This window comes from Protomyctophum bolini (assembly GCF_963924005.1).
Source record: "Protomyctophum bolini genome assembly, chromosome: 17".
Taxonomy (NCBI): Eukaryota; Metazoa; Chordata; class Actinopteri; order Myctophiformes; family Myctophidae; genus Protomyctophum; species Protomyctophum bolini.
Window position 1 is genome coordinate 22,423,653 of NC_137878.1, and position 68,620 is coordinate 22,492,272.

Genomic DNA, 68,620 nt, shown 5'->3' on the forward strand with positions numbered 1-68,620 from the left:
GTTATCAGTGATGAATTATTGTGAAATAGCAGCGCCAGGGAAATACACTTCAGGTTCAGGGTCGAACACGATCCATGACTGAGAAAGAAATGCTGGAACAAAAGATTTGTATTGTGTGTGTGTGTGTGTGTGTGTGTGTGTGTGTGTGTGTGTGTGTGTGTGTGTGTGTGTGGCTGTGTGTGTGTGTGTGTGTGTGTGTGTGTGTGTGTGTGTGCGAGCATGTGTGCGTGCGTGTGTGTGTGTGTGTGGTCACTTGCTGGCCTGGGGATTTGTTTTCTACTTTGAGCTCGGATCTCCGTGTTCACACCCTGTGTCTCGAAATACTTGAGAGGAAGGGAGAACAGCAGGTGAGAGAGAGAGAGAAAGAGAGATAGAAAGAGAGAGAGAGAGAGAGAGAGAGAGAGAGAGAGAGAGAAGGGAAAGGTCTAATCAACCATACACACACTGGGAGTGTGGGGTTTCAAACAATGATTTCAAACCTTTTCTTATCAGTGAAAGATGAATGGGTTCTTATTTCAGCATGCAAACTTTCCAGTAAGAGAATGACTGTAGTCTCGAATAGCTTGGAATACCTATAGCGATGATGATGTTACATGTACAGTATAGGCAGGTCCAACTGTCCATAGCCCACCAATGAGACGCAGAGTGAGTAGACGGAAATATGCCATTTTGTAATGAACATTAGTGAGGATCAGTTATATTGTATGATTATAAGGTTGGAATTGGCTAAAGTGCTCATTTAGGCATTGCAGCTGTAATATAGTATGTGTCTTAACCCATTCTGACCTGAGATCAGATTCATACGAGGTTTCCACTGGACACACAATGGACTGATTAACCCATTCTGACCTGAGATCAGATTCTAAAAATGTCAGTCGTTCTTCGAATTTTTCAAAAATAGCAGACCTACAAGCTCGTAGCGCGCCACTCGGTGGCGCGCTATGAGCTTGTAGATCTGCTATTTTTCAATAGCTAAAGCATAACATGATGCCAACACCAAAATGGGTGCCCGGTCAGAATGGGTTAATAGAGCAGCGTGTTCCGTCACGGCTTATACCAGCTTCTTCCAACATGGTTGCATTCTGTAATTCCCGTTGATCTCTTGATTTGAGTTTATTGCGCGTATAGGATGCAAAACATCAACATCAAGCCAACTAGTGCGCAAGCAGAGCGCGCAAGTACTTTCGACCGCTGTAAACTGTCAAATCTCAGTATCTCTATGAAGGAACGTTTGAAATGTATAATCATTATGTGTAACTATTTGCTACCTACCTACTTTTTTACAGTTTTATCGATGTAGATATATTCTGGATCCCTTTTTGGTTTTTTAAAGAAAAATAAATCATTGATATGTGATGAAAAAAAAGGTATATAAACTGAATTAAAATGTTATACAGTATAATTATTCTGTAAACTGTGGAATCTCAATATCTCTGTGAAGGAACGTTTGAAATGTCTAATTATTAGGTGTAACTATTTGCTACCTATCTACTTTATGTATGTAAACACCTAGTATTATTAAGTATGGTTCAAGTTTCTATCTATATAAGAAATATCTATAAAGACATATGGTCATTTATGTAATCTGGTCCCAGCAAACCAGGCACAGATTTGCTGTTTTTTTGCATACACATCAAATGGCGGGTTGGTTGTCACGGTGAAGAGACCGGGCGAAATTATTATTTTCAACTACATACTCGTATACGTATGACTAGCTCTAAATGATGACGTAAGACATACGTATACATATACATATACTAGAGTATGTAGTTGTAAGTTGATTAGCGGTATACTGTGGTTACTTTGTGCCAAAACGTGACAGCCGTCCCGCCATTTGATGTGTATGCAAGAAAAACAGAAAATCTGTGCCTGGTTTGCTGGGACCAGATTACACAAATGACCATTTTTCTTATGTCATCATTGAGAGCTAGTCATACATATACACACCACGTACTCTGGTCCCAGCAGATCAGGCACAATTTGCTATTTTATTTTGACTGATTATGTGTATAGTATACGTATGACTAGCTCTAAATGATGACGTAAGACATATGGTCATTTGTGTAGTCTGGTCCCAGCAAACCAGGCACAGATTTGCTGTTTTTTTTTGCATACACATCAAATGGTTGACGGCTGTCACGTTGAAGAGACCGGGCGAAATTATTACTTGCGCGCTCTGCTTGCGCAAGTAATAACATAAAAACATGACTACAGATTTCTACTACTTTCTACTAATATTATCGACACTGCTAAAGGAGGAATACTAGAGGACAAGATGCAGATATACAGAAAATGGCTCATTTCATGTGTATATTATACATTACACATACATGTGTATGTATGTATACATATATATGTATGTATGTATGCAAGTAAACTGGTTAATTATGTATTGCAAAATGTTGTACCCTGGAAATGCATTCTCACATTATGTACCGGTACTAGTGAACTACTCATTTAAGTCTCCAAAATATCAAAATGTTGGGGGAATATCTTTTTTTATAGATTTTGAAGCATACAGTATGAGTTTACAGTTCTATATGGATGTACCGTATGGGCATGCGGTTGTGGGAAAGAAGCCCATATGGGTGAGAGATGAGGAAAGAGAGCATGGAGAACAAGGAGAAAGGGACAAAATGGAGAGAAAAAAGGTGGGAAAGGCAAGGGTTGGACAGAAGGATGGGGGGTTGGACAGAGAAGGGGAAGGAAGGCGAGAGAAAGGGCCCTCAAGGCACGCTTCAATTTCTTCCCTTATGATGAGATTGTATTTCCCTGGTGCTGTGGCCGCCATCATCCATTCTACCTCTCTCCGTCGCTCCCTTTTCCACGCCACCCCCCCCCCCCCCCCCCCCCCCCCTCTCTGTTTATACCTCTCATTCTCTCTCTGCCCTTCCAGAGAAAAACCTCAGCTGTGTCAGGCACTTTTGGCGGCACCACTTTTCACATTGTGTGTGTGTGTGTGTGTGTGCGCGTGCGTGCGGCAGCATACGTACAGTATGTGCAATGTACCTGGGTTGTACCTGGGTTGTACCTGGGTTGTACCTGGGTTGTACCAACACATCACACTGAACCCGTCCCGTACGTCCCCCCCGTCTCTTTCCCCCACAGTCCACATCCAAAATAGATAAACCCCTCCTCCACCACTCTGCAGGCCCGTTGCATTTTTTAAGACCTGCGCCTTATCAGCCTTTCTGCCTTTCCACTCACATCTGCCAGTGGCGTACGCAGCACGGCATGCAGCGCCCTGCTCGTATTCCTGCAGGTTGTCCTTTCGCGGCTCATCCTTGAGACGCACCATGTTGCCCATCAACCCCGATTCTCTCTGGATCTTGATGAGTTTGCTACGCCAGGCAGTCACCCTACGGCGATGGGAAGGTGTGTGTGTGTGTGCATCTGTTCGTGTGCGTTTATCAACGAGAACGCACAGGAAAAAGAGAGCACAATATATCACTCATGGCTGGAAAAAGCTAGAGTCTGTCTCTGTCCATGCATGTTTGTCTGTCTCACAGCTGAGGTAGACTCACGGACGGTCAATAGTACAGTAATTTCATTTTCATATGCTCTATTGTCCATCCTATATGTTCCATAGCTCCGACATTTAATAGGGTCTTTCTAGCCTATTGTACATATGGAAGGCTCACATACGAATGGCAACCGCTCCCATTGTTTGACTTCTGCCCATTAAGGTTGTGCGAGGCGGCTAACCTGCCCGTCTTCTTAAATGAGTCGACATATCTGCCCCCTGCCATGCGGCGACTTAGTTCCATTGTGCCCACAGAGGCGGAATAGAGCTGACGCTTTCGCACACAATGCCCAGCGTCTGACAATGTAGCACACGGTTTATAATGTAAGCCGAATGGGACAGCTTACCACGTCCAGATGATGTCTGCTATTGTCTCTCGCTAATGTCTAGTGGTGTGAATAGGCCCGATTTAACAAATGGCAATTTTTAGACGAGCAGTCTTTATCTTTGACACAGTCACCCTAAACAAGTGGTTTTTCAACTGATTTTGACCCAGGGACCACCATCCTGACTAAGAGCAACCTGGGGACCTGCACTATTGTGTCAGGTGGGTCCATCATAGACCCACCTGACACAATAGTACAGGCTACATTCATGAGCTGGACAGAATACATCTATTGTTTTCATGTCTTTAGATCAAGAGTTATTAACGTTTTAAGATGTTCGGTCTCGTCGGCTAAACAGGGGGGGAACATTTTCGATGACGTCCCACTGTTCCGCAACAGACGCTCCCATCCTGTGGAGCGATGCGATCGGTTTTGATATCAATAATCTCCGTCCTATTAGGCATCACACTGTACTAATTAATAGGACGGAGACCTCCGTCTGGGGCCCTAAACTTAACAGTCATCTGATCCCCAGTACGTTATGCGCAAATTAAGCTTTGCTTAAAGGGATAGTTACGATTTGTTTTAACTTAAGCTGTATGAAATACTTGTCATTAATATAGTGTCTGCAACTGTATTAATTGATTGCCCGAGTCTGCTCTGGTTTTTGGTCAATAAGTAGTTCGGGTCATTTTGTGGGGGGGCACTGGGCCACACAGTAAAAGTAAATTCATTCACAAACTCATTTGTATTGTTGACCTGTTCAGGTGTACCAGGCAGCCCTATCATTATCTTACAGTTCCTTGTCCAAGTGTCCTGGATTCCATTTTTTCCTTTTTCAGGATTCGAGCATCTCTTGCAATTTCTCCATTTCTCTTTGTGAGATGCTCATTTACATATTCACCTGTGTGTTCAATTCCCTTCAATATACTTCTACTCCACTACACTAGTTACTTACTTGCACTTGCAACAGAGTATTTCTATATTGCAGTATTGATACTTTTACTTAAGTTGGGAAAGTGGGTCAGAGGAGCTGGCATTGCAGCATGAATATTTAAACAGCTCCGGATCAAAGCTTGTGTAAACATCAATTTGACTACGAGCTGTACATATACAGCAAAAACATCTAGAGCGTTCATTTAACTAAGAAATGGACCTGCCATATAGTGCACTTCTGTCCGTGGCTGCTTTAGGGTAAGAGAGAGAGAGACAGAGAGTGGACAGAATGAATACAACAAAAGAATTGAATGGCAATAGTGCAGAAAGATTTGAATATATCCAGGTTCTGAAGAATGGAATAAATAGAGTGCCTGAACAGTCACAGGGTTGTGTTGTTTGGCTCATTGTTTTTTGGCCTCCGGAAGGGAGTGAGTCATCCACAATAATAATAAGCTCGTCCATTATCCATCCAGGCAAGGGAACAGGGGAGGGGCTTTGGTGCACCAATAACACTTTACCAGCGCTGGGAAAAATACTCAAATGTTTTACTTAAGTAAAACTGTCAATACTGCAATATAACAATACTCTGGTACAAGTAAAAGTTCGGAATTCAAAAAGTACTCAATATGCAGAATGTCCCATTTAAAGTGATCAAATGTATAACAATCTTTGATATAATAGCAGATCTACAAGCTCGCAATGTGTCACATGTCCAAAATAGGGTTTTGTAATACTGTTCAAAATCTACAAAGTTCAAGGTTCAAGTTTATTTAGTGTCCCCGAAGGGGCAGTAACCAGTAACCAGTAACTAAGGTTTAATCCAAGATGTAGTGGAGTAGAAAAAATATGTATGTGTTTCCGTACACTACATTTTGAGGTTAAATATTCAGCCATATTTTAACCACTATATTCCCTTGTTATCACCCAGTATGTTATGTTTCATTTTCTTTCATTACTCATACCAGGACAGAAAATACATGTTTTATGTGGCAGTGCTACAGGTTGATTCTTCATATCCATATGAGCGAAACAGACGGGATGATTTGTTTATTTTTCAAACACGGTTCTTATATGAGGCTATCTAAGATCCCTTTAAAACCTGTGGAATAGTGCCCAATAGCCATATTGACGTCAGACTTTGGCAGTGTTATATAAAAAGTAGCCTAGTGGAAAAATAACAAATTCACAACCACATTGCAATGCAACTCAATGTGTGCTTGTAGATTGTCTATTTTCACTTACAGTGACATATAGCCCGGGTTTTGTGTCTGCAGGGGCTTTTATTTTAAAAAGTAAGTAGAATTTAGAGCGAAATAATAACTACATCGGATCTATATCGGAGTATGCACATGCACATGCATAACGTGAATGACAAATGGAGTGACAAATGAAGTGGCAAATGGAGTGGCAAAGTGAGTTTAATGTCGTTTAACGTCGTTTAATGCAATCAAATACAACTTTTTCTGTATGGGCTGTCAAGGCCAGAAATACATTTTATGCCACTCAGTAGACGTTCCCACATAACTTCCAGGTTTGATGATGAATGATGCCACGCGCATACCCTCTAGAACACACTTTATTTTTTTCCCTTTTTCCTGAAAGACAACACGGTTAGGAGAGGAGAGGAGAGGAGAGGAGAGGAGAGGAGAGGAGAGGAGAGGAGAGCAGAGGAGAGATGACAGGAAGACTGAGTTAAGTAGGTCAAGTGCAGGGACAGAGGAAAAGAGATGTGCTCAGAAAAGAGGCACTGAGAGAGGGAGTGACTGAGAGCAAAAGGGAAAACAATCGGATGTGTTGTATATTAGCTTGTTCTAACCTTTTGTGCTGTCTGTTATTGTCACTTGAAGACATGTGTTTTGTGTGTGTGTGTGTGTGTGTGTGTGTGTGTGTGTGTGTGGCACTGTGACTGACAGCTACTAACGATCAGTCAGCTCCATAATGAAGGAAACATGGTAATATACAGTAGCCCTTTAGGCAGAGAAGAGCCACTGTCATTCCCTGAAGAAGACCTCCTAGGTCGAAACATTGGATTCTTGTCAATAAATATACAGCATCGTGGCTAGGAGTGTGTGGCCTTTTTCTCTTTTTTACAGTACCCCTTTTGGTGTTTTAAGCGTTATTTTATACTTTAGCTGTTGAAAAATAAATGATCTACAAGCTCATAGCGCAGCACCGAGTGCTGTGCTACAAGCTTGTAGTTCTGCTATTTTTGAAAAATCGTGAAAATCGAGGCGAGAATCCTTTTTTTAACTCAAATAAAAAAAAAATGTTTTTGCTTGACATGAAAAAGGTTGAACACCACTGACATAGAAACAGTTTTTTCAGAAAACTTTTAGGATTTAGAATATTTTTTTTAAAGAATCGGCCTCAGTCCTAAATGGGTTAAAAAAAAAGAATGCCTAGTTTTAGATTTTTGTTTAGTTTAGTGTTATTGAACCACACATCATTATTCAGAAGCGGGCTCTCTACTCCTGGTGCCAAGGCTGTAGGATGCTCATTTGAAGCGCCTTGTCGTCACAGCTCCATCCAATTACATGGCTGGATGTGCGTGCACCACGGGTGGTGGGCTGCCATTCAGCCAATCAAGGAGAACAGGCCACGCTCTGTTAGATAATTATCACAGCAGCTGTCACTTTTCTTTCATCTCTGGATGAATTCCAAGGCCCCACATGAGGAGGACATGGCTCCAAAACCAGCTAACCAAACATCACTACTGCATGCACGATACTGGTGGTCATAAACAGCCTGCTTAGTTTTCACGCTCATAATGTATAGTGTAACGTGTAACACATACAATATGAGACCGATGTCGATATGTTCTTTTATTCATATAACTTGTCTGCGTAGAAGCAGACGGAAAACATATACTTGCTCAGAAAGATGAGTCGATGTGTCGTACTTAGTTGTAAATTATGATGACTGGGAAAAGTGAAGGTTAATAAAAACTGAGAGAGAGAGAGAGAGAGAGAGAGAGAGAGAGAGAGAGAGAGGGGCAAAGGGGCCGTTGTTGCTGTTCCATCTGCCCAGAATCCAGATGGATCACAGGTTTTGCGATAAGTGCATGGGAAGCTGAGAGCTGTCTCTGTTGCAGGATAAATGCACAGACACATTTAACTCATGAAAAAACTGGACCCTGGATTTTACACTCAGGGTTGGATTTTAAACCCTGTGCATTTACGAGGGTATAAAATATAAAAAAGAGATAAAGAGATAAATAAATAAAGGAAAGTACATGCTGTACATACAGTAAATATGTGAATCAGATGCACTTTACAACACAGCAGCTATACATGTATTATCAGTCTGTTGCTTTTCTTCTTTCTCTTACAGACATTCATTCCTTTCAAGTTGTCGTCCTTCCTTACACACATACACCGCAAGTTCATGTAGACCTGTTTAATCAAGTAGACCTGGCTGGAACGCATCTTGTGTCACGTTTAACCACATCAACCATTACTACCCACCCTGGGACCTGTTCTTGCCAGCTACGTTTAGTTTACTGTATATATGAACGCGCCGTCCGTCTGTTTACCTTTTAGCATTGCTCGAGGTAGAATAGCCCTCCTCCTTCTAAATCCAGCTCCGTTGAGCCTCCATTATAACCCGGTTTTCAAAGCGCATTGAAGTCAATGAGCATTGAAGCGGTCAAAGTTTATGAACACTAGATGGTAGTAAAGACGTTAATTGAAAAACATATTTTGAGACTGAGGTCAGCTCTCTACTAAACTAACTAAACTTCCTTTTTTGTGTGCTTGTTCCCCACAGGTGAGCACGGCGTAGCCCTGTCGCGCCAACAGCGCCCCCTTTCGGCCCGGACGGCCCACCACGGCCCGGCGCCTGCCAAAGGATACCATGTCAGCCGCAGTCTGTCCCAGCACTCGTCCGGCGGGGGAGGGGGAGGGGGCCCCTGCCACTGCATGCCCGAGGACTGCGACCCCGCCACGGCACGAGAATATTACCAGGGTCACAACGACGGGGGTCACTACTACCCCCCCGGGGGTCCCGCCGTGGCCGACGCCCTGGCCCTGGAGAGACACCACTCGCACTCGCACGGCCACTCCGGAGGAGGGGGCGGCACGTTCCCCCGCTCGCACCCCAGCCAGCATCCTCCCCTGCAGTCGTACGACTCGTGCGAGGAGTGCCTGTCCTCGGGGTCCCACCACCACCACCACCACCACGGGGGCAAGATGCACCGCATCCCCCCCGGCCTGATGGACCAGTTCGAGAAGCAGGTGCCCTTCCAACATCCGGACGGCTTCCACACGCTGCAGTACCAGCGCACGGCCAGCGGCGGCGGGGGCACCGAGCAGCGCAGCGAGAGCCCGTCGCGCATCCGCCACTTGGTGCACTCGGTGCAGCGGCTCTTTGCCAAGTCACACTCGCTGGAGGCGCCGTCCAACAAGCGGGACTACAACGGCACAAGAGGCGGGGACTACCGCGGCGGCGAAAGGGGAGGCGGAGGAGGAGGCCACAGGAGCGGAGCGGAGGACGGAGGAGGAGGGGGAGGAGGACACCACTCGCGCTCGGCCCGCAGGAGCAAGTCGCGCGAGCGCAGCAAGAGTGGCGACTCACGGCATGAGTCTGGCGGCCGACGCCACCGGAGCCGCACGGCCGGCTGGTGGAGCTCCGACGACAACCTGGACAGCGACAGCAGCTTCCTGGTGGGCGGAGGAGGGAGGCGCGGCGGGGCAGGATACCCGCTCGGACACGAGAGTCTGGACGCTGCCATACAGGATCTGACCATGAAGAAGCCAAAGGAGAGAGGAGGAGGAGGGGGAGGGGGAGGTGGAGGAGGAGGGGGAGGAGGAGGGGGAGGAGAGTGTCTGGCCTGCACCAGCATGGCCCTGGGGGGGACCGAGGGGGGAGGACACCAACAGGGACACCACGGACACCACGGACACTCCCTGAAGAGAAGCACGTGGTCGGCCATGACGGTGAGCCAGGCGAGGGAGGTGTATCCTTCCAGCAGAGGCGGAGGAGGAGGAGGAGGAGGAGGAGGAGGAGGAGGAGGCGGCTACGACAAGGCCCTGGTGCCCCTGGACAATAAAATGAAGGAGAGGACCTTCCATTACTTGCAGGTGCGTGTACTTCTTGTGTGCGTCCGTGCGTGCGTGCATATGTGTGGAGCCCCAGAATTAGTATTACTGCGACGTTGTAGACTAGTGTTTTCTTTATTGTAGCCTTTCAACGTGTGTTGATCAGCGGCGTCACTACGAGACTATTTTGTCACGCTTGCGCTAATGAAACACTACAGGATAATAATTGAATGTCAACATTCAAGTACAACTATCAGAAGACGTAACCCAGGTGAAGTAATGTGTCACTCTGCAAGGTTTTCCACCTGTCCAAAGTCATTTTGACGGCTCTCATTTTGTATGTATGAATGCAGTGGAAAGCTAACGGCTGTGTCGGTGCACTTGCACAGGAAGATGAGAAGCGTCGCACAAACGCATGTTGTTGACTCCATCATGAGCACACTCACAAAGCACGCGGTCGCCTGGACGTAATGTGACGCATGCAAAACACGCATAATTATGGAACATTAGAGATCCAATTCACACGAGCACATGCACGCACACGTGCATACAGACACACAAAGACACACATGCTTGTGCATAATAGACACAGAGAATACTCTGAGACAGACACACACACACACACACACACACACACACACACACACACACACACACACGTACACACACACAGATGTACTCATGGCCCCAAGCTGTGCTGTCATTGAACTGGCTTGTGGGCTCTTTCTCTGGAAACAGCAGGCAGCCACAGGAGACCCTCAAGTTTTCTCCAGCTCTCATCAGTTCAACACAGCTGAGCTTTACTGATAGGTAGGTAAGAGAGAGAGCGAGAGAGAGAGAGAGAGAGAGAGAGAGAGGCACGTGGGAGGGGGAGGGGAGAAAGAACAGGGATAGATAGAGGAGTGAGAATGAGGAAGAGAAGAAAACTATATGGTTAGAGAGAAGGACCAGGGGACACAGAAAGAGGATGAGGGGAATAAGGGAGCATCAGAAGAAATATGTATAAATAATTTATACTTATGTATTTATTGTTTACTATGAAAAACCTGTCAGTCAGTCACGCAGTCACGCTAAAGCCTCGTGACACGCTCCATATATGGCCAATACAGAATTAATTCCATACAGTATGTTGATCTGACATTATTTCATCTCATACTGGTACTTGCGGGGGACACTATTTCATCTCATACTGGTACTTGCGGGGGACACTATTTCATCTCATACTGGTACTTGCAGGGACACTATTTCATCTCATACTGGTACTTGCGGGGGACACTATTTCATCTCATACTAGTACTTGCGGGGGACACTATTTCATCTCATACTGGTACTTGCGGGGGACACTATTTCATCTCATACTGGTACTTGCGGGGGACACTATTTCATCTCATACTGGTACTTGCGGGGGACACTATTTCATCTCATACTGGTACTTGCGGGGGACACTATTTCATCTCATACTGGTACTTGCGGGGGACACTATTTCATCTCATACTAGTACTTGCGGGGGACACTATTTAATCTCATACTGGTACTTGCGGAGACACTATTTAATCTCATACTGGTACTTGCGGAGACACTATTTCATCTCATACTGGTACTTGCGGAGACACTATTTCATCTGATACTGGTACTTGCAGAGACACTATTTCATCTCATACTGGTACTTGCGGAGACACTATTTCATCTCATACTGGTACTTGCGGGGGACACTATTTCATCTCATACTGGTACTTGCGGGGGACACTATTTCATCTGATACTGGTACTTGCAGAGACACTATTTCATCTCATACTGGTACTTGCAGAGACACTATTTCATCTCATACTGGTACTTGCGGGGGACACTATTTCATCTCATACTGGTACTTGCAGAGACACTATTTCATCTCATACTGGTACTTGCGGAGACATTATTTCATCTCATACTGGTACTTGCGGAGACATTATTTAATCTCATACTGGTACTTGCGGAGACATTATTTAATCTCATACTGGTACTTGCGGAGACATTATTTAATCTCATACTGGTACTTGCAGGGACACTATTTCATTTCATACTGGTACTTGCGGGGGACACTATTTCATCTCATACTGGTACTTGCGGGGGACACTATTTCATCTCATACTGGTACTTGCGGGGGACACTATTTCATCTCATACTGGTACTTGCGGGGACAGTATTGAAGGGAACAGCGAGCCATGCTGACTGCATGTCACCGTACCTGCAGGGTGACATGGGTCCACTGAGCCTGAGATCACTTCAGTGGGAGTGCTTATGGTTAGGCACACACCGCATTCATGCGCACACACACACACACACACACACACACACACACACACACACACACACACCACAGCCCTTGAGCCCAAAGCCACACTGCCACGTCAACTGAAGCAAAGCAACTTTGCTTGGAGGCAAATCTTCCACTTGCACGCACAGAACATACGTTTTAGTGGTGGTAACATTGTAAAGTGGTTCTCAAACCTTTTAGCCCTGACCCAAAAGAGAAATTTGATGTCTCCCCGGGACCCAAACTACTGAAGATAGCAGGTGTGTGTGTGTGTGTGTGTGTGTGTGTGTGTGTGTGTGTGTGTCGAACGTGACTCCCATTAGCTGACTGCTTGGGGTCAATAGGTCTTACTCTAAACAGACAGACATAGGGACAGACAGACATAGGGACAGACAGACAGACGTGCACCGCTCAAAAACTATAAATGTAGGAAACAAACAATAAAGGGACCCATACAAATGTGTCCGTGACCCACAAATGGGTCCTGAACCCAGTGCTTGCGGGGGGGTGCGCACGCTTTTCCGACACACCGAAGATCCGAAGCGGGGGGACATGCGATGCGATGCGAAAAAGCGATGGTCCGACATGTGCTGCTCCCGTGCTTGCGGTTAGGGTTAGGTTAGGATTGAGGTTTCGGATCAATAGTATGTCGGAACTAAAGCCCAGATCCAGCAAGAACCTTACCATGATGATCAGTCTTTATGACACATGTACTGATGGTAAAATGGCAAGACCTAGATGAGACATGACCATTTCTAAAACAGAACCACAAATAATTTTAAATTTGTTTAAAGGGAGATCTGTCTCATGATGTGAAGAAACTGAGTTTAAATCACAGTCTGGACTAGTGGTCAAAGGTGTGAGTATTTTCCATGTCTTGGGTCCCTTCCCCTTCCCCTTCCCCTTCCCCTTCCCCTTCCCCTTCCCCTCCCCTCCCCTCTCTGGTGCTGAATGATAAAAAAGATAATACAGGGAGAATGTGAGTCAAGGCAGAGAGAGAGGGTAAAACAGTAAGATATAAAGGCATAGCCTATACAGTTAGCAAAACAATAAGGCTTGAGGGTAGATATGAGATAAAGGAGATGGTTGCAGAGAAAGAGGAGAGACAGCGAAGGAAATGGACAGTGAGATAAGATAGAAGAAGACCATGGGGAGACAAGGCTGAGTCATCTCTTTTAAGTTATGACCTTTAAAAATGCAGTCAGTTGGACAGCACCCCTGCAGAGTGTGTGTGTGTGTGTGTGTGTGTGTGTGTGCGCGCGCGCGTGCGTGCGTGTGCCTGCCTTTTGGAGTGGCACGGCTAGAATGTTCTTTCAGTGAAACGAGCATACTGCTGTCATTATAGTTGTCATTGACACTTTGTCCATTATATCGTACTGTACATGCATAAACAGACCATTTTCCTGTTAATCTCTTTCTTTTTAGATATAGCTTCTCCAAAGTAATTTAAATGTTAGAAAACTTGGCTGATTAATTGAGTCAATGTTGGCTCATTTCGTTCATGAATCAGTTTTTCCTTCAGGGACTAGGACTATATGTTTCTCAATACGTTTATCAAAATGCAACAATAACATAACTTAGACAAATAATAAACGTGCAGTGATATTTAGTCTCTATATGGACTCATCTAATGTATAAAAAACAAGTGTCATGTATCTGCAAGCTTATATCATGTATCTGCCACAATAAAATAAATTGGATCCAATACCTTCGAAAAATAAAATGTCAAGTATGAGTAATGGGTAATTAACTTAATGGGCTACACCTGCCAGACCGCCAGCATGGTCCTTTTAGTCTCATACATGCTGCCTGCACTGGATTGAAATTGTTGTCATTATTGGCTCAATTATTCTAATTTAGGGGAGCACGGTGGCACAGTCGGTAGAGCGGTCGCCTCACAGCTAGACTATCCAGGGTTCGCAGTGTTGGGTCAGCTACATGCAGCTTAACTTGGCCAACACATGCAGATAACAATGAATCATAGCTAATAGGCCTATCAATTACCTTTAATAGACCTATTGCTTACTCCACTATGCCTACAGTATACGTGCAGGTATTCGAGTCTCAATTCTTACTGGAAAAAAAACATAAAATAAATAATGAAAACCAGTGTTGGGCAAGTTAATTATAAGCTACATGTAGCTGACCCAACACTGCGGGTTCTGCGGGGGACGATGTGGGCATGTTCTCTCCTCCGTGTCATCAGCGTCCAGTGTGGGGTGGGGGTTGGCCAAAGGGCCTCTCTGTGGAGTTTGCATGTTCTAGCTAGGGTAGGTATACGCTCACAAAAAACATGCAGTAATCCTGGTCGCCCTACTGGAGGGGAAATTAACTGGTTCCTTGTATGCGCTCGTACTGGGGAACTCCTTCCTGTCTGGTGAAAAGAAGCGGGCTGCTCACTCCTCATGCATTGAAGGAAGCATGATCTCAGTTAAGGGCTCTCCCCAGGTTGGCAGAGGGAATTATTGGCTCAAATAAGCCTAAATGTCAAAATTAAGAGAGGAATTACAACTGCACGTACATACGCACGGCGCACGCACGCACACAGAGAGTATAATAGGCTTCAAAGTAGAAGGTAACTGGATGATTTGGTTGTGCTAATGCCTGGACTCATAATGTCTGTCTGTCTGTCTGTCTGATGTTTTCTTTTGGCATCATCACTCCTACTTTTCAGCCATCTGTTTAGTGTTATGTTGTGTTGAATTTGACTTGTACCATTTTGCTTCGGTCTGATGACTCTCTTTCAAGCCATGTTTTATGTTTGTGTGTTTGTGTGTGTTCCTGTTTGGAAGCTTGGCTGGCTCAATCGAGTATGCTCTCTCTCTCTCTCTACATATTTATACCTGTGTTTGTTTTGTGCTTGCTGGCCCATTTAATCTGCCTTGTTTATTAGGTTGTATCTGTCTTGTGCTGGTCAAAGGCTCATTCCAAGTGTTTCAGTGTCTGCCAAACATATGTTTTTGTCTCTCTCTCTCTCTCTCGCTGCTGGCTTCATGCTGCTTACACTCTATTTCTCCTTGTGTTATTAGTGTTTCTCTAGCTGTCAGAGTTTCTCTCTTTCTGTAAGTCCCTTCGTCACTTTCTCTCACACCATCGCACAAGAGCATGTATTTGCATTTTGTGTCTGTGTGTGTGTGTGTGTGTGTGTGTGTGTGTTCACCGTTCACATGAGCCTGCATGTGTGGATGTCCTCTCTACCTACAGTATGTCTGGGCGCTGGTTGGTGTGGAAGTGTGTATGTATGTATTTGTGTTTGAATGGCTAATCATGAACATTCTATTTGAGCGTTGAAATATGTTTTACAAAAAAAAAGTGAAAATTATTTCCATTTCAAGAGATCAAAGAGATCGGCAGCTTGAATAGTAGATGAGACGAGTACCCGCAATGCAGTGATATATTTTTTTCTCTATCTCACCATTGTTTATTTTTCACTTGAAGTTACTGTACGTATGAAAGTAATTAATTTTCCCCGTAATTGTCCAGTTCAGAGGAATGCATTAATTACTCTTAGTACTATTTTGACAAACAAAAAACAAAAAATGGACTCAGCATCTACATACATTTAGTTTCAATGCTCCTCGACTGTGTGTGCGTGTGCATGTGTGACCAACGCCTGGTGTGAATGCGCTGCCTCCAGGTGCCATCAGACGAATGGGCCGGGGGTTACCCAGGGGGGGTGTCCGAGGGCGGGGGAGGGGAGATCCCGTGCCGACGCATGCGGAGCGGCAGCTACATCAAAGCCATGGGCGACGACGACAGCGCCGACTCGGACGCCAGTCCCAAAGCCTCGCCCAAGACCACCCTGATCGCCCAGCGCGACGCCTTCCGACGCTCCGTCAGCATGGACCAACGGTAAGCCAGACGTTCCACACGGGCCAGACACGCAGTGGTGGGAAAAGTGTACTGAAATTATTTACTTAAGTAAAACTATCAATGCTGCAATGCAGAAATGCGCTGTCACAAGTATACAAAAAAGTACAAAAGTATTACGATCGAAATATACTAAAAGTACCTAAAGTAAAAGTACTAGTTACGCAGAATGTCATGTCTAAAACATGTAAAGGTCTTTTGAAAACCGATCTAAAGATACCAATTCCATTCCCCTCCATTTCCCATTACAAGTGTGTTTGTCTTATATACATCTCACCACATTAATGCAGTGCAATGTTTGTTACATTTGATGTTTTTATCTAGGTACTCTTGTAAGCAGTGCACAGACTCCTTCCCCAACAGCCGAACCACGCCCAAGAGCCACACACGCTCTCGAAGCTACACTCGCTCCCTAACCAGCACACAGGTACTGTATATCAGCCTTTCGCAGAATGTACAAAGTTAATCCATTGACACCTGGAAGGCATGGAAATATAGCAGATATACAAGCTGGTAGCGCAGCACTCTCTATTTTTGAAAAATTATGAAAATGTGTCGCAAATCAAATCTTTCAATATACCGTATACTCTTTCACTTTTAAATTAATATCTTTGCTTCTGGGGGGGTCCCTTGTACAAAATATTTTCAGATGGGGGGGGAGGGTGTCCAGTGGCCAAATACACATCATTTTGGGCTCATTGACATGAAATTGTTTGTGCACCACTGATGTAGAAACATAGGCTGTTAGGATTTAAAAGACATTTTGTAGAATCTCCATGGTCTCAGGTCTGAAGAATGAGTAAAATAAAATAGAGGATACAATGTAATATGTTGGTATGGATTTTGTGCGTGCGTGCGTGTACATTGTAACCTGTGTCTTATATACTGTATGTCTTGTGGTTTGCGTCATGACTCTCAGCTGGGGGACAGTCTGAACCGGCAGTTCGAGGCGGTCTGCGAGACCATGTTCGGCGAGGTGGAGTCTCAGGCCGTGGAGGCGCTGGACCTGCCGGGGGTGTTTCGCACGCGCAGCCACAGCTACGTGCGCGCCATCCAGGCTGGCTGCACGCAGGACGACGACTGTCTGTCCGTCTTCTCCATGTCCGGCCCCCAGGGAACCATCAAGGGCGGTGTCGGTGAGTACAACTCAATTCAGCACATACATGCCTAGAAAGCCCCAAAATCCGTACATATTACACGACTACTACGCAACGCAGGGGTTGACACTAACGGTTGCCCGATTGCCCGGGGCAGGTAAAAGAAATGGTCGGGCAGGTGAGGGTTGCTACTGGGTTGCCCGACCGGGCAGGTGTGCATTTTGAGTGGGGATAGAACCGCCTTTACTTCGCTATAATGACAACACGAGATATCTGTCTTGAACGTGATCAGAGCGCAGCGCGTCTCCCCCTCACTTTATCAATCTCTCTCGTCTCTCCCAACACAGCAGCTCCTATCCGTTTCTGTGTATAATATAAACGTATATAGACGTACATCTCTTACGCCTTTTGTCCTTTCAATCTATCCCTCACTGCAGTCTTGTCTGCATCTCATATCTCCATCTCACTCCCATGGGTAATGGACGCCTCCTCTGGCTCAGTATTAGGGAACGGAACACACATGATGATTATGATAGCTCAATGCCTCTTGCTACTGTACTGTGTATCTTAGTCCCCGATATCCTCCTCCCTCCTCTCTCTCTCCCTCTGCTTTTGCTCCACACGATGTTTCTTTTAGCCTACCGCTTTCTCCCACTGCCTTTTGTTGGTCCTCACTCTTGGTCAAACCTCATTTACATCTGCTGAGAACTGTGTGTGCGTGTGTGTGTGTGTATGTGAGTGAGAGTGAGAGTGAGAGTGAGAGTGAGAGAGTGAGTGAGTGAGTGAGAGAGAGAGAGAGAGAAAAATAGTTCAAGTGTGCTTATTGTCACATACAAGTATAATACAGAAGGCAGCTACTTTTGTCTGAATAGAAATATGGATAAATTAAAGAAATATGTGCACGTCATTGCCTATGCATGTGGATTATTTGTCGTGTGTGTGTGTGTGTGTGTGTGTGTGTGTGGTCTCAGTGGTGCCTTACAGAACTAATTTTTCAAGGCTTAAACCACTAAGTCCTCTGGAGATTTATTAAAGCCTCTCTGAAGTGTCATACATCCATCTGCCTCACACATGCACACACTGCGTACAATCCCACCACCCACCAATGGGTGGGGTGAGGGATGCAGTGAGGGATAGATTGAAAGGACAAAAGGCGTAAGAGATGTACGTCTGTTTATATTATACACAGAAACGGATAGGAGCTGCAGACAACATGGCAAGTATAAAGAAAAACTGAAAATGTAAAAAGCACAAACATGCGCACACGCGCACACATGCACGCACACACACACACACACACACACACACACACACACACACACACACACACACACACACACACACACACTCTCTGGATAAGGTTCATCGCACACTTTGAAGTGTACATTTATTTAATCAAAAGAAAACTTATATGTCTACTGTATATGGGGTGTGGCAGAGAGGGAGAGAGAGAGAGAGAGAGAGTATAGCTTCTTTTTAACATTCCTCTCAGGAAATAACATATATTTTTAAAGGGTTTTTTGTTTTATGAGTGCTTTCATCTCTCAGTCTCTCCTTTACTCCTCCGTCTCTCCCTGAAGCACATAGAGTATCAAAATGAAATGTTTGGAGAAGGTTGTTTGGTTGTCTGAACTTGCTCTTTTGTTCTCTCTATTCCGCCATGAATAACATCACTATGTCTCTGTCCTCCGTCCCGTCCCTCTCACCCTGGACCGACAGTCTTCCCGTACCGCAAGGGCGGCCCTCCGCCACTACCACCTCGCATGTCCAAGTCCTCGCTCTCGGTGCGGGCGCAGAGCAGCACCGAATCCACCCAGGACGCCTACTTCCAGAGCACGGGGCAGCCCACGCCGGGCCCCGGACGAGCCAACAAGCAGCACAGCAACTCCGTGGACGAGGGGCAGTCGGGTCGCTCCTCCAGGGGCGGCGGGGGCTTCTATGCCGGCACGGGCCCCGCCGGGCGCTCCAAGCAGCACAGCAACTCCGCAGAGAGCCTGGACGGGGGCAGGGCGCCTGGCTCCCGGGAGCTGGTGCCGTACGGAATGGGGGGCCCCGGCGTGGGGGTGAGGGCCAAGCACAGCAGCTCGGCCGACAGTCTGCTGGAGGGGCCCCCGAGGCCGGCCAGGGAGCGGGACGTCAGAGCGCAACCGGGGGGCAGCCTGGGGAAGTCCATCTCCCTGCCCCAGAGCGGCATACTGCTGCAGGGTAAAGCCGGAGGGCCGGGCCAGGAGGACGGGCGAGGCGGCAGGAAGTGGAGGCCCTCCATAGCCGTTCAGGTGAGACGACTTGGTGGTACAGCCAGGCGCCGTCAAATCCTCAGTGTTTAAATCATCTCAGAGAGTGTACAAGCGGTCCATTTGGCTACTTACAGTACGTTAACAAACGGATAAATGAACACAGCGGAATTACTGTGATGGTAAATCAGTTGGATAAACGCTTTGGTCATTTGAATGACCCGGCATGACTCTCAGAGTTACAGACCCGTACGGGGCCATTTGGAACCCGGCATGACTGAGAGTTACAGACCCGTACGGGGCCATTTGGAACATGACTGAGAGTTACAGACCCGTACGGGACCATTTGGAACATGACTGAGAGTTACAGACCCGTACGGGGCCATTCTGAACATGACTGAGAGTTACAGACCCGTACGGGGCCATTTGGAACATGACTGAGAGTTACAGACCCGTACGGGACCATTTGGAACATGACTGAGAGTTACAGACCCGTACGGGGCCATTTGGAACATGACTGAGAGTTACAGACCCGTACGGGGCCATTCTGAACATGACTGAGAGTTACAGACCCGTACGGGGCCATTTGGAACATGACTGAGAGTTACAGACCCGTACGGGGCCATTTGGAACATGACTGAGAGTTACAGACCCGTACGGGGCCATTTGGAACATGACTGAGAGTTACAGACCCGTACGGGGCCATTTGGAACATGACTGAGAGTTACAGACCCGTACCCGGGGCCTAAGTTCTTTCTAAAATGGTGTGTGTGCATAGAGCCCATTGTGAGTGTCTCTCGTGTGTGTTCCTCTGTGCTCCAACTCTTTGGTGTTCTTTGTGTCGATGCCAGGTGGACAGCTCAGAGACCCTGTCGGACTCAGACCCAGAGGCGAAAGCACTCAGGGAGGTGCACTCCATAGGGGTCCAAGTGGAGGAAGATAAGAGGTAACCAAATGTCTGTTGCCCGACAACCATTTTTTCATTGACAAAAACGAAATAAAAAACGAAATAAGAACTAGCCTATGATGACTAAACGATGACTAAATACTGACAATTTTGTCAACAAATAAAAACTAGACTAAAATGTTATAAAGGAGGGACTAATGGAGAAGAGATCCAGTAGAACTAAAACAAGTCATCATGGGTGTCACGATCGAATATGGTCGCTGATGAGCTTATATATCGGCTATTTTCAGCGAAGTGAAAATCCATTTCATGGCATCACGGCCCGCCAAAAATACATTGAAGTCGACTAAATCAACTATAGATTTACCAAAATGTTATATTTAGTCAACTAAAACTAGACTAAAGAAAGTAATACATTTTAGTTGACTAAATTATGAATACAAATATACAGAATTTTATTCAAACGACTATGACTGAAACAAACAAAATAACTCAAGCCACAGGTTGTGGCCTCCTGGTGGCGCTATAATAAGCCAAAATTGCTGTCAAAATCAACATAGACATTAGACACACAAACCAAGCAGCTACTGTAAAACATACGCCGAGGCCTTTTCACTCATGTTTTGCTTCATTGAAAGCTGCAATGCAGAACTTTGTCTCCCTACTCTTTCATTGAGAAGTTTAGGACGCCTAGTGGTTGATAAGTAGTGCTGCCTGGAGCTCAAAGTGCAATAGAAAGATAGGCTACGTTGCCCAAATACAACAGGCTCTTTGTCTTAGATCAGCAGTCAAAGTTTGGTACAGAAGGCACTGTGAGATTGTAGGATAAAAAAAGGGTGGGCCATTTACAGAGCCCTGGTGGACCCCGGTCAACAACGTATATAAGGTTTAAGTGGTTAACTACTTGAGCTCAGTGACCGGTGTTCCAAAAATGATGTCTACTCTTTTCACACGTCTGAATGTAACCATGACAACTGCAATTCCTATACGCAATAACATGATGACTTTAACAAGTACGGCTCCAAAATTATCCACAGCATCACGCAGAGATCACATTCACACATAGCATGCATGATGTGTCCACACACTGTGTACAGAGACGCCGCACGCACACATGCTCACCTCCGCCCAGCATGTGCTCGTGCTTCTATTAACAAAGTGTCGACGCAGCCGCCGAGGAGGAAGGCGGGGTGCGAACGTAACAGAGCGTGAACACCAAGTGCGAGAGAACAGTGCGATGAGTGCAGTTGCACCTCATCAGGCGGTGAAGGCAGAAGAGGGAACGAGCTTGACTTGATTAGAGCTAAGGAGGTTGACATTTCAATGCGTCATTTTATGCGTCATAATAATAATAGAGGGTATGGCAAATCAAGTGGCAAATTTAACATTGTTTAAATATAGCACCTTTCACGACATGAAATGCAGCTCAAAGTGCTTTACAGAGAAATAGAGAAAAAAGAAAAGCAAAGAAAAACATTACAAAAATAGCAGTGAATAAGGAAATACAGTGAGGACATGAATAACAAGGATTTTAAAAGCTCAACTAAAAGCAAGTGTGTAGAAGTATAGGTCTTGAAAAAAAGTCATTGGATTTTACTAGGCTACTTCCCATCTCAAGTAATCATTTTGTTATCGCCGCAATGGCATTTGATTTAGATTTTTTTAATCCAAACGTGACTATACGTCAAATGTGGCAGGATCTGATACAGTAAGTATACGGCATGGACATTTTTCAGTTCACAAATTATGAAAATGCAGATTGTAAGATTTCGAATGTGTCATGCACTACGATCTGAAACTATTTGAGGATACACTTATTTAAAAGTTGTCAAACCTCAAATCAAGAAGGTGAGAAAAAGCCTTTCAAATGCTCAAAAAGCATTTTGTGATCCTGAAACTGCTCTTTGTAATGTTGAGTGGATTCTTCAACAACTTGTGTAATATGAAGAAAACAAAAACAAACCCATAAAAACCGTCGTGAATTGCTTCCTTGATCTGATTTTATCAGATCGTGCCACAAATGTGGATTAATTAAGCACGCAGGAAACCAGTTATCGCTCTTAGAAAATGAACTACGTTTGACACATTCCTCTGTCTGTGTTTGGACTATAGGCGGGCTCGATTTAAGCGCTCCAACAGCGTGACGGCTAGTGTGCAGGCGGACCTGGATCCCGAGGGCTTCCCGGGGCTCAGCATCGCCGTACCCACACAGGACAAGAGCCTCCAGTTCGGCTGCTCCTTCCAGCGCCACTCTTCGGAGCCTGAGTCGGCTGGCCAGTACACAGAGTACCACCGGACTGTCCACACCCAAGGACAGTGGGCCTACAGGGAGGTACTGAACTACCCCGTATTATACACTTAAACGCCAAGGTTAAAAGTGTCCTCTGTGTTAATTAGTGGGCTCAATCTCTTGAGGGAGCCCAACTGTATAGTCTAGTAGTAGTCTGTATTTTTTTATTTCCTTCAAAACTTTGGATAGTCCAACGAATGCCACAGTCATACACATTACAACGTTACACTAAAGGCATATATGGATTTCATTTTAAACATGCACTGATGTCAGACACTACAGAAAGTGTATTATTAAGGTCGTTTTTAATTTATCCCCAAAAATGCTGATGACATGATGATTGATCAGTCCCCTGGGGGCCTCTGATATTCCCATTTATGGGCATATTGGTCAGATCGGGACGCATAGCTGACTCAAACTTTGTGAAAGTTACTTTATCGTTGCCTTTTAAGGTAACGATTGAAAATTCAAAAACATCCACGACTTATTAACTGCACAATTATGTTTAGCCAATAGCCGTGAACAGACAATGAATGACACCTTTTCTGTCATTCTCGCGTATTGTACCAGGACTATATCCAGAGTGGCTTTTCCACGGAGCCATGCCCGGCAGACCCGCGGGGGTCACACCAGCTCCCCCACCTACCCCCTCGCACCCACTCCCCGTCGCCCCTCGCCGCCGAGCGGGCCTGGGCGGGCACGCCGTCCCTGGAGGGACCGCGGAGCCTGCCCGATTCGGGCCGCGCCTCCCCCTGCATGAGAGACGGAGAGTTCTTCTTACGCCTGCTCCAGACCGAGGTGGAGAGGATGGAGGGCTGGTGCCAGGGCATGGAGAGAGAGGCGGAGGAGAACCAACTGCCCGAGGAGAGTGAGTATGGGCACAGGAGTACTGAAGTATTGGCATCGAAATGTACCTGTTCAACTCATCTCCTTAGTTGTGTGCATTATTCTCCAACGCAACACTGCTGAAAGCAGCAACAGGACGCAAGTAACTAGTAACTGTAATGTGATTACCAATTTGGAGGAGTAGTGTAGTTATATTACTCGTTACCGACCAAAGTAGTGTAATTACAGTAACTAGTTACTTCATTACTAGTTACACCCAACCCTGCTTTTGACCACTGTATGTGCGAGAGGTCGGAGCAGAGGAGAAAAGAGGACAATGTATGGACTCTACGTAGTTTGATGTATACAGCTTCTGACGCTTGCTTCCTTCTCTCCTTTGTTTTCCCCACTTCCCGTTCTTTCCTTTAGTTCTGGAGCTGATTCGGAACGCAGTTGGCAGTGCCCAGATGCTCATGTCACAAAAGGTCCAACAGTTCTTCCGCCTTTGCCAGCAAAGCGTGGTGAGCATGCGTGATTTCTGCTGCAGCATGACTTGTTTAATCTAATCACGTAAGGACCATATTGACCACAGCGGTCAAAATGCTATGATGTAATTACAAAACGGCCGCTGTGTGAATAGTCAATAGCACATTTTAGACAGGAAACACTTACGTCAAAGTAGATTAACCATTTATTGCAACAAATGGAATACAGTTAACACTCCGAACACCTGGGGTTATTTAATCCATTAAATCAGAGCCCCCAGCGATTTATAGCAGCATTTAGCGACGGACCAGGTGCTATCCCGGATGTAGCTGAAATAGCTTGATGTAGCCAAAACACTCCCGAGGTGAACGACAACAAGGGAGGTATGATTAATTCTAACGCGGCCAGCGACGGGACCGCGATGGGCCGTCTAACACATAATCTTTGCTTAACATTGGACGGAATGATTTAGATCAAGAGTTATTCACGTTTTAAGATTTTCGGTCTCGTCGGCTAAAATGGGGGGAACGTTTTCGATGATGTCCCACCGGACAATAACATTGAATGCTCCTGAAGCTGAAGCAAGCTGAAGCTCCTGAAGCAAAATCAGGGAACATTAGCAAAACCCCCATAGGGATACAATAGTAATACATGTACTAAGTGTTTTAGCCTATGCCAGACTCTGTGGATGCTGGGGTGGAGGCAGGCAGCAAGACAAGCAGAGATGAAGTGAATGCAAAGCCGTATTTAAAGGGACCACTATGCTTGAGCGTGAATTCTGATTGGAGTATGAATGTGTGACTGAGATGTGAATGAGGAATAGGAAGCTAGGCTGATTGATACAATCAGCTGACTGACAGCTGATTACAGTTTGCAGAGATTCAATGCATATTATGGAGGATGGAATTAGCCCTGGAGCAAAACAGCTTAACGTGTTTCCGATCTAATTTCATTATTTTGTTTCCTCTTGTCTTTTCTTTACTCCTGCCCACAATGATTCACTTGGTCCCCCTCGCACCCCTTCCGTCCGCCCAGGACCCGTCTGCCTACCCCCAGCCCAGCACTCAGGACCTGGCAGGCTTCTGGGACCTGCTCCAGCTTAACATGGAGGACATCAGGATCAAGTTCCAGGACCTCCAGAGGCTCAAGGACTCCGGCTGGAGGCTGTCGCCCGAAAAGAAGGTGAGCTGCCCGAGGGTCCGCACGGCCCTGGTCGCCCTTCAGCACTCCCCGAGAGCCAAGATGGCCGTGTGCAGGAGAGTGGCACAGGTGGTCCAGCCCTCCCGGCCGCCACTGGCCGTGAAACTACAGAACGGCAAAAGGACCTGAGCCGCCCGACAGACTTTGGAGCCTCTCAAAACAATGTTGCCGAATACTTGTGAAAATGGTTATTTATCTTTAATGCAGGCATACAAATGATGTCTATTCATTACTAACTTACTGCAGTGACATACACTGGAATCAAGCTCTGACAAAGCTCATTACACAATAGACAATGCACCATTGCAATTCTTTACAGTGTCATTTGACAACATAACAATAACTAACACTTGTTTCTCTTTTCTTTTTTCTTTTATCTCGCCTTTCGTCTTCTCTTCATCATCCTCTTTCCCGCTGTAACATTATTTTGCATCCTCTTGACTGCAATGCATGCTGGTACTTTTCATTGTGATGATCCTTTGATTGTGTCACTCGTTTGTCCATGCTGCAACCCGCCTGTGCCCCGTCACATATAAACGCCTCCTCACACACTCCCAAACGTCAATCGTTTCTTCATTCACCCATTGCTATACATTGCCCATTTTGTGCCCCATTCTCCCTCCCATTGTGCTCCGTCACTCACACAAAACCATTGTCGTGCACCAAACGGATGTGGTGCCTCCTCGCTGTGCCCCCCTGCGACCCTACGCCACACCCCTGCCAACCACGAAGGAGGATAAGAAGCTTCCTCCTCCCTTACCAAAGAAGCCAGCCGGGGGGGTGAGCGGCACCCTCCGGGCTGACAGCGTTGGCGACGCGGGGGTCCTAGGAGGAGGAGGAGGGGGGGCAGGGGGCTTGGTGGTTCCTCCTCGTGCTAGCGGTGGCCGCACGCTGCCAGTCAGGGAGAAGTCTCTGGACCTGGGGGACCGCCAGAGGACAGAGGCCAGACGCAGGCTGCTGCAGACCAAGCGGACTGCCTCCTTCCGACAAAACTCGGCCACGGAGAGCGCCGATAGCATCGAGATCTACATCCCCGAGGCCCAGACTCGACTCTGAACAGGGTTATTGTCCCACAAGCAGCAGCTCGCTCGGGTCTCTCTGCAGTTCAGTGACGTGTAAACCCGATTTGCGTCCTTCTCCAAGCCCATGTCTGGGATCTTTTAATGTTCTGCTAATATATTACCTTAGTCACTCGTTCACTTTCACTCTGCCTTTTGCGATTTACTCACTGCAATTGCAAACGGATACACAACTCAAGCCCTCGTCTAGATGGGCCAAACTGAGCACTAAAGAGAGATGCCTGGATCCGAGGCGGGGGCTCAGTTTTTAAATTTGAGACTTGACTTTACTCCCTCTTTCTTTTATTCTCCTCTCCTTTTTTCACATTTTATTTTACATGGAAGAAAAAGCAAGAATCATTTCAAGTCCCAACAGTCAGTGGAGACGATGGGGTCACACAGTCGTAGCATGCCCGTGCGTGTTCATGCAGCACTTCTCTCTCACTGGAAAATAAAGGGCTTAACAGGCACAAAATCTCGTGGGAGCAGAGAGGAGAGAGAGAATAACTCCCGGTGGATCCTCTACGAATGCTACTTACAGCCGAATATGTTCTTTACGTATAGCTGAGATTTTCCGCCGGCTATTCTATGGGTGTATAATGCCTATTATACGCTTCAGTGGTGCCATCAGCGAGGAAGGATGGCTCGGGTCGCTGTGGAGAATGTTTCAGTACCGACACACTACCCTAAAAACTCAGATGGATGAGAATCCACAAAGGCCGTTTCAATAGAGTTAGAGTTAACCGGTGGCAAATATCATACACTAGCCGTGAGACTTGAGTCGATCAATCAAAAGAAAAATGGGACAGCTCCACTCCACACACATACTGTACACAGGGCCTCTCTTCTGCTCAATCTCAGCTCTCTTTCCTCATATCCCATGGAACCATCATTTGTCCTCAGTATTCAGCAGTCAAGGCCAATGCGAAAAAAGCTAGTGCCGTTTGTACATACATAGTGTGAACACTCGTGTTTACCAGAGGGAGCTTTGCAGTCTAGCAGTACAACCCTCGCGGGCGGAGAGCTTCACAGACAGAATACACAGAGCCGTTTGCTTTTTATATATTCTTTCTGAAGTCGCAGTGTTTGCGGGGTGGGATCTGGCTGGGGGGATTTTAGGGCTTGAATCTTTGTGGCTTTATAAGACTACAGAAGGAGCCCCTTATTCACTGTGAGACTACAACACCCCCATGTGGTCAAAGGAGGAAATAGACCATCAACAAGATTACAATTACACCTGTCAGGAACTAACAGTTATCCTGACACAATAGCCATGAAAAGAGATTAATTTCTTAGTTGTTTTCTTTCTTTCCTACGATAATTAATAAGTTTGTCATTTCTCTCTAGTAGCCTACACTGCTTTTTGAATGAAGATGGATGGAGTGATGGATTCCAATTTCCAACCCAAGATATTTTTGGCCTGATCGGTCATCTGACCAAGCAGGTCCCACCAAATGGATGATAAAGCAGACAGCAAGAGCAGTGCTGCCAAAGTCTTACTGGAATCCACCAGCCTAACTCCCTTCAAATTCATGACTCAAGCCAGAGGTGCACAATACAATCCTCTCAATTTCACACACTACCGACTAAAGGGATGATCCCTCTGCGAGGAAAAAGAAAACAAAGATTTGTACCTTGCTATGCCAATGCCCCTCTCTCTCTCTCTCTCTCTCTCTAATCTCGATGTGTGGAACCGTGACAGTCAAATCTATTCTCCAAAGCCTCTCCACAGGGTCAGGAGAAATCTCAAGTACATTTATTTTACCCCTGTTAAAAAGGTGGAGAAGAAAGGTGGTCATTGCGCCGAGATCACGGCACATTTGCAGTTGCATTAGAAAAAGAAAAAAAGTGTTAAATTTTCCCCTCTTTGTTTATTTATTTATTTATGTAATTTATTTATTTATTACACATTTGTCTGGCGTTTCCTCGGAACAAATTGTAGCATGGTTTTTAACATTTTCGGGGAGGATCCCTCTTATGTTTGGCAAATTTGTGCCAAAAAAGGAGATGATGAAATGTCCTCTCCATCCTTTTGTATGTATAAGGCTTGTTTGAGAGTGTGCAATTGTGCATACACTGGCCTTTGTGACTACCAAGGGCTGCTTGTGAGAGACGAAAGATAACTAAGATGTGGCCCAATGAATACTGAAGTCAAAGTCAGCCATTTAAAAAAAGGAAAAACAAAAATCAAAGAGACAAGAATCTTTTAGCATGACCTTTTTTTCTTTCTAAACTTTGAGATGGAATGTGTTGAAAAATTGAAAATATTTTACTGGGAGATGTATATTTTATAATGTAATCTACATTTCTAGATTAGTAGACACAATTGAGTACAATATATGTATAAACATAAAAAATAGACTATTCTATATCAGATGTGAAATATTACAGTCCTATTATGATAGAGTATAGCATTGTGTGATACTACACTTGCGTAGCATATCCAGACTCGGTACATGTGAATTATAAGAGATTACTAATATATCTGCAGTATGTGCGAGCAAGCTGGGTCACGTTCACAGGGTATTATTGTAACTGGCACTTTGCCAAATATGATCCTACTTAGGCCTACCACTATATATCCTCTCTGTTTATGGTTCTAGAAAAGAGAAAGTACTGTACCCCGTCCTAACCCCTCTCCCCACATCCCGCCACCCTTCTCCTGAACCAACTACATGTGCCTAACCAGCTATGTGGGGAGGTTTTATTGGAATACGGTTTATATACAGTACATATTATATACAGACCTGTACATAAAATTACAAAACAAAGTCTGTGCAGAATATTGTTAAAGAAAAAGTATTTTATTGTATTGAATACCGTCTTTTCCTTACTCACCATTACCACACATTATGATCGGCTGGTTTTTATTGTAATGACACTGCATGTTTTCCTAAATTGATTGATTGGAGGCTATCTCTTTTTTTCCAACTAATAAGAAAGCAGATGCAGCCTGTAAACATTTCCCCTTAGCGCATTCCCTGATTTGAGCAAAGATACGAGAAAGCAGGTTTTATTCCATAATCAAATATATAAAGGTGTCATTTTGTTTAAAAACACAAAAAAGGACTATATCCTCAGAGGATTATGATATTCTAACCGTGACACAACCATCATTGTTTTGACTTGGTGCTCTCATCATCGCAGCAAGTAACGCATCGATTGGACATCCTCCCTCTAAACAGGCTGGCCTGGACAAAACATACAGCAAAACACGTGCCCTTTTACGAGGGGGCACACAGCAGTGTTTGCCCTTCATCATTTACTGTGTGGCTTCTAAATTCCGTCGCCCCCAACACTTCATCCGGAGAACAGGTGTCTTAAAGCATCCCAGTGGTGTTTGACATGACCCTCATCAAACAAAGCACAAAACACCTGCTTTTATACGGTCACTCCACTGTGAAGAAGTGAACTCTGGACCCCACCCCTATGAAAGCCCCTCACCCGGACACGCTTTATTTTTTTTATTATCATTTATTTTTCCCGCAGAGGGATGCCAAAGTCTTTCCCTTGCAGGTTTGCCTATGGGGGTGGGGACGACACCAGGAACTAAAGATGCCTCGTTTTGGATGTTTATCCGCAGTAGCATGGGCTGCTTTCCCTCAAACTATTACTAACTTTTTCCTCTATTGTTCTTTGTTTCGCACAGAGTAACTAACTAGATTAGTGGTGGTGTAAAGCCAGCCATCTTGCCTTGAAACAGGTCCAATGTAAACACGTATTCTGTTGGTGTGGGTGTGATTGCCATAGAGTGAGCTCAAGGTGTTGCCTGTCCAGCAACTGTATGGTAGAGCCAGAAATATGGGCCATAATTTAACTTTTTTGCACAACATCTGTATCGGCAATTATGCAGCTGATCCAGAGTGTCCCGAGTTCTTCAACTTTCAACTTGGGGTCCTTATTTTGGGCATGTCGTATTGTCAAACGTTCCTAAATTCCTTGGAAAATAGCCGATCTACGAGCTCATATCACGTCGTGCTGTGACGCTTTCTGAGCTTGTAGATCTTGTAGATGATAGTTGATAATGCACTTTTGGACAAATCATCGGTAATTGGTGGGCTATGACGCTCCAAAATTGGGACCGGCATCGGGAACAAAAAATCTGGCATCGGTCGGGCTCTACCGCACAGTGTCATTACAGGAGCCTAGGAAGTAGGAACCATGACATTGCTGCCCTATATGCGCCAGCCGGCGTAATATGGATAAGTAAGCAAAGTAAGAACCATGACAACAGCAACCTGTACAAGTGTCATCCAGACAAACCAACACATCGACATGGACTACATGAACACTTTAACCTCTATCTGAAAGTGCAAAAATCACACACACACACACACACACACACACACACACACACACAACACAAACAGTTATTGTAGATGGACAATCCTCAGTTTGTAGCAGCGGTGTCTCCAACAACCCCAACCCAAGCCTCTGACTGTCCTCAGGGCACTCTTACGGAGCATGGAGACCTGGACAGGACAGGAGAAGTCCCAACACAACAGAATGTTTGGAGATCCCTTGAGCAACACATTAACTCGAGCGCAGTGTCACTCGTAGCCATTTCCAGAGTCTTTAAAGCACTAGCTGAGTGGCTGAGGTAAATGGTCAACTGTAGCCTGCACTTGCGTGTGTGTGTGTGTGTGTGTGTGTGTGTGTGTGTGTGTGTGTAATTGCACTGTGACTTTGATGACCTGCCCCACAGCTCTGCAGTAGACATACAACAACTGTAAAAAACCACCCTCTGCTACCATCACGTTTATAAACATGTAAACACCCATTGCCAACAGATGTCGCTCAAAATTACATGTAATATTACAATTAGTGGGATTACCGTCATTACAACATTGCCATCTCTGTCATCGTTAGTGTCAGTGGGATAACTTTGCTCTGTAACCAAGGGCAAGGATCATGTAACTAAACTGGGAGAAAAAAACTTATCTCATCTGACCTGACAATATGTGTTTTATCGCTGCTAAGTAGTAGAGAATACTGACAACAGCTCTGGGGTTGAAACCTTTCTACAAGGTCCCCGAAGGACACTCCCTTAGACGTGTGAGAAAGATGGGACAGACTGGATGATCCAATCACAAGAGCTTATCCATACAGCTGTCACACTCTGTCACTTCCTTTTTTTTACCTACAGACAAACCCTTTGATGGTCCTACATGATGTAGCAAAAATAATTAGCCCCACTCCCCTATCGTCTTTCCTCTATTTCTTGTCCTTCGGTCACCAAACATCACAGTTCTTACTAAACAGGGGTTTAACACAGCGAGCTTTTGTGCCCTTTTGCATAATCTTCCTCCATTTATACACACCCTCCACATTTATTTCAGTGCCAATGTTGAACATTGTACATACAATTCTTTCCCTTCCCTTCTTTGAAGTGGATTGACCGGAGCATATAGCAATAGTGAAACCATAGAAAACAAACTTTGTTGTTTTGTATAATGCACACAGATGGATATACAATGCAGATGCATGGAATAACACACATGGTACTTTAAGAACGGTCTGAACGTGCGCTGCAGCAATGTTCACGGGTGTCGCACAGTGTGTGATGTTGGGGGGAGAAAAAAGAAGAGAAAAATCATATGATTCCATTTGTTGTGTTGTGGTTTTAATTTGTACATACAGATTTTATTTATTGATCCTCATAGGTTTAATGGATCTAATAGATGTGTCAGGAGCACGTCTGCTAGCGCTGAAGTCCAGAGAGAGAGGTACACTGTGACTGTGGTTTAGCCCTCCCAACACAGAATGTAACACTGTCGACGTTGTCAAAACATTTTTTAATGGCTATTATTATTATTATTACTATTAATGATTATTATAAAGCTATTTTAGCGAGTTAAACACCTGGTATCCTTTGTGTCTTCCTTTGTGTGAATTCCCTGACTCCAATGAACCAGAATCATTTTATTCTGTATACTGGTAGAATAGGTATAGAATTTGCATCACACACAGCACAAACTTGGGTTATATTTGCATATTTTAACCTTTTAACTATAGTGATGCACCGATGTATCGGCCACACCATCGGTCTCGGCCGATATTTGCTGTTATCGGTCAATAGCGGTCTTACACTGACATTAACTGACAATAACCGATGGCAGTAGCCGATATTTAGCTGTTGTTGATAAGCATACATTTTGCATTGGCTATGTTGGTGTGTTGGTTATCTGCAGTGCAGCCTATACCAAGATGTAGATTTTGAACATGTATTCCTTGTATTGAGATGTATTTGTTTCCCTGGCACAAAAGGGGGAAATAAAAACAACCAAAACTAAATAACCATATATCGGTATCAGTATCGGTGAAAATTGGTATTTTAAACATCGGTGTCGGCCAAGAATTTACATATCGGTGCATCCCTACTTTTAATCATGTCAAGGGTGCCACTGAGCTCCCTGTGATTTTAAGTTATACTGTAAGTTGTTCTTCTTCGTGTCACTTTTTAAATGGGGCCTTGGGATCATGTACAGAGCATTTTAATGGTGCTGTGCATCAAAGGTGTCTTTAGTGCTTCTAAGTGTTATCATGGATGTTAATCAGATAATACAGAGGAGAAACCATGACAGGTGCCAGACAGCCTGGTAGCTCAATGTGTTAAGTGGCTGTCCACATGATCCAGACATAGTGGGTTCAAATCCAGAGAAGATAAAAGCACCCGGAAATCTCACTCGGTCAGGCTGAGCTAGTTATCGATGCAGTTGGAAAAGCAAAGGACCTTGAAGTAAAAAAATCACTTTCACCTAGAAACTCCATTCACACTTTTTATAATTCAGCTTACTGTGGAGACACATACTGGAACTTTTTACTTTGAAATGTTTTATAGTTTCTGAGCACTTAAACGCCCAATGCATTCTCAATGGCACAAACTTTGGCATGCTACTAGTCCTACATAGTTACACCTAGAAACCTCATTCAAGCCTATTTATTTAGGTTCATCTTACGGTGGACATGAAAAGGAAATGTTTCATAGTTTTAGAAATATAGTGCTTTCAAATTTGAGAAATTCAGAATGGGGCTCAATGGCAGATATATGTAACATCCACACCACCACAACGTCCTAATAGTTATGTAGGGTAATACGGTACGGAGCTGCACTAATTAATATCTGTTAATTTGGGTCACTAGAAGAGTGACACAAATTCAACGTTTGCCACCTGGAAAGTACTACAAAAAGGGGTTAATCAAACAGAAACTACAACATGTGGCCAACCTGGCGGGAAGGAAACAACAAGATAGGGAAAACATTTGGCCACCCTGGCGGGAAGGAAACACAAGATATTCAACAGTTGGTACTTTGAAGCGATGTGAAGAGATGTGATGTCGACCAGCTGAAAGAGAAAACTAGACTGAAAACCGAGGTACGGGAGGTCGGGTAGCCGAGCACACTGGACGGGGGTCGCACGAGGGAGCGCTGGGTACGACCCGGTTCCTGCACAACCCAGTTCCTGCACGACCCGCCTGCCCATGGCCCGAATATTGATCCCAGACTCAACCCATACCCCGGGGAGAACTACACTATAGCTGACGTAGATCCAGCGTCGGGCCAACATAGATTACACGTTGGGCCAATTAAAAACAGATTCAACACACATACCACACACACACACACACACACACACACACAACCCCCCCCCCCCCACACACACACACACACACACACACACCTACCCACCCACACACCCTTAGGCCCATCACAATTACTACATAATAAGTATTTGTGATAATCGCAATACTTTTGGGATAATAGTCATAATCGTCACTCGTTCCCATGTTGTAGTGGAAGTAGCAGATCTAGGAGCTCAAAACCGTTTTGATCTCGTAGATCTGATACTTTCACTATTCATGTGTTTTTATTGTAATTTAAATAATTTATTAATACTTGTGACGGGCCTAATGTACCTCAATGTACCCAGGCTCGAGAGGTACATTTGGGGATTCCAGACAACATAGCGCGCCCACTATCGTTGCCCGGGCGGGGAGACCCTCAACCCTACCCCCGACGTCCCAAGATCACTGTCCTGGAGGGGAGACCCTCGACCCTTCCCCTGGCGTTCTGAGATCACTGTCCTGGAGAGGAGACCCTCGACCCTTTCCCTGGCGTTCTGAGATCACTGTCCTGGAGGGGAGACCCTCGACCCTTCCCCTGGCGTTCTGAGATCACTGTCCTGGAGAGGAGACCCTCGACCCTTTCCCTGGCGTTCTGAGATCACTGTCCTGGAGGGGAGACCCTCGACGCTTCCCCTGGCGTTCCCAAGCCGCATTCCAGACATCAAGGGCAGCAGGCATAATTTTCCTTTAAAAATAAATAAAGGAAAAAAAAGGTGTTAAAAACAAGTGTTAGAAATGACTACACCTGCACGTGCCCGTCGGCCACCGGCCTACTTGAGAACGATGCAACTTGGGAACCTAATAATAACCGTTTTAACTATCCGTCTGTGTCCCTTTTGTGCCCATACTGTATATGGATATCTCTGTATCTGTCTGTCTGTGCCTGAAGAGTGCAAACTGACTGTGAAAAGTGGACTGGTTAAGTCATCAATTAGCAGGTGTGGGGTTGTGGCAATCAATCAACACTGTCGACTCGACACTCAATAACTCCATGTCAAAGAAATGGAGGTGTTTAATCTTAACAAATACTAGCGGCGTGTGTGTCAGTGACTCTGTGTGTGTCCGTGTGTGTGTGTGGTGGTGGTGTGACCCCCCCCACGCTCAGAACCCCTACTGCAAAGAAGCGCACACGCACGCACGCAAAGCGCACGCACACGCACTTCTTTTTTTATTGAATGACTGACGTTATCCGGCTGCATTGAAGGCCTATGATTCAACTTTTAACGTTTGATATTGTTTATAATTCAGGGCCAGGCTCGTCTTCTTCCTGCTCAGACTCTGAGGGATCTGAGGAGTTTTGCTTTTGGCCGCTAACATTTTCCACAACAACTTCACCACTTGGCTCGCCCTGGTTGACGACGTTAGCATTAGCATCAGTGCTACTGCTAGTCCCAGCAGCAGCAGCATCACCACCACCTGTCTCGTCGGACTCATCGCTGTCTGCGTCTTCATGTGGTGGTTTAAGAAAGAAGTTTGAAATCAATGGAACCTAGTAATTTAGCCGTCTTCGCATCCTTAATCTTTTTTTCTTTCCTCTTGGAAGAACCGCTCGCCGGCATATTGTCTTAATTTGTCTATGTCTCAAATCTCACAAAACAAACGTAAACCAAATTGAAAAACGCCCGCATCAATGCAGTCACAAAGCTGATTGGACAAAACACAGCCGGATGCCGGATGCAGTGGTCACATGAGGTAGTGTAGACGGTAGTACTATAGGTAGCAGGCAGGTATATCAAAATAAAATGTGGTTAAAGTTAACCGTCCACAATTTATTTATAATATAAATTATCACCACATCACCTGACCTTAGTATGTCAAGCTTAACAGCTTGATTTTGAGCTTCTACTGCATTCATGATAACAAATAATTTTAATTTCATTTCACTAAGGCCCAAATACAAAATATGTAATTTTCTCAACAATTATGACAAGATTTATTTAAAGTAATAAGTGATGATAGCCTATAAAGTTTTTGGTGCTGCACAAAAAAATCCCAATATTTAATTATTCTTAATATATTTGAGCATTTTGAGGCAACAACATATTAATATTTGCAAATCTGCCTGAAACAAGTAATCAACATAATAATCCATTATATTTCTTAGCTTCAGGAAGGAGCTAGCTTGAACTGTGCTATTATTGTTAGGTTAGGTGGCTCTATTCAGAAATATAACTCCTGGTGGTCAGGGACGGGGTGGGAGTGACTCCCATTAACTTACAGCCTTCAAGGCCCCCGGCGGCCTGTGGCCCCTCCTCAATGGGACCTCCAAAGTGGGCCCCACTTTGGACCACTGCTTCACAGTATGGAGCAGTGGTATGCAAAGGGCCCACTTTGACGCCCAGCCTGTAGGGCCCCAGCCCCCGGGAGCCTGCGCTGCGTTTCAGGCTCCCCTGTGGCCCCTCCTCAATTGGACCTCTCAAAGTGGGCCCCTTGAGGACCACTGCTTCACAGTACGGTGGAGCAGTGGTCCGCAAAGGGCCCACTTTGACGCCCAGCCTGTAGAGCCCCAGCCCCCAGGAGCCTGCGCTGCGTTTGAGGCTCAGACCGAGGGAGAATACAGAGCAGAGGAGCTAAGGGCCCATTTTAAGGGGTCCCCAGTAGGGGACCTCCAGTCTGGGGGGGGGTAGAGGCCGGGCTCCAGGGGCCCTTGTCAGGGCCTCAAACCCAGTACTGTGCAACGCGGTCCAGTTTCCCGCGAAGGGCCCCTGAGAGCCACTGGCCCAATGGCTAATTTGTCCCTTCACAGGTAACTTGCAGATAAGGTTCATGAAATAATGATTAACTAACGCTTAACTAATACGTTAGTTAAGCATTAGTTATTATTTATTATTATTTCATCACAATTCATCATTAGTTCATGATGACTTCATCATGAATTAACTGTAGTTAGTTAATCACGATTCATGGCATTCATGATTTCATTTATAGATCAGATTATTTCGCCCAAATCTATGCCCACGAATACGATGAGTGCTCAAAGGCGTGTAGGTTTAGTGACCGTCTCTCTGGAGGTCCTTCCTGGTTGTCCCCAAGGGTAATTTTTCTCAATTCTATGCCCACGATGAGTGCTCAAAGGTGGGTAGGGGTCTGTCCGAAGCTCTCCCTGGTGCTTTATGGATCATTTTTGGACTCCCCCATTTTGCCCAAATCTATACCCATGATGAGTGCTCAACCATTGTTGTCATCATATACTAATTACATCTTAGTATATGACTCAAGTGGGGCGCACACTACAATTATTGCCATTCATATACGCAGTTAGGTCCATTGACAAATGTGGCTGTTATCACCTTCATAACATCCAGTTTAATTGTTTCAAGGAGAACTTCCACATTCTAACCTCGTCTTCATATAATTGGTCCTCACCAATGAATGTTTATTGTACCATTTCGGTCGAATCATCGTGTATCACAAGATTTATACAGTATATATACACTATATCATCTGTCGGTAGGTTTGGTCATTTCAACGAGATTTCTAATTACAGTTTTAAAATGTGTAAGTACGGTAGGTACATTTCAGCGTTGAAATTCCCTTATTTGAGGTTTCTGAACGGTCCACAGCCAACTACTGAGACAAATGCTGCCATCTTATGAGACTGGGGACCAATTATTAGAAGGTAATGTTGAAAATGGGTGAAGTGCTCCTTTAATAATCGCAACATATACATTCTGTGCTGTCCAATAGGAAATGCATTTTTCTTATTGCAGTCACTTCATTTAGTACAAAAATAGTTAATGTTATCCATTATTTAAAAATAAAAAAACATTGCTGCAGAATAATTCAATTAAGTGGCTGATGAGCAGCGATAAGTCTTCAAAACGTGAACAATAAACATGTAATTCCATTCAAAATCACCCAATCGACACCCAAATAAAACTCAACCATTGTTGACTACGTCTCCAGTCCACACTTGGCAGTACATCAATTGTAAAATCATCATGGTAAATGGTGCATTGCCATTTATATAGCGTCTTTATCCAAGGCGCTTTACATAGATTGTGCATTCGCACATTCACCCATTCACACACACATTCATAGACCGATGGCAGCGGAAACCATGCAAGGCACCAACCAGCACATCAGGGGATCAGAGTCTTGCTCAAGGACACTTCCGACACCAACTTTGGGGGAGCCCGGGATCGAACTGGTGTTCCATTCTTTGAAATGCAAAAAAAAAAAAATCACATGTTTATTATGTTACAATGAGCCAGCATCGACTGAAAACGCACACAAAAGGACATCTTCCATCAACTCGAGGCAATCAATGCGAATTCCACCATTACATTCCAAGCAAATCAGACGTGGAGAAATCTGTGCAAGTGTACAGCATGACATCAGGACCCGGAGGCTCACAGAACTCCATCCAGTTTGAAGGTCCAGGCTCGGCCAGGAGTGTAGGGTAGCTCCGGGAGGAGGACAATCAGGCCAGCGCTAGGTGAGATTGGGGACCATGGCAAAGGCCCGGGGTACCCCAAGAGTGTCACCTGAGGGGTGAGGTCAAAGATCAGCAAATCACTTAAGAATGAACAAACTGGCCTCAGACTGAGGCTTTTATTGGACGGGATGGGTGGTGTTTAGTTTGTTTTTGTTTTGGGGAATTTAGTGTAATTTTATTAGATCATGCAGGTCTCTATATCCAAAATGATGTGAATTAACTTTGAACCCACTTAGATCAGACGTCGAAAAAAGAAAGAAAAGTCTTCTAAATCTTGACAGTTTTCTGAAATACCTAGGTTTCTATATCAGTGGTGCTCAATATTTCCTGTCAAGGACCCCAAAAATGTTATGTAATTGGCGACTGACCCCATCTGAAAATATGTTGTTCCAGTGACCCCCCGGAAGCAAAGATTTGAGTTAAAAACGTTAACTGTGAAAGAATATATATTCAAAGATTTGCGCCACATTTTCACTATTTCTTTTAAATAGCAGACCTACAAGCTTGTGATCTGCTATTTTTCAATAGCATTCCAATAGAAAAGTATAACATAATGCTTAAAACACCAAAAGGGGTTCCCGCCCAGAATGGGTTAAGATACATTTGGGGTTCTTTCCCGTATTGTCTTTGAGTTTTTGTTTGTGTCTGTTCTTCCTTCAATAAAAATTAAGTGGAAAAAAAAAAAAAAAGATACATTTGGGGATTTTTGTGTAATTTTATTAGATCATGCAGGTCTCTACATGGAAAATGTTGTGAATGAACTATTAAGCATTAAGAAACAAAACAAAAATATCGCTTCTGAGGACAATTCATAAAACAATAAATAAATGCCACAATGTACTTACTTTGGTGGTTTTGGACGTGCGGGGTTCAAGCAGATGCAAGGTAGACAGGGGAGGCTTGCTTGTGATGGTGGCATAAACAGTGGCACCTTTAGAAGTATACCTAGAATGGCAGTGTTTAATCAATCAATCTGTTTTCTAATTAAGATCGCTGAAATTATTTTCTGCGCTGCTCTGAAAATATTCAAAGCAACTTGTCAGTATGATTGCTTCCATAAATCCACTGACGAGCTGCTGTGGAATCAGAGTGTGGTAGGGTCGGGAGAATAATTAATTTGTTAATTTTACAAACGAGAATGCCCGTGTGGATTTACAAACTCTGCCACATTTAATTGACACAATCATCAAAACAAGTCGTCAGCGCTGTTGACGACAAGACAGTAGGGGAATTCACTGCATTAATCAAAGGATACAGTTAAATGATTAATTCTGAAAATGGCACGAAGTAAGACTGGCACTGATGCATTTATTCTTACCATACTGGAAGAGTTTTATTCTCTGCCTGGACCCTCCAGGGTTTGGATGAGTAGATGGCCTCTCCGTTGAGCTGTAGCCAGTCGCCGACCCCCCTGAGCCTCTCTTCAAACAGGGGTGGGATCATGCCGTCAGGTGTGGGCCCCACATTCAGAAGGTAGTTACCTCCCAGCGCCACGGTGCGAACTAGATCCTGTGGAGGGAGGAAGAGCAGTCGGTCTGTCAGTCCGAGGAACGAGGGGAAGCACGTTGATCACCTAACCGTTTCATCACTGAGACTTAAGATGATGCAAAACTTCTCCTGACACGGATGCCAAAGATCAAGGTGTATGATGCAAGGTGATTCCACGGATCACTTCAACTGCAAACCTAGAGGTGGGCCCAAGTTAGGCCATGTTTTCAGCACCCTCTGGTGGACAAATTTTGAGTGCCATGGCGGTATCCAAGACAGCCAACATCTATGATGATCCATCATCTCCTTCCTCACCTCTACGATGGTGTGTAGCTCCATTAACTCAGCCATCCGCATGGTTCTACGGTAACCCCAGGATGAAGTGTCCACAGATGTACACTTCTCCCACTTGTGCTTTGGCAGCTGCCCTGGTGTGTACTTATCCTCACAGTTGTAGTAGCCGCCATGCTTGCATCTGCAGCCTGCCCCCCACCTGTCATTGGTCACAACACTGTCCTGGAATGTGAAAAACAGAAATGTGTTGGGAGGAATTCATTGGCATAAGTCAAACTAAAAGGGAGAGGAACTTCATATGCTTGCATTAGAGATTCTCACTTTAACAGGACTGTCATTATAAAGCCAGGCCAGGAAATCGGTAGAGTTCCAGTAGGTGTCTGGAGCTTCCCAGTCCCCATCAGACCAGATCAGCTCAGGCTTGTACCTGTGGAGCAGCAGACAGAGAAAAGGGTCAACAGAGGTTCTGGAACATTCCTGGCTGCAACACACAAAGGGCACCATACTTATTCATGGGGATAGTATGGGGATGCATATTCTTCACTCACACCTTCAGTCCTTGGCTTAACCCATTGAATCCGGGAAAGCATCCGTGTCATTTTAGATTGAGCTAAAAAGCATCGTTTTATACTTTGACTTTTAAAAAATAGCAGATATACAAATTCACAGTGCGGCACTTTGCGCTGCGCTGCGAAAATGTGTGCAAATCTTTTAATATAATATACTTTTGAAAGCAAACACCTTTTATCTAAAATCTTTGTTCCTGGGGGTGACTGGAACAAAAATATTTTGAGATGGGGGGGGGGGGGGTCTTAAACTCACACACACAAAGTACTCAATAGAGCGCCGCAGTCCCGCCCCCTTTCAGAAAAGCGAGTGGCCCAGGAAGTGGAAGCCCCATGCATTCTCCCATCTGCACTTTTAATATAATTTATTTAAAGACGGTTACGCCGCGGACAAAGCCAATTCGGATCGTGACGAATCATGACAATGAACACAATATTTTGGGACGATCAAATCATTAGAAAGAAGAAAAGAAAGTCAGGAGACAACACTATTTGTTTTATTTTTCGTCTTATAAATTATTTGATCGGCCCAAAATATTGTGTTCATTGTCATGATTCGTCACGATCCGAATTGGCTTTGTCCGCGGCGTAACCGTCTTTAAAAAAATTATATTAAAAGTGCCGATGGGAGAATGCATGGGGCTTCCACTTCCTGGGCCACTCGCTTTTCTGAAAGGGGGCGGGACTGCGGCGCTCTATAGGAGGGGATGCCTACACACAGTCATCAGTAATTGTAAAAAGGCTCAGTGCAACTGCAATGAACTTTGATATTATAATAACAGCGTTAAATACCTCACAACCATGTTGTAAAGTTCTGGCAGCAGTTTATTCCGTACAAACTGTTGTGTTTTGAAGCCATTCTTCTTGTCAGACAGGTAGAGGGGATGGAACCACTCAAACAAGGAGTTGTAGAGTCCATAGTGCAAGGACCTAGGAGGTGATCAGAGAGATAAATAATGTCTGATACGGAAGTTTACACAGTATACATTTCTAGACACTTTAATCCTGGCATAATTTGTAAGGTTAAGAATTATATTTAAAAAAGTCAGATCTACAATCAACGTGTCACATTTTGAGCTTGTAGATGTGTGTACTATTTACTTGTTTGCCTGTAGTATCTGTATCAGTCAAAACAATGTTAATAGCCAAAAATCTGTAGTTTTCAACCTTTTTCATATCAAGGTCGATTATTTATTCAGTCTTTGTTTGACCCATGTACCACCATTTCATGAGATTTAGCCTCTCAGGCCCAAAACTTTGAATATTTGAATACTTTGAATTGATGTTGGTACTTGGTACCATAGGAGACAGGCACAAGAGATCCACTCATAATATGGTGACCAATGTCCCATTTGTTCGTGATTGTCCCGGTGTCAATCTGGACATCTAATATCTGAAATCTAATATTTCAACATTCACTACCAAATCGTGCTGGGTTTCCCAACAATTAAAATTACAGTAGTTTCCAGTACTTGCATAGATGTTTATCATGTCCCGTGTGTCTCTCAAGTCCCAACCTAATGAAAAAACCTGGTCCACAAATACATGTGTGCACTGCAGTTGCCCCATACATGCCCCATGTTGTGTCAGTGAAAGTGGATGTGGTTCATGTTTTTAAGCCTCTAATGATAAGCCTCTGATAATAATAATGGTAATTCATCTTTTAACATCCTATCTCCTGAATGATAGACATCCAGCTAAATCTTGTCTCTCGACAGACTGTTGACTCCATAAGGAAAAGAGGACGCTGTTTTTCCTTTATTTTTTGACGGTGGGTTCTCAGATTGCTCTTTAATAGACAATTTATGTGTGGCCATTTGGAATGGATTATTCTACCATCTCACCTGTTGCGTACAGACTCTCCCAGATCTCCCACCAGATCTCTGTGCGGCCCGGTGTCAACAGAATTCCAGTTCCAGGAGTTTGGAGATTCCCAGTTGGTAAAACCCTCGTGGTGCTTGGCAGTCAAGACGACATATCTGACATTATAAAATAGTTATAGGCTGCATTATTTATCCATTTGTAACTCTGAGAGTGTACAAATGTCACCAAATAGGTCCATTTGGTTACATATATAATGTACTCTCTCGGGGAGGTGAGACGATTAAATTAAATGATTAGTATTTTACAGTTGCACATAAAGGAGGCCTCACCTGGCACCTGAAGCCTTGAATATATCTGCCCACTGATCTGGGTCAAAGAACTGAGCATGAAACTGGGGCGCGAATTCCGGGTAAGAGAAGCCAGGCGGGTAGTTCTCCGTCATGAAGAGCACAGTCTGTGGGTTTGGGGGACTCTGCCCTTGCCACTGCCACCAGAACCATTCGCAGCATTGGCTGCCGAACCCGGGAACCGAAAAAACTCCCCAGTGGATGAAAATGCCAAATTTCGACTCGTCGTACCACGAAGGTAGAGGTCTGGCATCCAAACTGGTCCAGTCCGCAGTATACCGCGCCTCTGTTTGCGTCGCAGCTGAACCAATGATCAAGAAAAACACAGCATTTGATGCGAACATCTTGATAGTTTGAAACAACGACACTTAGCCCTTATCTCTTATGCCAGGGCTCCACTGGGCGCGTTGCATCTCCGACGCGTGCGTCAAAAAAAGAACCCTGTTCTACCGGTTCAATTTTAATGGTGATAAAATCGCGGCACGCACGCACAACGCGGGCAGTGGAGCCACCCTTCATTGATTAAAAAGGGAACATTCTGTGACGGTGACGCAGACGCGCCCAGTGGAGCCCTGGCGTTATTTATAACGCTATGGCTTATCTAGGGAAACATTTTGTATAGGAGGAAGTCATGTTGCAGTTGCACGTCACGTGACTGATCACATGACTGCTTTGTTATCAGATCACATGACTTTTTAAAGGAACAGTCATCAAACATGATGACTGTTCCTTTAAAAAGTCGTTTTGTTCAGAATACACATCAGATTCAGTTTGCATTGCTTTAAGATATAACTTATAAGTAATTCCCATTTTGGATCAAAATGTAATGCTTTATCAGTGTGTCGTCCACAGTAAGTCTTTGTATTGAGTTGTGCTTTCATGTTAAATGTACCCATTCTGCAAACTGTTAATAAATACTTGAATACTTCAATCAATGTATAAAATTCCAATAAAGGTACATTATTTATCTTTTTTTTTTAAATTATTAATGGCAATTCAACTCAGAAAAATGAAAACCCCACATGAATAGCATCTCTGATTTGCATGGAACACAACTGTGCACGCATGGATGCGTGTGTGACATGTGCGTGCGTGCGTGTGGAGTGTGGCCGGGCTATAACTATTTTGAGAAGAAAATGTGCCTATGTTAACAACATTATCCCACAGTAATGTATATGTCCTATCCCCATTTGTCATAATTCCCTTTGAATTTTCATTGACTTGCGGTAGGCCTACATTAAAGATGTAAAATATATTATGTATGTAGTGAAAACACTTTCATGTAAAATTGTAAATAGAAAAAAAGGGATCCAAACACATTAAACAAAAACAATACAAGGAGAAGGATGTCTCTCCTTTTTACGCAAGGGAGCATTTATACAGCATACACCAGAAAACAATGTGACTGGACAAAAAGACAAAATAATTCCACCCACACTTTTATACCTGGTATAAACTTGTGATGTGACAATAAACTCTAAAAGTGTTTCAAGTATTCAGTATTCCATCTGACCCTGTGATTGAAATCATATTGCATACAAGTTCATAACATTTCCTGCAAGTTCATATAGTCTGAACATATACTGTATAATGTGCGGTCTCAGTCCAATTCTCCTGTTGCTAGGCAACTCCCTCTAGCTTCAGAGTCCAGGCGTTGCCAGGTTGTACTGGCATTGAAGGCAACATGACCACTAATCCAGTTGTTTGCGTCAATGGTGCCCACTTCAATAACATGCTAGGATTGTCCAAAAGGGTAATCTGTAGGCATAAAACATATGACAAATTTATATATATATATATATATATATATATATATATATATATATAAATGTATAAACCCATTATATTTATATGAATTTAAATATGCCTAAAAGACTTACTTGGGTAACCCCAGATGTCTTGGGAGATGCAAGTTTAATCAGCGGCTCTGACGGCCACCCTAGCATTGTGGCGTAGACAGTACTGTTCTTAGCTGTGTACCTGTGGGGGGAGAGCAAAATGGTAGTTTTAGCCCACCAAGGACCTTGCTGCGTTTAGCAGTCACATTGTCCTTCATATAACTTCCCTCAGAGAAATTTTTAAGTTAAAATATTAAAGCATACAGCTGGCTTTTTTATTTTCATAGTGTTTTTTTATTTGCAGTCGTTTTATTTGCAGTCGCATGATAAAGTTCTTTCCGGGAAAGATTACAATGCCCAAGTTCAACACAACGACGAATTATGCTGGCCAAAGCAACAGTCTTGGACTTATCCGTAGGCTACAGTGCAGTATGTTGACATTAACAATAAGAATATTCTACTTCAAAGACTCTCCATGCCATTGCTATTCATGCTGTGCTGATGCATCACATCTCTCACCAGACTGTCACAGTGGTGTTTTCTGTCTGGACCCTCCAGGGCTTGGAAGCGTAGATGGCCTCCCCATTGGTTCCCAGCCAGGCACCAAGTCCCCTCAGTCTCTCCTCAAACGCAGGCGCAATCATACCATCCGCCATGGGCCCAATATTCAACAGGTAGTTACCCCCCATTGCCACTACATACACCATGTCCTGAACAAACACAAAAGTGAAGGTGTTTATTTACTTTAAATAATGTAATTAATTGAAAAGCCTATCCCATCATATTAAGTTGAATGACAGAACTGTAAAATAATAATAATATAATGTTTTATATCTTTATTATCTTCTTTTGGATGTATTTGATGTTTTTGATTGTGACTTTTTACTCTAATGTGATTTATTGTTTAGTCTCTCCCACTGGTGAGAGCAGTGAGCAGACACTTTCCTGGGGATGACTGGTCCTCTGACGACCCCCTCTGGTTAAAGATTGAATCCATGAACCTCAATCCCAGCCTTGCTTCTCTCCAGAGAACAGCCTTCACGTAAACTGTTAGTTCAACATTTTATTCTTAATAACTCCCTGAAGACTCTCAATCAGATTAGAAAGTGTTTTGCTCTGCCAAATGTTTCTGTATACACCCCTATGGCACATAATCTTAGTATTCAAACCAGGTATGTTGGTTCAATGGGGAGGAGGGGGAATGAGCTGCATTTCTTAACTATGCAAATAAACTTGCCTTGCCTAAACAGAATACCGTAACCAAATAAACTAGACTCATGCAAAGCAACTGTGCCAGTGTCAGTACTTGTCTATTCACAGCTTTGGTCAATGGTCACACACAGACAGGCCCCCTTCTTCTTCCTCTTTTTCTTTCTTTTTTTTCTATGATGCAAGAAAGATGTATTTGGCGCTGCACTGTGGCGACATGGACTAGGGCTACGCTTTGTCTAAGACAAATTTCTTCCTCGGGAGACTAATAAAGTATATCTCTATCTCTATCCAACGGGGTTGAACCAGTTTGGTTCATTTATTCCCTGCCTAATATTGAACAGGTTCAGAGTGTTCGCACTGAAAATGAATTGGTTGTGAACCCTAAAAGTTGGTTTGGAACTGGAACCAAAAAATGACCGCTGGCACTGAAGTTCCAAGAATCTATTATAAAATAAAACAATTCTGGAAAAAAGTATGCAAAATTTTGTTGACATTGGTTGATACCAGAATTTTACACCCTCTCTTATACATGTACGGACGGCTGCATTTCTAAACTGGCCCCGTAAAATCTGAATCACCCACACCCCCTTTTACCCTTAATGTATATGTTTACTTTCCCTTTTTACTTCCTTTCATGATTTCCTGTTTTTTATATAGAAGACAAGTGTATATTTATACATCTCTAAATGTTCTGATGAATTGAAAATGGTGGACCCAGTTGTGCTTTCATGTAAAATGTACCCATTCTGCAAACTGTTAATAAATACTTCAATCAATCAAATAGCTGATAGCTGAACTCAAGCACCTACCGCACGTACAGTAGATTGGATATTTTTGGGTGCGTGACACCCACATGACGGTAAAATAAATATCTCAGACTTTACGCTCCATGAGTTCTGACCTTTATGATGGAGGGCAGGTCCATTAGGTCACTGAGCTTCATGTCTCGACGGTAGCCCCAGGAGCGGGTGTCAATGTTCTGACACTTCTCCCATTTATGGTCCGGCAGTGTGCCAGGTGTGTACCTGTCTGCACAGTTGTAATAGCCTCCGTGCTTGCAGGCGCAGTTTTTACCCCATCTGTCATTGGTTACAATCAAATCCTTTTAGACGCACGTGCACACGCACACACACACACACACACACACACACACACACACACACACACACACACACACACACACACACACACACACACACACACAACTGTAATTATAATACAATATAGAGTATTAGTATGTATTACAACTATGATAATACACTCAAATAGATTGAGAGTGATTTACAATATAATCTAAAATGAATACAACTGTGATCCTGGTCTAAAGAAAAAGAAAGTCAATGAAGTGTTTGGCCCTGCTTAGCCCAGCTCAGACCCACCCTGGAGATGATACTTTTTAGACACTCATTTAGTACCACTTTGACACCACTTAGCCCAATTCCTTGAAGTGGAAACAGAGGTACAAGTAGGCAGTGTGGGTGGAGTGGTGTGAGGCTATGGTAGTGGAAACCTGGCTTCAGTTCAAGGTTCACGGATGTACTTTATTGTCTTGTTCTTACTATCTTGTGTACAGGTACATAAGAGTAAAACTTATTTTTAAGTAAGTCATATCGTAATATCCCAGGTGATATCTAGTCTCATATCAATCATGGTATCAATATTTAATTGTCCAGTCCTAATCATAGGGACTCACCTTCACTGGGCTATCATTGTAGAGCCAAGCCAGGAACGAAGTGGCGTTCCAGTAAGGGTCATCTACCATCCAATCACCATCGGACCAGATCAAATCAGGCTTGTAGTTCATCACGAGGTCGACTAGCTCTGGAAGTGTCTTCTCGAAGACAAAGTTCTGCGTCTTGAATCCGGAGGCTTGATCCTTAAGGAAGATTGGGTTGTAGAACTCAAACAGAGAGTGGTACAGTCCCAAGTGCAGAGATCTATGAAATGAGCATTTGTGTGTGAATTTCCAAAGTATTTCCACTTCAGCTTTTGGTCGCCTAAGGTTAAGCTAACCCACAAACAATGGAAACTCTCTCAAGCACATCATCTTCCAATATTTTACTTTTTTTATTTTCCAATATTTACCCAAAGTAAAGTACTTATCTGACTGCAACAGTATTAAGTCAGTATTTTATATCTTTATATCTCACAATCTCTTAATTTTTCTAGTTCCTCTTTAGTAGTTCCGTTTTTATATTTCACAATTCTATTTTTTTTTCTCATCGCATTTGCTCAAGTGAAATCCCTGAAGATACCTTTAATATAAATAACATTTGTGAAAAACTGAAAATACATAGTCACAATTAAGTCAAATAGGACTTTCTACTTTTTTCAGTGGTGTAAATGGGCTTCCAACTCTAAAATAAATCTATGCTGGATTCCATTTAAGATTTCTAACATGATAATGCCATTTGTCGTGTTTTTGGAGAAAACAAAGGACTATAATGCGGACAGAAAAATGAGCTGCATTATTAAATCACTTAACACACCTGCATTATGTTATTGTGCAATCATAATAAAATGTCATTAAAATACATGTAGGCCTATTGTATATGAGAATATATTGCCCTTTCTTCTCTGCCCAATGAGCCCATAGGCCTACCGATGTATATGATTATTGATTAATAACTCTATCGCCCATACATGCATTTGACTGTGGTCATAATGGTGCTGGGTATTTGGGGAACAAGGAAGTAGCTATGATAACTGCACCAGCAGGTCCAACTGGTATTGCTGCTAGGGGCATATAATTGTGTGGTTTCCTTGCAGGTCAGGTCACTCAACACTTGGTGCACTTACCCGTTTGTGCACAAAAACGTCAGGTGACCGTGAACACAATAGCATGCAATGACTAATGAATTGTGCTACATTTCAAGAGACATAACCTGCCAGTCTTTTTATTATGATCTGTGTGATATATAGTGCTGCAGTCAGTGCTTCTCACCTTTTCCTAATAGCCTGTGCCAGTTCTCCCACAATGTCCCTGTGAGGACCAGTGTCCACGGAGTTCCAGTTCCAGGAGGTTGGTGAAGGCCAGTTTGTGAACCCATCATGGTGCTTGGCTGTAAACACTACATACCTGGATCATGGATAGAAAACTATGAAGCTTGTTTTTGAACGAGCATTTCATTTGCATGCCTGACTAGAATAACATTAACTCTTATTTATCTACAAGAGTTAAAATATATGCTAAATGCCTGAATCCAAACCATCTTGAAGCCAGTTGCACCACCTCAGACACACACCAAGTTCAAACTTGGCCTAGTTATAGCTACACACAGTCACTCACTAAGTTCAAACTTAGTCTAGTTATATGGCTTTTATTATGGATATATGGTCATGCCATTTAAGCTATAACTAGGCTAGGCTGAATTTAGTGTGAGGTGGTGCAAGTTGCAACTGGCTCCGACTAAAAAGGCCTATCCACAGTCAGAGAGTGAGACACTGGTCTTTATTGTAATTGTATGAATTTCTGACAGCAGCCTATTAATTAGGCTATACACTACAGTAATGCATGGCTTATTGTAGCTCTGTTCCATAGCTCTAATGCGTTGGGCAGAATCGTAGAAGCAGTAGAAGGCTATGGATCAGAGCTAGGCTTATTGTGACATTAAGCAAGCACGTACACGCAAGTGACGAAAAATAAAGTATAACCGTAACCGACGATCATACTCACTTAGCCCCAGAAGCCTGAATTATCTCTGCCCAAGAATCAGGATTCCAGAATTCTGCTTTAAAACTGTGCGCAAAGTCGGCGTATTTGAACTCCGGCGGGTAATTGTTTTTCATAAACGCGACATTGTCGGCGCGCCTTTGGGAACGCCAAAAATACCAGAACCACTCGCTGTACTGTCCGAACCCGGGGACGGAGAAAACTCCCCAGTGCACGAAGATCCCGACCTTCGCCTCGTCGAACCACCTGGGTATGGGTCTGGCATCGATGCTGCTCCAGTCGGCCGTGTAACGCACTCCACAGCCAGGACTAGGTCCAAGTGACAACAAAGTGAAGAGCGCGGTCCATGAAACGAGACGTGGGGCTAATAATCGGACTTGTGGAACCGCCATCATGAGTATCCTGTGGCTAGGCTGTGTTGTGTTCAGGAGTTGGACAGGTACGGACTCGGAGCTACCGTGCGGCCGGTCACATGACTTGGAGAAATGCACTCTGGCAATGTCCATAGACTGTAAACAAGGGTGCCACCAGGAAATAGACGAAAATAGCCAATCTACAAGCTCGCGACGCGTTGTGAGCTTGTAGATCGGTTATTATAGGCGCGCCCAGAGCCATAGATTAAGGCGTTCTATTAGATGGGCGCGCCATGCCGTGTTTACGGTGAAGTATAAATCGGACAATGAAAGAAACCCAAGTGAGAACACCGTAACAACAATAATGTATTCATAGCCATACTGCAGTTTTTATTCGGCGAGAATAATGAGTCACTTTGTTAATTAGGCTATTCTCCCTTGTGTGAATTGTATGTAGCCTATATTCGATTGTTCAGTAACATTCTCCTCACTTTTCCTACTCCTTCTTGTTCTGTTACTTTTCTAACTTTCAAACTTGAAAGAAAAGAAAATGCACAGAATAAAAAAATCACAATCACAATAATTGAAAAGCATAATAACTATTATAGGCATTGTATGGCATTGGCAAACAGCTGAGAAACCATTCGTGTAAAAAAAATCTGATAAAAAATGCTCAGTATTATAGACATTATGTGGCTACATGGGAAATGGCAAATTTCAATTTGTTGAGCATTCAATCAGAAATAGGAGAAACTAATGACATGATGACAAGTAAGAAGGGCAAATTAGCAATTCAAATTGCATTTGTTGACAATTATTACAGTTATTATAGTTAAGTTCAATGCGAAAATATTTTTCTGAACCACATTGTGCAAATATGAAGTCATATAGATATTTAGGCTGGCTATTGAACACTGTTGACTGACTCTTAAACCCAGACAATTGTAATGTTTAAATCTTCAAGTTTGCCCTTTTTTAACTGACCAGGTTGAAGGTATCACATCTATGATCTCTGTTACGTTATCATGCTATGATGTACTGTCAGTCCTTGTCAATGAGCTCATGGAATATCGTTTCTCACTTGAAACCATCTCTCGCCTTGTTGATATTATACCCTCCAAATTTCTTGTAGATGTGTTAGAAGTATAGCCTAATTAATTACCATTTGCTTTTCCATTTCTCTCTTCTGCATGTCTATGGTTATTTTAAGATTGCTTGTGCTCCGCCTCTACAAAACATGTTCTTAACAGAAACATTTGTAGCAATTACACATAAGATATCCAGTATAGAAATTTACAGACCAATATTGACCCGGCTAGTATACTGTACAACGTATTATAGAACAAATTATATTGGATAGGCTTCAAGACTACATAGTAACCACTGACTATCAACTTGGCTTTAAAAATAAACATGGCACGGATCGGTGTATATAATATGCATTGAAGGAAGCTGTCTGTATTAAGTTGTTGGCTTCCTTCTGTCTCACAAGTCAATGGAGTATGTGCCAGGGATTAGTCTGTTGTTGGGTAGTCTCTCTCGAGACAGACTGTTGACTCACGTCAACTAGGAAAAGAGGCCGCCGTTTCTCCTTTATTTGCCTATGGGTTCTCAGATTGGTTGTTGGGTTACAGTGCCTGCTGTAGCTGAACAGTCCGATGGTTCAGTGGCAGTCTCTGTTGCAGTTTCTGCAGATGCACTGTGCGTCTGCCTCTGTGGGTGCTAATGCCACCTTCTGTTCTGTTCTCTGTGCTCTCCCCCTCTCTCCTTTTCTCGCTCTTCTGGAACATGCAGTGTATGTACTTTCAAGATATATCAAGCTTTTGACCGCATTAATCGTGGTAAATCGAAAAACAAAACAAAAAAGGTACTTGTAAAACCTATGGTATAATTCATATCCTACAAGGTGGGGATTTGTCATTTAATTTGTGTATGGATTAATGGAGAGAAAGTCTTATTAACTATCTGCTGTATGCTGATGACTGAGGGCCAGACCGCACCAATGCAACTCCTTGCAACATGCAACTACTTGAAACCATTATGCCCGATGCAAAGAGTGCATTGGTGGGGTCTGACCTTAAAAGGAGTTACGACTAGTTGCATTGGTGCAGTCTGGCCAGCCATCATGTCTCCCTATGGCGCCGGCTTACAGCAACTGCTTAATTTATGGATTGCAGTATAACAAGGTTATACAAGTGTCGTCATGTTTGCTAACATCAAAGAGGATCAAAAGCAAAATGTGCTTTCTTCCTTCGATGACCTACACCCCTACAGTCTATGTCGTGATGATGATGCGCAGCGTCAGTGTTGCAAACACTGGCATGTAAATGTCATGTCTATTGATGTTAAAACCTCTCTTAAAGTAGGCCTACTGTAGTCCGCTCAACACAGCTGACTTATGGTGCAGTTATAGTAAATCAGCTTTACTAACTTAACTGCACCATAAGTCAGCTGTGTAAGCTAAGCTTAAAGCGGCACTATTTTAAAAATATTATATATTAATACAATTCAATTTTGTCCAATCCGTATGGTAGAGTATGTTAACACAATATAACTTATACAATTGGGGTGGTTGTATTTTGTCTCCCGGCTCTTCTATAATTATCTTACTCCTCATGTTACTGGACACATCTGAGTGTTAGTATGTTCCGTCCATAGGTATGTATAATATATGTGTGTATATATATATATATATATATATATACACACACACCGTATATAGTTTTTATATGGACCATCGAGTCCACAATAAAGATTGATTGTGTATTATACTGTACAATGTACATATGGCACTGCATCTCCTTTCATTGCAGGCAAAACACAATTACCTTTGTTTAATCTGTTGCCGATTTTATTTCATTTCTTCATTTGATTTGAAGAGTTTATAAATAGTTGTATAATAACGTCACCAAATAGTTCAATAGTTCCATTCTTGTTATTCAACAAGATACTGTACCATAATCACTAGCATTCACACCACATGCAAATCAATAAATAACAAGGTCTCTTACAACAAAAACCTATTAGCACTAAATTCATGGCCACAGATATTTGTTCTTTTCCCTAAAAGAAATTAAGTGGTACAAAAGAAAGTTCTGGGTCTGGGCCATAGCTCAGTGGTCCAGGCACCGTGGCTGGTAATCCAGTCTGGCAGTGTGCCATGGGTTCGACTCCCGATCCTGACGGCCTTTACTGCATGTCTTCCCCCCATCTCTTTCCTCATTTCCTGTCAGCCTACTGTCTGTCCCTCCATAAAATAAAAGGCGAAAGCCACAAAAAGAACATTTAAAAAAAATGTTCTGGAAATTGGTTCATTGGTCGAGGGAGGCAAGTCAACACAGGGCCGGCCTACAACACCACTGTGGACTCAGACAGCATTTGTTTCTCCACCAAGTCCTCCACCCTGCCTACCTCCACCTCATCTACATCGTCCATGAAACTTGACCAATCAGGGCCACCGTCCTCACGCTCCGCAGCCTCCGGTTGGCCGGCCGTGTGCATGGGGGAGTCGTCGTTGGTGGTCGTGACACAGTTGCAACTGTCACAGATGCTGAAGCGCCTGAGTCCCTGCGAAACGTCTGCACCCGTGAAGGTCCGCCTGCAACTCTTGCATGACACTGGCCAGCAGTGCCTATGGACCTGTGCATGGAGAGAACAGGTCACATTATGTTCACAAAACTCATCACCAAGATACTAGAAGCGGTTAGATTGACCTAGTTAGTGGCTAAAAATAATCTGTAAACCGTTACAGCCAGCAAAGGCTGTCTGTCCCGTCCCCCCCAGCACAATTCAAACCATTTGATCAGAACGACAACTTCTTCATTTTTACACAGCTGTCAGTGAAAGCATCCTCTCATCATCAGTAACAGCAACGGCAACACAGAGAGACTAGTCTCACATGCAAAAACCTGCAGCTCATTATCCAAGATTATTGGTACCTCCTCCCATCAGTTACATCAATCACAAATAATAAATATGGTAGATAGAAGCATCTCTTCCCCAAACACCTCTTTGGGCTGATGACATCTCTTGTCAAACAAAACATCCCGTTTTAAACAGATTCTTTCCTACTACAGAAAGTACAAAGAACAACAAATGTGCCTGCACTTTGAGCAGTTGTGTCAATGTTCTAATGTAAACACCGTCTGTGTTAGTCATTCTGTAATCTGTATACAGTAATGAGATTTTGTTGCTGATGTTTAACTGAAATAATCCACCATGCTGTACCGAACACAAAATAATTTCACAAGTCATTAAAGACAACAGTCATTAAGAACTGAACTGTAGGCGCATGTACTTTATCAATAGCCATGCATCAGTGATTAACGTTGGGTTTCCAAAGCACCATATGCCAAGGGAAATTGCTTCATGAATCTCATTCAGCGTAAACCATGCAAGGCACCAACCAGCATATCAGGAGCAATTAGGGGTTCAGTGTCTTGCTCAAGGACACTTCGACACTAAGGTCACATTCATACCAGAGAGCTTTGCTGCCATTAAAACGAATCCTGCTGCGCATTTTCAGAAAGTGCACTTCGTTTGGCATGTGTGAAGGCTCATTCGAATCGTAATGCGTATCAAAGAACCGCATTATACTCCGAGCAAAAACGGGGGTTTCGCTTCGCTTCCAATCGCACTTGATTACGATTCAGTGCAGGTGTGAATGCAATCCGCAGTAAATAAAGGAAAGCAAAGGAAGCAAACAATGTGGCGGGTGAGGAGCTGAACACAGTTGGAGACGGAGAAGGCATATTTTACGCAGCGCAAAGATGTCCCGGCCGTTACCGTGGATAGACGTGGTCGAATGAGGAGACTGAAGCCCTGATCGAAATGAGGACGAGTACATTAATCAATTGCTTAAGAAAACACAGTGCAGTGCAGTGTAATAGTATTATAGCCTACAGAATATTCTGTCTGTCTGTCTGTGCGTGCCGTAAACATGGAGTGCTGTCACTGTGTGGGGACTAGTATGGAGTAGGAACTTTCATCTCGATAAACCTCCATGCCCAAAAGAACAGTGCGTGGCTGTGTGCGTAGTAGTATAGTGAGAGAGCGAGAGAGGGGTGGTCCAGTCCCAGATGGCACGACGCATGCACGTTATGAGTATTATTATTATTATTATCATTTCACTGTGTAGGCTAGTTTATGAATGGAACACATTGATAAAGGTCCCCCCTGCTGCGTTTCCAATTGCTGCGGATCATGACAGTGTGAAGGCAAACAGCAGCAAATTAAATAGGCAAGAATCCCATTTCTCCGCCCATACGCATCCGAGTCTACCGAAGTATTAGGTGAGAATGTGACCTAACTCTGGGGGAGCCTGGGTTCGAACTGGCAACCTTGCGGTTGCCATCCAGTCACTCTACCCCTGATCCACCGCCGTCGGTGTTGACATAAGGCATCAACCTATGAACATGCATCCATTCATCATCTGGTACACATGGGCTACACACAAAATCAATGTTTCATGAATCCCACAGTGACTTTTCATAGGCTCTAAAATTATTTAAGAGAGGATTTGAGAATGAAGCCCAACGTTAAGTCAGTAAATACTTTGGCCCATGAACTCCCACAATTACAAGCACACTGGGTTCTTACACTGAGGGCATGGCTGCGCAGGTGTTCTTGTCGTGTGAACCTCTTGCCACACATTGGACAAGGGAAGGGCCTCTCTCCAGTGTGGCAGCGGATGTGTCTCTTCATGATTCCCTTCTGCTTGGCTGTGTATGGACAGAACGGGCACTTATGGAGTTTCACCGGCACTACCAAGCCATCGCCTGTAGAGGGAGTGAGAGGCACGCATGCACACAGTTCAATAACATGGACTTGGTTGCTTATGCTGACAGAATGTGAGAGGTAATGGTATTAGCTCTGAACATAAACATCACAAATTAGCACCATCTGATAGTGTTAAGAAAGGTACAACGCAAGTGTATCATTAGGAACTGGTGAGAAATGTATCTTGCTAGTGATCAAAATTACCATTTTGCCCAGCCCCACAATATAATTTAAAGTTTAAACTCAAATCAATACAGTATTGGGGGCGGGGCACCCGCTGGCCTAGAGGTCCAGGTGCATGCGACATATAGGCTCTTCTGGCCTGATAGCGTATCGCGTGTTCGAGTCCCGTTCACGACGACCTTTAAAAATCAGTACAATATTTAAGGGGAACAGACACTGAATCAAAAGAAACCAAACTAATTATTTGTCACCCAATATAACTAACCATATGGCAATTTTCTATTAATCAATTGATCCACATTAAGGTTGAGTTTAATCACTCCACATTCAATTACCTGTGTCTTCTCCAAACCAATCAACTTGGATCTCCATAATCGAAGACCCTCCCGACCAGACACCTTCGTCCACCCTGGGACCAGGCCGGACAGGTGCTCCGTGGTAGAGCTGGCCTTGCTCCACTCTGTCTCCAAGAGGACTGGAGCCTCCGCCTTTGGCCAGCACTTCCATAAACTGCCTGGCATTGAAGCTGCTGTTACTGGGGGACGGGCTAGGAGGGAGCATCCTGCTATGAGGCTGATGGAGAGGTGGTCCCTGATACAAGGTGAGGTCTTTGGCATCAGGGGACCCCTCCAGCTCTTCATCGGGGTCATACTCAATTTTGGGGCGCACTAGCTCAAGGATCGGAGCAGAGGATGAGGAGGACGAGGTGTTGGTCTGATCAATGGTCTGTTCCCTGTGTCCTCCTCTCCCAGAGCCGAAGTCTCCCCTGGAGGAGATGTAGTCGCTCTCTGTGTCCCTGCTCGTGCTCGGAGGAGTGTCTGCGGTCACATCAGGGGGGATTCTGGCTGAATCCATGGAATCCGAACCTACACTTGTACCTCTGTCGGCCTCTGCTTCCGGCGAATGAGACTCCACAGCCCCCGACGTGCTGGGGGTGGGCAGGGCAGGCGTGCCGCTATCCGCGGGGCCCTCTCCTCCTCCATCCGGCCCCCTGGAGGACTCCCTCTCTTTGTTCTTCTCTCTCTCGCGGTTACATATGTCCAGGGAGGAGCGGATGTAACCCTTGCAGAAGCTGACCAGGTCGGTCATCTGCAGGTAGCTGGCGGCCGACATCACCTCGATGACGTTGCCACTGTTCACGGCCAGTCGGCCAGAGTAGAGGAAATCCAGGATGATGGAGAAGGCATCAGCCGTCACGATGTCCAAGGATGCCGTGCTGTGGCGCTGAGCATTGTCCTGAAGGACATGGTACATAAAAGTGATCTCAGTTAGACAAATGTTTTGGATATGGTAACAAAGCTTGCAAGTATTTTTTTATTGGCCGTAGGATTCAAGGGAACGGAGGACGTAAACTGGAGCTAGATTCAATTAAAATGTGGAACTAGGGCAGAGGCGTTTCCAGGAATTACATGTTGGGCAGACAAGATGTGTTGTCGTTGTTGTCCTGACCACCTAAAACTACCCTCTCCTAAAATATAACTACCTTGCTCATTACAAGACACAATAAAGCTCTTAAAAAACACAAAACATACACAAAACAAAAAATGGGTAGCAGGGGGGGGGGGTGGCCCCCATGACGATTATAAAAACATTTAGACTGTGGCACTTACATCCGCCTTCTAATGAACACAAAATCTCTCTTAGAAGAGCCACCCATCGACTAATCGACTAATATACGGCAACCTTCCCCATGTTTCTTCACTAGCTGTCGTTCCCTGATGTCATTGCTAGAGACACATGAATCAATAAGCATGAACTGGGGATGGCAATGAAGGACCGGGAAGTCTGGCGTGGCATTGTCAAATCCATGATCTCAACCGTGGTCGAAAAATGATGATGATATTACAGTCTCACTCTTACCACATTGGAAACAAGTGTTTCATTATACTTTTCTATGTGTTTATCCTGAATATTGTGATTTCTTTTACCAAAATCAAATATAACAAAATAAAACATTTATTGTTGATTTTCCAATTGCTTCTGAAGTCAACTTCATGACTGTGATGCTACATGCTAACACCGACAGCCCACTCCCTCTGAGGGAATGAGGGAGGCTGAGATAAACAAGTCATTAAAAGTCTACCAGTATTTTCAAAGTGGAAAATCAGGGCACATTTCTCAAGTGAAATCATGCCGATGTACAACGGCGTTCTACACACTACACACAGGACATTGCTATGTGTTCTGTTGTGAGCTTGTACGTCTGTGTTATGGAATGACAAAAGGGTCATATTTTATTTCACATTCCTCGGCCGACGATACAATTATACACTGTATAGCAGTCTGAAGTGATAGAAACAAAGACTGCCGAAGAAGATAGCCCGCAGCACTCCAATTTAGAAAGGCAAATTCTTATAGGTGCAAGGCTCACAGATACTCGATTGAAAGAAGGAATGGCAGCACTCGATAAATGTCCTTTTACTAGTTATACTAGTCTGAACTTCTGAAGTGCCTTTGCCTTACAGCTGTGAAAACCTTGTTGTTGTACTGTATATTACTTGAGAACGATACAAGTCAGGAACAATGCAAGTAGGGAAGTGCAAGCTCCACCCTGGTCAGTTCTGCAATATCCGTTGTACCTGTTGTACCCGTCTGTCTGTCTGTGTCCATTCTATGCCCATATATGGATTATATTTGCAAATGAGGCTGCGGTAAATCTCAGATGTATTTTGTATACCTCGGCCTAGATCGAGCCATGAACCACCAGGGGTACTGTCTAGTACGGACACACGAACATAAGATTCATGTCCACAAGCTTTGCTCACCTGCAAGTAATGAACCAAAAGAGCCCTGAAGTAGCCACTCCCAGCAAACAGGACATTGCGGTGCGCTTTAAAGACTCGCCCTTCAACCAGGATGCTGCAGTCACAGAAGAAGTCTCGCTTACGCTGTTCATTGAGCTCACACAGCAGTTTGGACAGGTAGTAGGGCACATCCATCCTTCCACACCTCACTACACTGTAGAAGGGAAAGGATGATTAGACAGAGGGGTGGATATTGCTAGAGCCTAATAATTTAGAACCAAATATACTAGCAGTTATCATGTTGTCTTAATTCCTAGAACCCCCATAACTCGTGAGTGTGAAAAATAGACCTGTGTAAACCCCATTTGTCCCTGCTGGACCCCACTTTGAGAACCACTGAAATAGACATGAAATGGGAGGTCTAGGACAGGGTTGCCACTGACACTATACTACACCTAATCGCATGAATGGTTTTACACACGTTGCTTCATCAAAACTGTGTGCTCTAGTGTTGCAACACTGCAAAGTATCCCATGTGAACCGAGTGAAATGTCTGAGCTTTAAACTGGGTCTTTAAACAGATGCTTCACCCACTGCCCTGAGCACAGCACAATAAATATACATATTTAACATGAAGGCTTAGAACGGTCGCAAAGTACTTATCCGAACGGACAGCAAAAGATAGACAGGAATCATACGACATCCTTTTAATCTTAGCTAAATGCTGTTATGTTAGCTTTGTTGTGTAGCTAAACGTTACCTAGCCTAGCTCACTGAGCTAAGCTCAGTCCTTTCGCTAAAGTAAAACACACACGTACAACGCTTTCTTATTTGCCAACCGCGTTTTCATGAAGCTCAATAGGGAGCCATTGAATAATCTTACCCGTCAAGACTGTAAAGATGATTAAAGTTTAATCATAAGAGCAATAGATGGGCTAACAGCCTGCAGTGCTTGCAGCACAGCCCAACACTTCCGCATTCAGAGTCAACTATGCTTCGTCGCACGACGGTGTGACGCGCGTCGAAAATAGCCGACCTATTGTCTCGGCTATTTTCGACGTGCGACACCGTCGAAGTATGAATAAACAGATCTTAAATCTGAGTTTTTCTGTATACTATTTAAATAGTCCTGAGAAAAATGCTGCCATTTGTCCCAAATTGACTGCAAAAAAAAGATGCAATGTGAGTATGTGACATAGCTTTTATAGTATTATTGTGACACTTTGACACGCTTTGGCAATGTAAAAACGTTTGTTTTCTCATGCCAATACATTAAATTATTGATTTTAATAATAAGGCTTCATTGACCACTGACCTGTATTCGTCCACACACACACACACACACACACACACACACACACACACACACACACACACACACACACACACACACGTCATAATTATTATTCCCTTTTAAATTCAAATGAGCAATAACCCTTATTGAAGTTGGGTAACTTTAGGACTATGGTATATCCTACCATAAAAACACTTCTCATCAAAATACAGTAGGCTACAACAAAACATGGCAAAATTGAGGTAGCCTACTCTTCTTTAACGTTTATAAATACAAAATGTATTTCTTTTAAGCAATACCATAATAAGATCTCAAGTAGGCAAAATTACGAAACAGCCTAGGATGTAGAAATGACATATAGCCTACTATAACTGCAGAATAAAACACACTGCAATAAACAATTTGAGGCGAGAATGTTAATTGTAAATTATGCGAATATGCTGATGACACTGATGCGGCTGCCATCATTTTATTAATATGAATTAGTAATAAATTAAAAATCTTTACAGAGTACACCAGAAGTTGTGACTTCATATATTTTTACTAGCCTTATTAGGAGCTCCTTTATTGTCTGCCTAATAGCTTCAAGTTGATTCATGTTGTTATAGCCTACAAAACATTAGGCTGTAGGCTACCTTGAAAATTGACATGGGGGAAAAAGAGCTGTGGTTTATTTTCCACAAAGTGCACAACAAAACCCAAATATACCCACGTGCCTTGGTGTCCAGAGTTATAAAACATCCATTGTCGGTATGCTATTTTCAACCACAATTCACATCGTTATGTGGTCAGCTCAAGTGGTTAATTTGCCAAGATCACATTGAATCTGGCGAGCTTACATTGATTGAACCTGTGTGTGCTGACCTCAAGCTGTGAAATTGTCCACAACTGGTGCTGTAGATCCTCGGAATTAGCATCTAAATTTAAAACAAGATCCTATCGTCCACCCCCTGGACATATACCCATATGTATTCCTTATAAGCCACAGCTGTTGACGCAAAGGCTCCCAGTAATGAAGTTTAAGTGTATAACCTAAAGTTTGAGGCCTGACCTACAGTTCTTTTCCAATCCAGCGACAGTGATTATTATGACGAGATGGAGCGTGGACGGTATAGGTCGGTCACTTTGTGGGCCCCTTCCTCACGTGCCTCCTCAAGTCCAGCGTGCCGCTGCTGAACCGCAGCCCAGTCGCTGCTGCCCACATTGTCTGCACAGGAATGCTTGTTTATTTGCCTTTCATTCCGAGGAGAAAATAGTTCCCTCTTTTATTTTCGGACATGGTGAGAGTAAACAAGTAGTTCCTTCAACACTGCGCCGCGCCCTCGCAGCAGCACAATCCACAGCCTTTAGAAGTGTGCTTTTTTACGCTAAAGGGGTCCCGGTTCGGGCAACTGATTTGTCTCAGATATTTTCCCATGGTAAACCGTTCGAACACAAAGGCTTCGTGGTGGCCTGGGGAAACCACAGAGTAGGCGTACATGAGCCTCCATACTCACCCCCTTTTGAAAATGAAATTTATGGCACCCCATAAAAAACTCTATTCATGCTCATAACCCCTAAATATAAACCAGTATAAGCCAGTGTGCTGGGCCCTGATGCCTTTAAAGTTGACCTGATGGAGAGTTCCATGCAGGCTGCTGCAGGCGGCTGGCAAACCTACTGTATGCACTATGCAGCCAAGACCCAGTCGGCCGGCCCCTGACCCACGGCTACTTCAGTGTGAAGCTGAACTGAAGTGACCTTGGAGGTGGCTGCTTGCTTGACCTTCCTCTCCCTCTGAGTCATGGAAACATGCACGCATGCGCACGCACACACGCACGCACACACACACGACCTTTGTTTTGATAATTTGTTTACAGGGAGCAAGACGCTTCTCTATGACTCTTTTCACGCTGCCATGCACTGTGACCATGACGTGGTATAGAAAGATGAGAAAATCTCCCTCCACTGACCTTTCAGTGCCATGTAATTACGCTGCAGCTAATGGGGGTAAGGAAACAGACGTGGTGGAGAATCTACTCTTATGCAGTACCATCTTGTCTGTGATTGATGGCGTGGCGGTTTTGACACCCCCGTGACCGACTGGAAACAAAATAATAATAAGCGTATGTTTTATGACCGGTTTGCGACTCTCGCGTCTATGATTACGAGTACGGCACTGTGATTTATTGATCGGAGCATGCTCACAAAAGCCTAACACACAGAGGAAGCTGTTGGTCGGGCTGTTATGTAAGGCGTATACATCCAGATTTGGGAGTGCTCCTATTGTGTGTGTCAGCCACCCGGGAGACCCATGGCTGGCACACAGGGCTCCAGCAGCACCCCTCCGAGTCCTTGTGGTCGGTGCCTCAGCACATAACAGCCACTTAGGCCGGCATTTTCCCAGGCAGAGACAACACACCACGGTGGCAGCGTGAGCCACAGAGTCTCCCTGATTAAAGACTAGGGACAATGGAGGGAGAGAGAGACGGGGACCGTGGTGGCATTTTCCATCTCCGCCACTGTCTCCTGGGGGGACCAAGTATGTGCCGTGAAACGTTTGAATTATCCCAGAATCTTCGGAATTCAGACGGAGGCACCGCGGAGAGGACCCTCGACCGGGGATCAAAGAGTCCCGAGTGGAGTGTGGTGGACTGGTGGTGAAGCAGAGTATATAGGAGAGTGTGTGTGCGTGTGTGTGTGCGCCTGCCTGCCTGCGTGTGTGCGTGTGTGTGCGCTCACACATGTGTGTGTGTGCGTGTGCATGCTCGTGCGAATGCATGCAACAGTTGTTTCAGAGAATATATTTGAACATGATAAAGCCAATGTTTGAATGTGATTTATATTTTCCTTCATGGACTACATGTCTCAAGCTATGTTTGACTTCTGAGGGGGCTGTGATCACTAGGCAATGAGATGCAGACGTGTGTGTGTGTGTGTGTGTGTGTGTGTGTGTGTGTGTGTGTGTGTGCACGTGCATGCACATGCATGTGTGCATGTCCCTGTCGCTTTTCCTCCCATGGGATCAGATAATGTAATCATAGCCAATCATTGGGATTCTAATATGACGGGCGCCCCTCTTTAGTTTGTAGACGCCACTCTCCTCTGTGGTGGCGGTAAAAGAGAAAGAGAAAAGAGGGAGAGAGAGAGAGGGGGGGGGGGGGGGGGAAGGGTCGTCTTTTCTCTGTCTGTAATTATACCGCTTAATGTTCTTCGGTGATCTGGAGACGTCTGTCTCTTCCCCCTATAGTCTTTTCTTCTCCTTTTGCAGAGGAGGAAATGTAGCACAGCCTGAAATAAATCTGTCAGCCTTTTTATTATTGTATATTTAGCACCAGAGGAGAGCAGCGAGAGAAGTTGCTCCAGACCGCAGAGCTTCCGGTAGCGCAGGGCCCCAGGCGGGGCACAGACGTTCCTCGGTCAGGGGCGAAGAATCAAGGCCTGGTGTGTGTGTGAGGTTGGCTGGAGAGAGTGTTCCTTCACAGTCAAATCCTGCAGGGTGTACAGATGGAGGGCACAAATGGAAGCAAATGGAACCGAATGGGTACATTTGATTCCATTCATTCTCGGACAATGCATTTATTATTTATTTATTATATTATTGATGAACTAAGAACAACATTGCATGGGCCTGCGTGTGTGTGTGTGTGTGTGTGTGTGTGTGTGTGTGTGTGTGCGCACAAAGCGTTATGTTTGCCCATGAGCCCAAGTGTGGGTGTGTACTACTGAAAAGCACGAGAGCTTACATGCTCATGTGGATGCGTGTGTGTCCCGTGCGCTCGACCTTAAAGCTTTTGTGTTCGTGCCCTTGTGTTTGTGTGCGATGACAAGAGAGTCCGCGTTGTAATTAAAGCAGAAACCCAGCGGGCGGGTGGCCCAGGCTGCAGGCCCAGATACAGCAGTATCACATTGACACGCTCACCACAGCGCAGACTGAGAGGCTCGCGAAACACGTGCACACAACAAAATTCACCAATGTTCCACAAACATGTTGCATGTTCCAATAGGCTATATACAAACTGTGGTTATTTCGTGTTGTCACAAAGGGTATTGTAAGAGCCAACTGTTACCAGCAGAAAATGCAACAATCCAGTCCAAATTCTTACAAAAAACTCAACAAAAGTCCTTTACTCAATCAAAGAACGGAAATAAAGTGTGAAATAAAAACATTAAGAGAATCAACACCATACACTTTCAACAACTAATAATTATGGAAATGCCCTTCGACAAAGCAAGCAGGCTACGCAATAACACAAGATTAACAACGGAAACTTTGTCTCTTCCATATAAAACCTCACACTTTAAAAATGCCTCGAATTTCTTTTATAAGATATGCTCTTCTGCAGTGACCCATTCTCCCTCCCACCCATCCATTCTCTCTCCCACTCCTCCTCGCCTCTCCTCCACTTCTCCCACACACTCACCTTAATCCCCTTCCGGGAAGTCTAAAATTACCCAACAGATCTGTGGTGTGGTGGCGGCAGGCTTTTTAATGCTGGTTTGCAGGGGTTTATGCCTGCTCTCCTGAGCTGCCGTCACCACGAGGTGTCAGCTGGATGCCTGCCTGATAAGGCCACACTCAGAGGTGTAAAGTTATAGAAGGATTTGGGAAAGTGAGAGGCTGTCAGGGAAGCGTGTCAAAGGGTGTCTGGGGTCTGTATAAACACAAGGACAATATTGTCCCCTGCCTGAGTCATCATGGCTTTGATAACTGAATTAGAATAGATTTAAATTGACCGCATTTCAGAATCCCTGTAGGCCTACTTGCATGCGCTCCCCATTCTGAATGCGTGTACATGTCATCTGCAATTTTGGAAACTTGATTTCCTAGACCGTTTTACTAGGCCTCATGTCAAACATACTGCACAACAATATATGTCCATGCATTTACAATTTACAGTACAGTAGGCCAGGGATACTCAAATAGATTTACCTGTGGGCCACATTACAAAAATTCCGCAATTTCCGCAATTTCCATTTCCACCATTTCCGCAATTTCCATTTCCGCAATTTCCGCAATTTCCATTTCCATTTCCAACTATTAATGGCAGCTGGGTTTCATCATTCAAATAAAATAGAATTCTGTCCGTTTAGCTATAAAATTATGTCAGGGAATAGGGATACACAGTATATGTCTTTCATTTGCATTGCATCTCCCCCTCTACTTCTCTACTTCGTTCGAGTAATAGTACAACTCTAATAGTATTACTTATAATAATGTAATTAAAGATAACTTCATTCAGATTTATTTATTTTTATTTCATTTTCCAGATTATTTTTTCTTCTTTTTTTTAGATTTTCATTGGTGGGCCAGTCATAATGGTCCCGCGGGCCTGATGTGGCCCGCGGGCCTGAGGTTGAGTATCACTGCAGTAGGCTATAGCCTATACTAAAACATTAATGCTTGACCTTTAGACATGGCAAGGTTACATTTACACATTTCAACAATTCAAAGTGCTTTACTAAAAACATTAAGCATTAATGATAGTCAGCCTCCAAATATTTGATCAAAAATAAGCTCTCCGTCCCCCCTCTCCCATAAAGGAATTTCACTTTATATAATTTTCTCTTTGCACACCTGTTCCATCACTTTACTGTTTTATTGCTTGCATGTATTGTGTATTAAAACTTCATTGTGGTACATAAGCTGTATCCACCACTCCTATTCTACCAGCGTCAAGACCCCATCAATCCTGGTCTCTAAACTACCTCCCCCTGGCCAGCCGGGTCAGAATAATGTGTGTGTCCCCCCCCCCCCCCCCCCCCCCCCTAGGTTGGTAGAGGAAGTGTAGCGCCCAGGATTACATTAGATAATTGACACTGGGTGAAAAATGGGTTTCAAAATTGTGGGATAAAGATTATATATTTTTGTGTTTTTTCCCAGGGGGGATCATCATAATGTAATTAATTTATGGGGGTTTTATCCCTTATAAATTATTGCTGTAACAGGGGCAAGGCCACAGTTGACATATTCATTATTACTGTTTTCTAGTTAAAAACATCTGGTTTGCTGCATAGTGCATAACTCTCTTTTTTTGCCTTGTGCCTTTCCTCACAGTCACTGCACTATAGAGTTTTACAGTGGCTAATATCAGCCAATTCTTCAAACAAGTTTAAGTCGCGTGCGTGGGCTGAGGGGGACAGAACCGATTAGCCCTGAACTCTTTCATTTTTCACTTTCTCTTTTTCCCCCCCTTCACTTCGCCCCTTTCTCCGCTGCCCATAAAAGATTGTGTCCTGCGTGTGATGTGGTGGAAGAGTGCAGTCAGAATGAACTGATTACGGACGAGAGAGACGGCGTGCCTTTGAGACATGGCACCGAGCGGCATTCTTTAGGCACTTAAAAATAGTAACAGTTGGCCTTTTTTCAGATTTGTTTTTCTCATTGCAGGGACTGTGGGGGCATCCTTGGCTTGCTTTTTTGCAGAATGGAATCATAACCAGATTCTCTCTTTCTGTCTGTCTGTCTGTCTGTCTGTCTGTCTGTCTCTCTCCCCCCTCTCTCTCTCTCTCTTTCTCTCTCTCACTCTTTCTCTCTGTTCTTGGAGTTTGTTTAATCTTGTGAAGAAAATTGGCTTAGCGTGGGAAAGGCAAGAATTCTTTGGGGATAGGTTTTGTTGTTGTAGAGTTGCGTGTACTGTGTTTTTTGGGGGCTTTCTTTTCTTTTTCTTTTTTCTTTTTTTGCACTCCAGGAAGAATAAAGTACCAGTTTGTGCCAAAACCTCATAAAGCAAAGATAAAAAGGAACCGAGTGAGAGAGGGAGAGGCCGCAACGCCGCGACAAAGATATGGGCTGTCTATAAGCAAAGAGCTTTACAAATGACGAACTCCAGGGGGAGGGAAAAAAAGACAGACAAACTTAAGGGAAGAAGAAGAAGAGAGTACAGGACGAGGGAGGGCAAGGGGTGAGGAGGGGGTGGGGGGGGATAGTAACAAATGTAAATGCATTGGTGGGAGGGTGAAGCAGGGGGGGGGGGGTAGAAACGCAGAGCAGTGAGGAGGAGGAGGAGGAGGAGGGGGGAGATGAGAGGGGAAACATTCCCCCTTGCCCACATTAAAGACATAAAAAAGAAAACAAACAGAAAAACATGTCTGACATGAAGAGGCTGGTTTCCGCGGCGACAGCACAATGGCTGCCTGTGGCTCTCGGGGCCCTCGCCTCTCCGTCTGGGGCCCGGCACCAGCGAAAGTCACCGCAGTCACAGGCCCCATCAGCGCGCCCTGCGTGTGTGTGTGTGTGTGTGTGTGTGTGTGTGTGTGTGTGTGTGAAACATGGTGAATGTCATCACAGGCCCAGTGCTGTGGGAACCGCCATGAAAGAGACCCCACTCCACAGCCACAAAAGACCCTTTCTGCTTCCTCCCTTTGGCTTTTACCCTCTTTATTTATCTTTGGGTAGGGGAGGCAGGATGACTCTCTCTCTCTCTCTCTCTCTCTCTCTCTCTCTCTCTCTCTATCCTTCTCTCTCTGTATCTGTATCCATCTCTCTCTCTCATATCATATCATCTCTACCACAGACAGAACGTATCGCATCGTGATCACAAAACCCGCAGGAAACCACCATATCCAGGTAATGTTTCAGTGGGCCAAACAGACAGAGTGTGTGTGTGCGCGCACACACACACACACACGCACACGCACACGCGCACACACACACACACACACACACACACACACACACACACACACACACACACACGCGCACGCGCACACACACACACACACACACACACACACACACACACAGGTCTCAGGCATTCCTTGCATGTTTGAAAGGCAGATAATTCCCTCCGGGGTCCAGACTGGACATTGCCAACATACTCTGGTTGCCAGTTCCCATGCCAATCCAGATTTTGACCTTCCTCACTGAGCACCAGACTGCAGACTGTATGCTACAAAAGGACTCATAGCAGCGAGGAATCAACTCATTTCCAGGCTGTATGTGGTCAAGATGTTGCAAATACCGACACCGTGCAAAGTGGGTCCCCCGTTGAGCAAATTGGAGTTGGACCCTCTACAAATCAGCCCTGGTTTCAGGGACAAAAACAGGAGAGGGGGGATCAGGGGGTTTCACAGTACTGGATCATAACCAATAGCCAAACCTAGGTCTACATCATTTAAGCTGTGTTGGGCAGTGGTGGAAAGTATAACTAAAACATTTTACTTAAGTACTGTACTTTACTTGAACATTTCCAATACTTTTACTTCTATTCCACTACATCTTGGATCCAAATATTGTACTCTTACTCCACTACATTTATTTGAAAACTTTAGTTACTACAGTAGTTGTAGATTTAGCATTTTGATTATTGTTACAAAACATACATGAACTACTTCTATTACAATCCAATAGGTCTAGAGGTGGAAAATGATTGCAACATATGGAAAGTGAAGCTTTGCTTTATTATTGGCCTTTTATAGGCTCTTTTCAAGGTCAAGTTTACATGAACTTTGAAAGGATTTCAAACCTAAATGAGAATGTCTGTTAACAATAAAACATTATGGGGCAACTCAAAGAAATAAACAAAATAATCTCAACCTCACCTTTAAAATAAGAAATCACTGGCTTGCCTATAGCAAACTAAAAAATGGTAACAAAATGAATGCTACTTTAACCTGGATACACTGACTCACCTATATATAGTATTTTTTATTGGCCTAAAATATTGTCTATATACATACATTCATGAATCCACTGTTAGGCTGTTTTTTTGCTTTAAGTAGCATGGGACACTAGGGGTTTTTCATGATTCTGAATCCATTCCAAGCATTAGTTTTGCACAAAATACACTCCTTGGGCTAAACGCAATAATAGCCACTTGCCCAAATGTGCCCAAAATGTGCTGACCTCATCACATTTGTCATGATGTATAGGGCTGTATTTAGCCCAAGGAATCTA

The 68,620-nt window shown here is 44.2% G+C and overlaps 4 protein-coding genes across 4 annotated transcripts in view; 1 reads left to right on the plus strand and 3 right to left on the minus strand.

Moving 5' to 3' along the window:
- Positions 1-26,082, plus strand: part of dlgap3 (discs, large homolog-associated protein 3) — a gene marked incomplete at both ends in the record, with an annotated part of 75,613 nt that extends 49,531 nt beyond the window's left edge. Inside the window, 12 exons of the mRNA XM_080787143.1 lie at positions 8,554-9,866; positions 15,147-15,179; positions 15,755-15,969; positions 16,312-16,414; positions 16,907-17,123; positions 18,804-19,360; positions 20,170-20,264; positions 22,338-22,557; positions 23,086-23,383; positions 23,770-23,861; positions 24,862-25,008; positions 25,759-26,082. Of these exons, the coding sequence (XP_080643269.1) occupies positions 8,554-9,866; positions 15,147-15,179; positions 15,755-15,969; positions 16,312-16,414; positions 16,907-17,123; positions 18,804-19,360; positions 20,170-20,264; positions 22,338-22,557; positions 23,086-23,383; positions 23,770-23,861; positions 24,862-25,008; positions 25,759-26,082 (3,614 nt within the window). The remainder of the gene's footprint in view (positions 1-8,553; positions 9,867-15,146; positions 15,180-15,754; positions 15,970-16,311; positions 16,415-16,906; positions 17,124-18,803; positions 19,361-20,169; positions 20,265-22,337; positions 22,558-23,085; positions 23,384-23,769; positions 23,862-24,861; positions 25,009-25,758) is intronic.
- Positions 26,083-36,346: 10,264 nt separating this feature from the next.
- LOC308332101 (tissue alpha-L-fucosidase-like) lies at positions 36,347-43,307 on the minus strand. Its single transcript, XM_080787738.1, has 9 exons — positions 43,257-43,307; positions 42,650-43,048; positions 42,341-42,475; positions 41,289-41,426; positions 40,252-40,357; positions 39,952-40,152; positions 39,467-39,657; positions 38,994-39,093; positions 36,347-38,197 (listed from the first exon to the last, which is right to left on the minus strand). Exons 2-9 carry the CDS (start codon positions 43,009-43,011, stop codon positions 38,063-38,065), a joined length of 1,368 nt encoding a protein of 455 aa, XP_080643864.1. The 5' UTR covers positions 43,012-43,048; positions 43,257-43,307; the 3' UTR covers positions 36,347-38,062.
- A 423-nt stretch (positions 43,308-43,730) lies between these two features.
- LOC308332100 (tissue alpha-L-fucosidase-like) lies at positions 43,731-52,100 on the minus strand. The gene is made up of 7 exons (XM_080787737.1): positions 49,394-52,100; positions 48,662-48,796; positions 47,411-47,654; positions 46,619-46,819; positions 45,025-45,215; positions 44,548-44,647; positions 43,731-44,425 (listed from the first exon to the last, which is right to left on the minus strand). Exons 1-7 carry the CDS (start codon positions 49,894-49,896, stop codon positions 44,288-44,290), a joined length of 1,512 nt encoding a protein of 503 aa, XP_080643863.1. The 5' UTR covers positions 49,897-52,100; the 3' UTR covers positions 43,731-44,287.
- A 416-nt stretch (positions 52,101-52,516) lies between these two features.
- Positions 52,517-59,431, minus strand: zbtb8b (zinc finger and BTB domain containing 8B). The gene is made up of 5 exons (XM_080786767.1): positions 59,332-59,431; positions 58,470-58,662; positions 56,040-56,940; positions 55,342-55,520; positions 52,517-53,382 (listed from the first exon to the last, which is right to left on the minus strand). Exons 2-5 carry the CDS (start codon positions 58,641-58,643, stop codon positions 53,092-53,094), a joined length of 1,545 nt encoding a protein of 514 aa, XP_080642893.1. The 5' UTR covers positions 58,644-58,662; positions 59,332-59,431; the 3' UTR covers positions 52,517-53,091.
- Positions 59,432-68,620: the final 9,189 nt, after the last annotated feature.

Coding starts and splice junctions, on each gene's coding strand:
- LOC308332101 (XM_080787738.1), bottom strand. CDS start 43,011: ATGTTCGCATCAAATGCTGTGTTTTTCTTGATCATTGGTTCAGCTGCG. Junction 42,476..42,649: donor TTCAAGGCTTCAGGTGCCAG/GTGAGGCCTCCT, acceptor TTATAATGTCAG/ATATGTCGTCTTGACTGCCA. Junction 39,094..39,466: donor AATAAAACTCTTCCAGTATG/GTAAGAATAAAT, acceptor CTGCCATTCTAG/GTATACTTCTAAAGGTGCCA.
- LOC308332100 (XM_080787737.1), bottom strand. CDS start 49,896: ATGGACATTGCCAGAGTGCATTTCTCCAAGTCATGTGACCGGCCGCAC. Junction 48,797..49,393: donor ATTCAGGCTTCTGGGGCTAA/GTGAGTATGATC, acceptor TCCATGATCCAG/GTATGTAGTGTTTACAGCCA. Junction 47,655..48,661: donor GCACAGGCTATTAGGAAAAG/GTGAGAAGCACT, acceptor CTCATTTCATAG/ATCTCTGCACTTGGGACTGT.
- zbtb8b (XM_080786767.1), bottom strand. CDS start 58,643: ATGGATGTGCCCTACTACCTGTCCAAACTGCTGTGTGAGCTCAATGAA. Junction 56,941..58,469: donor TTTTGGTTCATTACTTGCAG/GTGAGCAAAGCT, acceptor CATGTCCTTCAG/GACAATGCTCAGCGCCACAG. Junction 55,521..56,039: donor TTGGTTTGGAGAAGACACAG/GTAATTGAATGT, acceptor CTCCCTCTACAG/GCGATGGCTTGGTAGTGCCG.